Genomic DNA, 72089 nt, shown 5'->3' on the forward strand with positions numbered 1-72089 from the left:
CCCTTTAAATAAATTAATTAAATGTATAATTTAATTAATTAAGGTACCTAGGGTACTATTAATGTTCTCCTAAATCATTGGAACAAATATTAACCCTTTTGGACCGTCCTAGGTTAAGTACTAGGATGTTTCTTGAGTTGTACTAGGTTAGTGTAAGAATTTCAGTTTGACCCCCTCAATTTAATGGATTAACTGACCTAGGTAATTACTATAGCACCCTTAATTCTTTATAACCATAACTAATGCATTGAACCATCCTAGGTTAGCTACTAGATTGTCTTTTTCTTATTTTAACCGAAATATGGATATTGCTTTGTGATTTCAGTTTTGCCCTTTTAAATTAATTAATTAAGTTTCTAAATAAATTAATTAAGTAGTTTGGGGAAATTAGTAAATTACCCTTAAGTCTTTAGGATCTTAACTAACTCTTTGGACCATCCTACGTTAGGTACAAGGTTGTCCCTTTCTTGTCTTAACCGAAATCTTAAATTTTCATTTTTGTTTTCGGTTTTAGCCCTTTTAAATTAATTATTTAATATGCTAAATTATTTCATTACATAACCTAGGGGAATTACTAAAGTAACCTTAATTTTTTAGGACCATAACTATCCTTTTGGACCATCCTAGGTTAGGTACTAGTTTGTCTCTTTAACTAGTACTAGGTTAGTGTCAACCCGATTTTTGTCCTAGGTTATCGGGTTCACTAATGGGTCCAATTCAGTTAGTCCTAGGTTATTTAGTTATTTAGGGAAGTAGGTTAGAGACTAGAATTTTTAGGGATGTTAGGCCTCACATGGAGTTGTCCCTTGTGCACGTTTTCCCCCCTAATAACCCTAACCAAATTCGGTTTGGGTGATCCCCTCATTCGGTAGCTTTTTCACGTGTCTTGCACATGTGCTTTCACATTGGTTGGTTGCACTTTCCTAACTAACTATTGTTTATGGTTCATTTGGGCATTGTTTAATCTACATGATCATTTTAAATGATCATGTATCATGGTACCTAGGCTTGACACTTGGATGCCTAGTACCTAATTTGTCAGTTAAGGAATAAAATATTAATTTAGCTTAGGGTCTGCATTGCAAGTACATTTCTTTAAGAAGCTAATTAATACTTAGAAAAATTTGCTAACACCCTTTAAGCCAATATTTTCTAATATGCTTAATTTTTTTCTTATTTGGGTATTTTATAGAAATTCGCTAATACCCCTTAACCATTTTTCTATGCTATGCCCAATATTTCTCAATATTGGGCATTGGAATGCCTATGTATCCCCAGTATGCATTCTTAAAGACTTACTAGGCTCTTCAATAGACATGTCATTTTTCCGGATGTTACAATATCTAACTCTAATTTCTTCGGCTTTGACCGATACTCATTTCGTTCAAGTGCAGCAACCAATGAATCATACTCTTCAATATCATAACTGTCAAACCATCACTGTGAAAATTCAGGATTACCGCTGCTAGTTCCTCAACACCTAGTCGCACTTTAATTCGCATCTCGGATGCACTCTCAACTTTGTATGATATAGTAGATACCGTTTGGAGATCACTACAATGCTTCATGAACCAACAAATGTTTAAAGTTGCTTCCTCATTATTCAACATAAACTTTAAATGCCTTTTTCCACAAGAACTAGTGCACGTCCTGTTGCAAGGAATGGTATTCCTAGAATGATGGAGACCTCAAAGTTAACCTCACATTCAAGAATCACAAAATTGGCAGGAAAATGAATGACTCCACCTTCACTATCACATCATGGAGTATAGTTATGGGCCACCTCACAATTCGATCATCCATCACTAATTGCGTAATAGTAGGCTTTGGGTCTCCCAAACCTAACTTCTTATAAATGGAGAGTGGCATGAGATTTATTCTCGCTTCTACATCACACACTACATTAGAAAAGTGGAGTAACCTAATAGTACATGGAATCATGACAGCATATGGATACTCGTTATTTTCCATAAGAGAACTCGTAGGAATGGCACTACAATGCTTCATTTTGTCATTATCTTCAAAACGCAGCGACAACTTCTTTGTCACCATGTACAACATAAACTTAGCATAATCGGGCATTTGTTTTAAAGATTCTTCAATGGTACATTGATGGAAAGTTGTTTCAACATGGTGATAAATCACCACTATTTACCATCTTCAATTTTCTTCATTAAACTCTACGGGAATGGTGGTGGAGGTCTAAGAATCGGCACCACTTTCTGGGATAACTGTACTTCTTTCGATGGTGCATCTCCCAACTCTCAACTAGCTTCTGTCATCTCATTTTCCGTTTTAACATCTTCTTCAACTACAGATGGCACAGGTGGATCAATTCGGTTAGTGGCTACCATACAATGACCATCATTCTTAGGATTTTGGATAATGTTTCTTGGAGAGTGCCAGGTTGACGTTGGTTTATAGTAGTAAAAAACTGATTTCTATGTATATCAAGGTGATTTATCGAGATTGTATATGCATCCACCTTTTATCAAATGCTTGATCGTTCACCTCTCATCTATTTCACATTCGCATCAGTTGCATCACACCTCCTCATAATCTTCTGCAACATATCCTCAACTCACACCATACTACCTCCACCTTCCCTAGGTGCAATTTCTCTCTTTTGGGATGGAACATATGGGCCACCTCTTTCATTCCTATTGCCATAGTCGTACTAGTTGAAGTTATTTTCATAGGTGTAGTTCCCATCTTGGACATATTGACCCTCAAAGTCGTAATTACCATAGCTCAGACCTTGGTTTCCTTGACCTTGGCGCCAATTATCCTTATTGGAACATTCGGCATTTGGTGGTTCGAAAGTACCGGCCTACGATTAAGTATGAGTCTAACACACTATACGCAAAGCTGCCTTAGCTCAATAGATCAACGAATTATGAGATCAATTCTTAAACGTTCAATAATAGAAAAGAGTTTATTTAGGCAAAGACAACAAACCCACCAACCTTAGAAATCCAACGTATGATCATTAATTGCATGTGTATCCTCTTCATAGTAGTACTTATCTGCTGGTGGTAGTGGTTTAGCCAAATAGTTCACTACATTATCTTTCTCTGTGCCTGCACTCACACTCTTAAAAACAAACCCTAATTTAGTTCTCATCTGTGCCATTTTTTCCTGAATCTCATCAGTGGTTGAGTTTTTTGGAGCCTGTACCGCAAAGGTATTTTGGCTAGTGTCTGACTTTCTAGTGCTCTAAGCTTCGTTTTATTGAGATATCTTTTTCAAGTTCTCTACAATATTAACATATGTACATTCCCAATAAGAGCCACGGACAATAGTATCAAAAAGTGCTTTGTTGTTATCATCTTAAAAATACTCTTTTAGTGACTTATTGCCACACCCGGATTCTGGAATCCGAATGCAACCGGCGTCGTTAATCTCTCAGAGGGCGCAGACAAACCTCTTCTTATCTTTCATCACATTTATATAGTTAAGTTTGCAAAAAATGTTAAACTTTTAGAACAAAATGAAGTATAGATAGACTTCATAAAATTACTATATAGAGGGATATTCTAATAACCTCAAACTTAACAACCGTCTATTAATAGATTAAACAATTGAAACAAATGATCGCAATAATAATAATAATAATAATAATAGCTTGCCAATCACCCATATTACAAACGCTTGAAGAAATGTTTGAAATGAAACGCTAGGGACAGAAGACAGTAGCTATATTCAATGTACAAAACTAGAATAATAAAGAGTAGCTTCCTCGAAATCAAGAGGACCTACCAAACTCTTGAGATCGCTTATCCAAACTGTTTCGTCGAGTCTTAAGTCTTCTTTAGAACCTGCGGCGATAAAAATAGTAATAATATATGGGTTTAGTATGCACTTGTACTAAGTATTGGTGTATGAACATAACACACAAGGACTATCATTGATCAAGGAAAGCTCTTCCTAAAGCAACATGCCAATTCTGGAAAGTTAAGACTCTTTACTTTCTTAAATAATTAATTCTGATTCATGCTATGAATATGACATGTTTTCATGCAATTAAGGCATAAGACCTTAGAATCATGAAAAAAATTTAGAACAACTTAAACAAAACCTATTATTTTTTCTCCCTTAGGCCGAGAGCTCACCTCTCCAGCCTTGGTTTATTTTTGAGTCTTTTTCTTCTTGTTGTGTGCAGTTCAATGATCTCATTATATCCTATGTTTTACTTAAAAGTGCAATGATTCATTGTATTCCCGTACCTACAATGCATTTAGTAAGTAATTCATAAGACTAAGAAAATGATTTGGCTAGTCTACTCATGAGTTATACTTCTCATTCTTTGTTAAATTGCGCATGAATATATTTATAAGCCAATCTTTACTATCTAGGCCACTTAATTCATCATTTTCATATTATGAAGATTATGGGGCACTGATTATCCATTATGTTTTACTCCCCTTTATTGGCATAATATAAGAAGTCATTATAAGCCAATTTTTATTTGGATATGCCCATTATTTGATCATTTACAAACTGTGAAGATATTGGAGCATATATCTTGATTTAGCACAAGCCAATAACTGGTTAAAACTTCATTCTTATCAACCACAAATAATTTGACATACTTAAGCTCTTGATTTTTTAGCTCACTTTGAACTTACATTTCTTCTTCGTTCTTTCTTACTTTCTTAAAGAAATCTTTAGCATTAAAATCATGCGAGCTAACATAGAATCCGGTTTTTTCCCCCAACCGACAAGGGGTGGTTCACCAATCAATGTGAACCTACATCATCTGAGCTAAACATGAAATCCAATGTCTGCCCCTTACCGAAAAGTGGTGGTTCACCGGCTAAAGTGAAACAAAGTCCACTGTCTTCCCCGCACTTAAAAGAGGTGGTTCACAGATAAAGTGAACCAAAAACTTTCTTTGAGCATTAAACGACACATAGCATGTGAGCTAAACATGAAATCCAGTGTCTGCCCCATATTGAAAAGGGGTGGTTTCACCGACCAAAGTGAAACTGCATCATACCTAGCTCTCTTAGGTGGAATCTAATGGCTAGTTTCTATGTTGGCAACATAGTTCGAAGACTAGGAGATTTTTGGAGAATCTTATCCTCCTTGGTGGAGCCTCATCTCATGAGGCTTACATGTGTTCGCACAAGCTTATTGCTAGTCTATCGGTGTTTTGCTCAACTTCCTTTTCTTTATAACTTTTAAAGTTGACTCAAACATTATGGAAGATTGCTTCTAGTTATGAGGTTTATTCAACTCATTGGATAATCGTTCATCCCTTTCTATACTTGATGAAATGTGAATTTAACCTTACATTATAATCATGGTGTTAATGAGACTTTTCTCATAATTATTAACACCCTCTTATGTGATTATCATTAACATAATTGTCTAGGTGTGAATGAGACCTGACTCACTTCTTTTAACACCTCATTCTGGTCACTTTCATAATTCATAAAGTTTTAATTATGTCATTACTCACCTTATCTTGTTCAATGACATTTGGCAGCTTAATACAACTTTTTATGAACGTTATAAACTTTGGTCAATGTACTTAGTTATATTCTTGTTCATTTTGAAAGGGTATGTTGGGACTTCTCCAAATTATTGGCATACCCTTTGTTATGAATTCAAAGTTACATTGGTCATGCTTAATTTGGTATAACTTAGTCATTAGCCAATTTTGTATCATATTTTGGAAATACATTGTAATCCAATTTATGGATAGAGACTAAACTTTCACATATTATGGTAATCTAGGATATTGTTAGCCAATTTATTTGCATAAGCCCCTATATTTTTTTTGTATGGTCAGATCCTTAGTTATTATTGTGATACTACCTTGAGGTATCTTAATCATTTCATAGTCCAAAGCTCTCTTATTTGTGACTACCTCTTTGATAATTTGGCATACCCAGACATTCCAATAAACTGTCCATCAAGGGGAGGTTTATAGGCAAATTTTTAAACACTAATATAAAAAAAATTGAACTTTTCCTTTTCATTTCACTTTTGCAGTCATTGGGGGAATGGTGGGGGTATTTTACGCATTGAAATTGCCACTTTTGGATATTCATTATGTTGTTCTGTCCCTCCTAAGTTTTCTTGATTAAGGTTTTTGTGAATTGGACATTATGATTCCTTTGATGCTTCTTCACAAACTTTAATCTTAGCATAGTGTTCTAGTGTTTGTTCTTTAACACCTTTTCATATCGCTACCTTCCCGCTATGGGTAACAACTTCTAGCTCGTTGTCATTGTTTTCCATCCTTGTCTTGGTTGCTAACTGTGTTTCTAAGGATGTTAGTTTACCTTCTAGGATGTTCATTTCATTTGCATGTGAATTCACCTTCCTATTAAGTGAAGAAAAATCGTCTTTCATTCCTTTTAACAAATTGTCAAAGCCTACAATTTTTTCAATGATTCTTGTAAGCAAGTCGTTCACTCTAGGGTTGTCTACATCTACCCTTGATTTTAGACTATCCCTCTGTTGGGTATGATATTTTTCATGCTCATTATGCTCTACCCAATCTTTACTTGATTTTCTATGTTCTTTTCCTTTTAGGGAGTTAACACCTTGATTACCACCCTATTGTTGATAGCAAGGGTTAAAACCCTCCTCAATCCTTCGGTTGTTCCAATCTTGATTCTCCTTCGATCGCAAATAACCATAAGAAAAACCTCCTCAACCCGAAATACTTCACCTCTCCCCTGCATGTGTTCTTGCAATATCTCCATCTGATTCAACATTCTCTTTATGTTTTCACGTCTCTCTTTTTCTTTATCGAGTTGCTCTAGTGTAATTTTGAAACAAAATGGGGAGACATGGTCTTTTTTAGTGTACAAGGTCTGGTTCGCCTTGGTTATGTTATCTAATAAGAAAGAGGCCACTTCAAATTACTGTAACATTATTCGGCATTGAACTAATTGATCGTTGATCCCTTTGTTAACTTAGTCCAATGTTTGGTAAAAATATTGGAGCAGTAGTTCATTTGGTAGCCCATGCGTGGAGCATTTCCGCAAACATCTCTTAAAGCTAACCCACCACTCATGGAATGGTTCACCTTCCCTATATCTGAAATGTTGGATATCATCCCTTAACCTCATCATTTTAAAGGGAGAGAAGAATCTTTGTGGAAGGTTAAGATCAATTTATCCCAAGATTTGATGGAACTTTTGGGAAGTTTGGAAAACCATTAGGTCTCCTCTCTGGACAGTGATAATGGGAATAAACGAAGTCTGATTACTTCCTGTGACAAATATTTGAAGGAAAAGGGAATGCACAATTCTTCAAAACTTTAAATGTGTTAACATGAATCTTCATGATTTAACCATTCATATAAACCCCTAGAATGTATAAGATGGAGTGTTGTGCTAGTGACTGCAAAAGACACATTTCCTTCCCCTTGAGGCATGTAGATTACACCCATACCCATTAGAATCGAATCATACAGATTGTTTTCATCATCTATTACATCCGATCGTAGAACATAGGACACTATGTTTTTTGCGTGGCAAGGAGAAAAGTCATGAGCATTCATCGTTCTTGTTCTCAACATAAACACAAGAACTAAAACTTATAGTTAAATTAGTAGAGACTACACTGCATAGAACTAAAAATCATAAATAACTACATTTTCACGTGACACCACTCCCCGGCAGTGGCACCATTTTGATTCTTCAATATGTGTATCTTTTATATTTTGTGACCAATGACACTAACCTACACTTTGAGTGTCTACAAATTGAAACTATTAAATAAACCCAACTAAGCATTGGGTCATGTCCGAGGGAGTGGTAGTTAAAGTAGTAGATACTTGGAGTTTCATTTTAAAGAGTGATAGCTCAAAACATTTTTTGAATATTTAAAACAAAACATGTTTAAGTGGTGATACAAAAATTTCAAATATCAAGAAGGGTTTCGTCACAAGTATTAAAATAGACAAGATAAAGTAGAAAACAAGTATGGGAGAAAGTTCTTGGGGTGTGACCGCAATTTATATTGACACAAACTAATGGGTATATACTTTTGATAAGAAATTTTGAAAGACAATGGTTACTAGGCAGAGATTTAGGTAAAAGTAAGTTCCCTCTAGTGCAATTTACCTCATATCAAATGGGTTCTTCTCAAACACCCACTCATCTAAGCTTACCATCCTATGCCTTACCCATAACCTGACAATTCGATATATTGTTCTTGAATATGGGACTAGTTCTAACCTTATCGGGATAAACCTTATGTAGACCCACTCCTGAGGTCATCAATCTAGTGGTCTTGGTTTCCCAACCTCCCTCTCGGGCAAGACAAAAACACATGGGTGGTTTTGTATTTGCAACTATAAACCCATTTAATTAAACCACAATAACTAGGTGAAATCACTATTAAAATGCATCTAATCCTATTAGTAAGCAAGACCCAACAATAATATTTACACATATTTGCTAAATCATACCCAAAGAATGGAGGGCTTTAGCCACACATCATACAATATCAAATATACTTAAAATGAGAAAGGAATCGAACGGTATAAGAGAGTAAACCTTTAAAATATCAATATAATGTAAATGGAGAAAACACACTTCGAATATTGGAACAAGAACTTCTTTCTTCAAGCTTCCATAAAACCCTCTCCAAACTTAAGAGAAAATCTAACAACAACGTTTCTAAAATAAAATATTGAGTGTCTACTGCTTCACTCTCTAAAATTCTATGAAATTTCTGCCTAAATAATAAAAGAGTTTAATATTTGTTAGGTTCATATTTAGTGTTGGTGGATCCATTCGGTGGCTTTAGTCATAACTCGCTGAGTCATTTCGCGGTCCGCCCTTTCTCTAGTCCATCGTTGCTTGTGCATTGGCTGTATATTTTGCATGTTGTAACATTGGATGGAATAACTATGTTTTGTGAAACTTTTGAGTGAAGCATTGAGTGCTTCTTTTCATCGCCTTTTAATCAACTTCCTTCAAGGTTCACTTCATATTACAGTAGGCGGAATTCTAATATACGGTGTATCGCCAAATGTGCTTGGCCATGCGCACTTTGCATCTTCAACTCTATTCTTTCGTTTGCTTCTGTTTTGCGCCTAAGTGTCCATGCTTCTACAAAATCCTCAAATACCTGAAAGTTAGTAGTTTTTATTAGACATTGAGATAAAATACACAATTGAGGACATTATTTGCATTAAAATAAGGCCCAAGATGAGTCCAATTTTAGGACCCATCATATGTTGTACATATTGATGTGTTCACAGGTCATAAGATCCTCTAGTATGTCTTCACCCAAAAAGAGTTGAATCACCATCTAAGGAGATGTATTGAATTCCTCAAACACTATGACATTAATGTATTTAACCATGTAAAGAAAATATAATGGCCAACGCTCAGCATACACTATGGGCACTGTAGCACATATTGAGGAAGGGAAGAAACAAGTATCCAAAGATGTTCACTGGCTTTCTAACTTAGTAGTTTGCCTAACAGAGAAGTCATATGGTGGTGTGCTAGATCAGAATGGATCAGAATCCTCATTGGTAGCAGAGGTTAAGGAAATTCAGGATAGCCATTATATATTGCTTGATTTAAATTGTACCGTTCATTAACTAAAAGTGAGGTTTTTTTCCAATTGGGAAGATAATATAATTCGTTACCATGGTTATGTATTCCAAATATTGGTAAGTTGAGGCAAAATATCCTTACAGAAGCTCATAATACAAGCGATTCCATTAATCAAGATGCCACTAAGATTTAGCGTAATCGACGGGCAGTCTTTTGTTAGAATGACATAAATACGGACATAGAAGACTTTGTAACTAAGTGACCTAACTTATAAATTGGTTAATGTAGAGCATCACAAAACAAGAGGTGTCACTCAAGAGATTAATGTTCGTAAATGGACTAGGAGTTGTGAAACATGGAATTCATTATGGGTTTACCTCATCCTCGGAGACACATTGACTCTATTTGGGTATAGTGAACAAAGTCATTAAGTCCTCTCACTTCATGGATGTCAAGACTAAAGATTCAGTAGAGGACTACTTCAAACTCTACATCCATGAATAGTAAGGTTCCACGAGGTCCTTTTGTGTAACTTGTTAAATAGAGTTCCTCTGTTTGACTCTCATTTATAGAAATCATTTCATAAAGTTCTTGTACTTAGATAAATCTCAGGACAACATTTAATACACAAATAGATGGTCAAGTACAGTGTACCATTCAAAGATTAGAGGAAATGTAGAGAGCTTGTGTAATCAATATGAAAGAAAGTTGGCATAATCACATATGATTCATAGAGTTCACCTATAATAATAGATTTAATTTAAGTATTTAGATGGGACCTATGAGGCACCCTATGGTCATAGTTTCATGTCCTAGCATAGGTCATTTGAAATAGTTGAAGCAGCCTTCATTGGACTAGATTCATATCATGGGGCATAGGATAAAGTTCAGCTTATTATAGGTAGTCTAAGGATTGCTTAGAGTTGTCAAAACTCCTATGCAGATGTGAGGAGAAGGTACTTAGAGTTTGAAATTGATAACTGAGGTTTATTTAAAGTATAACCTATGAAAAGTGGTGAAAATATTCACTAAGAAAGTATAGATCAATCTTAGTTTTGTTGGTCCTTACGAAATCCTGATAAGGGTTGATAATATGGCCTATGAATTAGAGTTGTCAGCAAAACTAACAGCGGTTCATCTAGTCTTACACATTTACATGTTGAAGAAGTGTGTAGGTGATCTATGCAAATGATAGCCTCACTTATGAAGAGGTGCCAGTTAAAATTCTTGATTTTCAGGTTTGTATGTAAAGAAATAAGGAAGTTGCTTCAGTAAAGGTTTTCTGGAGGAGTATGTCAGTAGTGTGAAGCAGATACACCATGATGGCCAAGCATCATCAACTCTTTCCATCTGATTCTATTTCTGTAACAACCCTAAAAATGAATATGCTAAGTAATGTTTAGTGTGTTTACAATGCCTACGATTAAACCGGGTTCACACGGATTGATGCGCATAGAGCCAGACCTCTGAACCCTTGTGAAATCAAACACAACTAACTTGGTGAGTTAATTGATCTAGGAAGGGCTGAGTCCAGCATGTAGGGCTCCCGAATATGAAGATTTACCCGGATGAGTCTTTACCAGACTTAAAAAGGGGAAATCATAAGTTTGGAAGGTCTAGGGGTAAAATGATTTTTTTCCAGACTAATGGTAGTACCAAAATTACCCTAAATATGTAATTAATTATTTAATTAATAAAGTGGAGGGTCATTTTGGGTAGAAAGGGCCGAAATTGGCATTTGAGCAAAATCTTGCTCCACCTGGGTTCGAGCCTGTGTGGGAGAAATGATTTAACTTGATTATTTAAATTGGTGAATTATTTTTATTAATTAATATTTAAATGATTATTTAAGAAAAAGGAAAATCATAATATTAGTATTATTAATTAATTAATTAATGTGGTGGTTTGGGTTGGGTCTACCCAAAGGGACCTGTTTTCGCGATGGGGACGTAACGGGTGTGAACCTCGAGGGGAACTAAATTTAAGTGGATTACATTGAAGTTTATAATCTGATTTTTGTAATGTAATTATTTTAATTTAACCTATAATTCATAAAAATGATTTTAACATTTGAACAAACCTTATTTTGGACTAAGTCTCAACTAGAATTCTAATCCTAACGAACGTCTCTCTTTTTCACGTTTCATCTACTCTCAGGATCTGCCTCTCTCTTGCTTTCACGTTTACCTAACCAAAACACAAGAACAGAAAAGCTACAAAGTACTTCAAACTTGAAGAACTTAAATTAAAAATATAAGCAAACAAGCAAACCAAAAACTTAAAGCAAAGTTCGTTCGGGTTTGTATTGGAGTTTTGGGATTTGGACGTCGATTTGGAGAAGATTTTTGGGCAGCAATTCATGGGTTGAACAACATTGAAATTACGTATGGGTTTATCTTCTTTATCCAAGAGAATTTTCTTTCCCGTGAATTAACGAATATTGAAACTAGGGTTGTTCCCGTTATTGTTGAACTCCTTGTCCCTAGTATCCCTTTGATATCAACGTGAAATGGGTTAGAGATCATGTTGTTGGTATGTATTCTTGTAGTTTAAGTATGAAGTGTGCTTTTCGTGATAATGTGTTCATTATTATGTGTTTTGAATTGTAAGCATGTCAAGTTATGTCAACCGAAAGTATGTGAAAAAAAATATGTTTTTATGGTTGAATTTTATGTGCGAATGTTTGTGTAAATCATGAGGTGTAAAGGTGGTGTAATGTTCCTGGATGTAATGGCAATTATTGTCTGAATATAATCATAAAAACATCACACTTAAATATGCACCAGATGATCCATGAAATGCCTTAAGAATTAAAGTATGAATAATGATAAAAAGAAGCTGAAAATAGTGAATAAATTTCCTGCATTTGGTAGGTCCGGTTCGTTTGAATTTTAAATTAGTTAAATCACTTAGGATTGAACACAAGACATCATTACCTTTAAGCTACAAAAAAAATCAACAAAAGATTAAGACAAAAATGGACAGAAGAGACTAAATTTTCAACCTGCTGAAAATTGTAGTCTCGGCCAACTTTTGAAAAAATAGGTTTCATTTAAAAAAATTTTAAAATGTGGGTCATTGGGGAATGAATCCATTACCTCACAAAATCAAAATTTAATAAAAAATTTCTTGAGAAAAATGCAAGGAAAAATAGATGTGCTGAGTGGGGATTGAACCCACAACCTCTTGAATGGATGAGAGTGTTAGGAGAAAAATGAAGGAGAAAATAAATGTGGAGAGTGGGAGTTGAACCCACTACCTCTTGGATAGGTGAGAAAAGAAAGATATGAACCAAAATAAAAATAATGAGCTTGTGGGGGATTTAACCAACAACCTCATTAACTTTAACGAAAAACGACAGGAGAAAAAGAAAGGAAATATTATGGGGTTGATTGGGATCGAAACAGGGTCCCCCAAATCTTAAAAATGCAATTATCAAGTTTATAATAAGATTACGTGTTGTTTAAGGGATTAGAAGTTGGGTTCCCTTGCAAAATTCCTTATTGACACACAAGTGATACGTAAGTAAATATTTAATGAATGCTGCGTCTAGAGATCGAAATCAACATCTTGACATACATACAACATGCATAAGTCTTGTACCACATCATATTTGGTAAACATAAATCACTTAGACAAACTATGAACATAGCCTCATGGCTTGTACATGTGGACTCATAAGTCTAGCATACATTAAAAAGTATGTGATCCTAAGATGTATGTGATAAAATGATGTAACCTTAGAAGGTTTTAGTAAGAGTGTGAAACACAGTAAATGGCCAAGTGTATTGGCATATGATGAAGTAAGCATTCATGTGAAGGGGTGACAAATGTGTTAAAGTTAATGAATGAGGTGACAATATAATAGGAGGTAAATGTGAAATATGAGAGTAATATCAAATGAGCCTAAGTAAATGTTACTAAAACGTACTCACCTATGAAAGTGTGAAGCTACTGAAGTGACCAGTCTCTATGAACACTCTAATGAAAGTATTGAAGTTAACGCATACTTAATACTAATGATGAGATGATAAATCATCTAATGAGATATGAGGTCCTCGTTCTACAAGCTAGCTTACATGATGTATGAGTTGAATGTAATGTAATGTTATACTGATTACCGATAGACTAGCTATGATCGGTGATGCCTTCCTTTGGCAAAGGTGGAGGTTCACGTAACTCTCATGAGATGAAATTGTCTGGCATTCCTGGTATGGGCCTACTTATATCTCCTAGTATTTGAATCTATACTTCTAATGTAGGGATCTAACAGGGTTCAATTCCCTATATATGCTAGCATGTTTTGGTTCACTTTGGCCGGTGATTCAACCTCTATTCTGTGAGGGGATTACACACTGGATTTTATGATGTTAACATGATCTATGTCGTTAATGTAAAGTTCCCAAAGAAAGAATGAGGACAGCCTCAACGAACGCACATAATGAAATGAACGATACCAAAGGTGTTACGATAGGATAATAAAGAGGTGTTGTAAACTTAAGTAATGACACTAGGTTATTCTTGGTCATTGCACATCAAACCCGATGAGAGTCTTAAACTACATTGTAGGTATTACTAGTGAATTCACTAGTATATGAATGAATTAACATAAAGTATGTATGAATGAATTAAGAAGAATCTGTGTTTGCTAAAGAAGGCTCCCTAGTTGAGGTCCCATATGTTGAGCGCTCATTTTGGGAAGTCCTAATGTAAAGTCAATGATTCAAAGGTCACATGGCATAGGAAATAATGATGTGAACTATGTGATATGATATGTGAAATACGTTATGTGCTTCATGCAAAATGATAAGTATGATGATGCATGTTACTCTCATGGCATGACTTTCCTCATAAAAATTTTGCAAGTCCACTGACTTTTCTAATCCAAATTTGGCAAGTCCACTGACTTTTCTAATCAAAATTTGGCAAGTCCACTAACTTGACTTTCCATAAATCATGTTCTTATAAAAAGAGCTATTCTTACTCATGCATGTCCTTGGTGTGTGCTTGCATATACCCATACATAGTACAAGTGCATACTTATTTCATACAATATCTAATTTTATGTGCAGGCACAGATGGATGTTAGAGCTTACAGTACGACATTGCAGCTATCCGGACATGGATCATTTTTCCGGATTTGGTAGGCCCTCATGCTTTTGAGGACGCTTGCCTATTATATTCTAGCATAGATATAGGTCTGATTTAGTGGAGTATGTTCCACTATTATTTCAGTCATTGTATTGGTGCCATTTTTGCAAGTATGCACTTAATGCAGTGTGGAACTATTTCTTTCATTTGATTATGTTAATATTAGATGGTTGATTGTGAACGTTTATTGAGTGTAAGTAAAATGTCTAAATCAATTGTAAATAACAAAAAGTTCAAATTTTCTGCTAAAATTAACCGAGATGAAGTAACGATGACGTATGTAGGCTTGTCTGCGACCTCTCAGAGGTCAACGATGTCGGTCTCATCTGGGGTATACACTCTAGTCGTGACAATTACATCTTTATGTAATAGTTCCTCTCACAGTAAATTAGTTTTATCTTGTGTAAATTAGTCTCAATACCTTGTTTCCCCTCAATTTGCCTTGCAGCTCAACATATTTTATGTTCATGGAACTTACTTCACTTAGATATTAATTTATGGTACTTGGTGGTAGGGCTAGCAGCTCCACCCTACAATAATTAGTTTTCTTACACTTCATTTGAGGAAGAATGACTCCAAGGGGGAAATATTTTATTAGCTCAAAAATCAGAACGAAAATTGAAAAACATAGCAAGGAAAACAACGTAGAGGGTCCACATGTCGTGAAGTGGATCATGACCCGTCGTGGTTATGCATCCAGTAAAAATGTAAAAGAACAAGAACACTAAACTGTCTCTGGAGCTCCAAAAAAGATTTGAAGAGACCCGCGAGGGGGACACGGGACTAACATGGCTACTATAAAATATAATTTTACCCATAGACAATATGGTGAGCTTCACACAAGCCTTGAAATGGCTTGTGAAAGAGGCTTGATAGACTTTGAATTTTAGGTAACATACAAAAGATCATATCTTTTAGTTAAAAATAAATTATGTGGCCAACAACATATTAAATTTATTCTCTTGCCAGCGTCACTAAGTTTTCCTAATTCTGAGCCATAAGTAAAAACATATGCCCATTTTAGTGAAGCCTTATCGGGCAGAGCATCTTCATGACCAACATGACAAACTGTGGTGCTCATGAAGACCCGTTAATACAATCTTGACGTCAATTCATCATATTTTAGGTGGTATTTCACCGCGTTTATCAATAGTTAAGCACTAAAACCGTCTAAATTGTATGTGGAGCTCCACACAGACCGTAAAAATGTTTTTAAAGGAGACATGTCAAATATAGAATTTAGGTCAACTTAAACTACCATATCTTTTAACACAAAATTAATTAGGTGATTCATGACCTGTAAAATTAAGTATAATTGACTCTTCTTTTCAAAGCAACTTTAATTCCAAAAATCCAAGTTCGGAGTAGAGAGTTATGCCCATTTCAATGATTCCCTTTTGCGCAGGGCTTCTTCAAAAGTTGCTTGATGGGCCACGGTCATTACGATGTTCTATGAAGCACGTTTTAAAGACACTTCAGAAAAAGTTATGTCACAGACACATTATTCCTTCCCTGTATGCATAGGGAATTTAAACCATGTCATTTAATACTTAAACTACATCGCTTTATTCGGTCTAAGCTTTATCAACTACTTAGAAACTACCTAAAACCCTCATTCTCTGAAATTTACCAAACTTAGAGTGAAGAGAAGAGAAAGAGGTGACGAGCACTTTAAAGAACAAGCAGAATTTTTTTATGAAGTTCAGCCCGAGATCCAAAGGATTTCTCTATGGAGTTCGTCACTAGGTATGAGGAATTACACTAGTGGGTTCATTTCATCCACTAGGTCCCCAGAATTCACTTCGTTCCTTGGTTATTCATAAATTTTTTAGGCCTGTGGCTTACAAATCCTTGTATATTCATACTTATTTATTCTATTGAAGAATCCTTAGACCAAATAATATTTTTCTCGGAAACTTTGTGGAATTCCTTGTATAAAACTCAGATTCCTAGTTTGCGTAAATTCTGTTAGTGTAGGAATTATACTTGCTAGATTAGTTAAAAAGAAAATCATAATCCATATTTTGAATGTCGCATCCTAAGTAGTGAAATGTTTCATTTTAAATAAGCATGTAAGTATTTTGAGCTAGTCAGTATTCAGTGCATTTTAGAATCATATGTATTAAATTGTGAGTAGACTTAGAGTCGAGTTGGACTAGGGTTTAGCGTACAATCGTAGTCCCAAAACTATAGGCCTGGGTAGGATTGTATGTACCCTTGGAAAGGTATATTAGGTCATCTCAATGGGGTATATACATCGGTATCCACGTTTAGCTCACATGGTTTATGTCGTTTAATAGTGTATCTCCCGCAATCAAATTCAAATAAATTGACCTGGTCATTGCATTTAGTTTATATTCAGTTATACTTCATTGCATATGTATGAAATATATATATATATATATATATATATATATATTATATCATTGCTTATAACGCATCGTTCAGCTTATATATTTTTTCACCTTAGAATATCTATATCATGCATGCTTAGTACATTTCATGTACTGACGCACATTTTGCACTATATCATTTCAAGATGTAGGTTCAGGCACTAAGCATTCAAATCAAGCTTAGTTCGATTCACAGTTCGAATTCAGCAAGTTCAATAACGAGTCTTCATACTTGAACAACAATAGATAGGCTTTCTAATTTAGTATTTACTTAAATTTTAAGTTTTGTTAGATTTAACTGGGCACAGGTCCAAGAAACTCAACTCAATTAGAGGTCTTTTACGTATAGTAGTAGTTTCATCTTGAGTTGTTAAGTCGTTTTTTCAGTCATCACTAAATTATTTTTATATAATTGACATTTAGACTAGTTGGATTTCGTCTCCCCCTAGAAATCTAATGATTTAACTTTAGCATAGTTCACAATTACTTAGTTATTTTAAATATGCTTATGATATGTGAGATTCATGGTTAGCTTAAGGTCATTCGTGATCGTAGGTACGCTGTTACATCAAGAGGGTAGCATCAAGGCACGACAATGCTCAACCACCTTCACCTGATTCTATGTATAGGCAACCACAATCAAGTATATACCTAATGAAGAGTTGGTTTTGATCTCACGAGGAGTTATAAAAATAAGAATTCAATGACTATGTAAAATGGTGTTCTAGTAGTTTGTAGAAGTAGATTTTTTTAAACAATAATGTAAAACGCAAGGGGATGATAATTAATGAAAAATGAGGGGTTTAAGTGAACAATTTACAAATACGAACAATCCATACTAAACAAGTAGATATGTATTCTTGGGAGTGTGATAAATTTAATGTTAATTTCACTAAATGGTTGATTAGATTTTATAAAAAATCGTTGAATCTTAGTGGGTAGTCTATGCTTTAGGTTCAATAGCGATTTTGTCAATCAACTATCATGAATCAAGAGAGTTATCACGAGCCTCGACAAGCATAACACATATAAACATCCCAACTCTAATATTAAACTACTTTTTCAAGCTAGATTTGTTGGATTGAATTTAGACCTACTTTCTCAATATACGTATTTAATAACCCAATCACTACAATCATCGTTCAATATTTTAACTCTATGACCTCTTTTTGAAGCAAGCTTAAGTTAAAGGTGTAGATATATCGTGATTTTACAATATCTTTTATGTGTTTCACTTAGAGTTACGTGCATCTTGGTCTATTTTTTTAATTAGGAATTACATTTTTTGTATAATATTTGTAGAAAAATATGCTTGGAAGAGGTTGATAAAGATGTGAGCTGAAAAATTTTAAAAGTGATCACCAACGGAGCAACTACGAACTATGCATCCAATAACGGGCCATGGATGGGCATTCGTAGGTCATTCTCTAGAAGTTGAAGTTCCAAGACTGAGTCAACGGAGTGTAAGGATAGACTAATGTCTAGTCCATGAAGCGTAGGGGATGCATTATAGGTAAAAAAAATTAGTGAAGATTGACCAAGTGTGGAACCATAGAGCAGTTGATCAAACGTAGGTTCACCCACGGTTTGTCGTGTACACTGTCAATGGTTATCTGATATTTGGAGGATCCAGTACCTAATAAATTCTTCTGAGTGTTGATTCCCGGATGGGAGCTATAGACCAGTTGAAGCGTCGGTCGAAATCACATCCTAACAATTAGATTATTTCCATATTACTCATGTTTAACTTAGGATTTGTTTTCTATAGATAGTAATAAACCTCATTCTTGGGGGTTAGACATTATTGTGCACTTCTAGGTTTATTCTTTGGGAATTAATGAGTTTACTCTTAGAAATTAACTTTCCTATATTGTGAACTATCGAGCATGATTAGCTAAATCCACAACTAGGGTTGTGGGAACAATTAGTAATTAATAAATTATAAATCATAATTAATTATTATGGAATATTGTTTTTTTGTAATAACTATGAAATATTGACATTGAAACAACAAGAACCTCTTAAGAAATTAAGGAGCATCAAGTATCGCCACCCTCATCTAGGAATATTGCACAAAGTATCTAGAACTCAAGCAAAAAAAACAAAATATCAAAAAAGGCACACCAACAATCTAGTTACAAATTCTAGACACTAACTAAGTGCATCTATGAGCTCTTTTGGAGCAGTGTCACATATCTACCCTCTCCCTAATCTACCTTTGGATCTATGCAATAATAAAACTCGTATTTACATGTATGTTCCTGAAAATCTTCTGTTCCTTGCTCGCCAAGTGTGATAAATAACAGCACCATAAATTTTCACAACTACATAATTTTGGAACCTTTTCCTTTCCTTCTTTTCAACCATTGTATATTTTGTATTACTCCCCTCTGTTGGAAGTACAACCCTGACCATCTAGACAGAGCACGACCATTATTTTAGATATCCAGCCACATCTAGCAAAAAATGATTATCATTCTGTATTTCATTTTCCTCACAAAAGCAGCATGTAAGGTCATTAACTAAGGTGTTTAATCTGCTCATTCTTTCCTTGTTAAGTATTCTATTCTGGTAAGCCATCCATAGAATCATTTTATGCTTTGGCAGAATAATTGAATTCCATATAAGCTTTTCTTGTTTCACTCTAGGCAACTGACCAAGTAGAGCGATATAACTCTTTGAAATTGAATAATTACCTGAGAGGGACAACTAGTAAGTTCCCCTACTTTACCAAGTAATCATGTGCTCCTTTAATGAGTTCAGCTTCCTCCACTACCAACTACTATCCGCAGATGGACAATGAGCCCATATTTGTGAACAATCCTTTATGTAAATTCCATGAACCCATGTAACCCAAAGTTTGTCCTAATTTATAGACAATTACCATAAAAATTTCCCAACAGAGGCACTATTCCATCTCTTGCAGCTTCTAATGTTTAGATCACCTCATTCTTGGTAGTACATATTTTCTCCCATGCTACAACCATTATATTTCTCTTCTCATCAGTTTTCCTCACAGACAATACCTATGGTGCTTGTCTAATTTCTTCAATGCACTTTGAGGTACTATAAACACAGTCACCCAAAAGTTATAGATATAAAATAATACAACATTTATGGTTTGAAGTCAACCAGCATAAGATAGTTGTCTAGAATATGTTGTGATCCTTGAGGTGATCTTTCAACTAATTGAGGACACTTTATTTTGCTCAATTTCTTTGAGCACAAAGGTAGGCCTAGGTATAGCATACGGACTGTCCCTAAAGAGAAGCATTTTCTATCAAAAATCTCCTGCTTTATTTCGTCATTCACTATACCTAGAAAGTTATTCGATTTCTCTTCATTTTCTACTAAACCAAATGCATTTCTAAAAAGTGTGAGTGCATCCATGACATAACCAAATGCACTGCTAAAATATGTGAGAGCATCCATGACACTGGATATAGAACCCATATTACCCTTACAATAAATTATTAAATCATCAGCAAAAATTAAGTGAGTCAGCTTAGATGTTTTACACATACGATCAGATTAAAAGCTCAAGAGTTCACTCATCTTCTCCAAGATTCTAGAAAGATATTTATTTACCAACACAAAAAACAACGGTGACATGGGACCTCAGGTCCTAAGACCCCTCTTTCTTTCAAAGTATGCATGCCCTACTCCGTTCACTTTGACAGTAAAAGTAGTGAATGTTACACACGTCTTGATTAGTTGCAAAAAGTACACTTGAAAGACAAACCCCCTCAAAACATCCTCTATCAAATTTCACCTAACCATGGCATACGTCTTCCTTAGATCAATTTTCATAAGACATCTTCGGGAAGTTTTCCTGGTGTAATTCCTCAACTGATCACGGCAAATCAATATATTATGGGTCAAGGATCTTCCAGCCACAAAGACTTCGTGGTTCCTAGCCACAACTGTAGGAATAATTCCCTTTATTCTCATGCATATTACTTTAGAGATGCATTTGTATAAAAAGATTTCAACACGAGATGGGCCTAAACCACCTAACATATTTGGCAACATATACTTTAGGGATTAGAGAAATACTTGTGGAATTAAGTTGTCTTAACAATGTTCCAGTGTTGAAAAACTCCGATACGAAATTCGTTACTTCATGACTAATAACACTCCAAGATTCTATGAAGAAATCACTCCCATACCCATATGGACTAGGGCTCTTGGTTTTGTCAATGCTAAACCTAGATAACTTCACATCCCTTTCAGCAAAAGGTTAAACCATATATACTTTTTCTCCTAAGAATGGTCTACGATCATTCATTAGGATGTTTGGACATGCCCTTCTCCTGCAGCTATTGTTTTTCCCAACATATTTTGATAGTAAACCAAAAAAAGATTTGTAATCAATTTATAATCAGTTTGGAGAACATCCTATCTTTAAGTTGGATCATAGCCTCTTGCAACTTCATATTCTTATTTATTGAATAGAATTAATTAGTATTGTCATCTCCTAGCTTTATCAAACTATGTTTACTCCTTTTCTTCAAAAATATCTATGTTAAATATGAAGATCTTCTAAACTTCTTGTGCAACTGCGTTTCTTGCTGCTATAGTATTAGATCAGTAGGGCTACTCTGCTGAGTTTGTTGAAATTGACTATGGTATAGTATTTATGCATGTATTGTTAATTCTTTCATTTAGAACTCTTTTTAACAATAGCAAACATTAGAACTCGCCTCGTTTCTACTTGTCGGACCAAGGAGGCAGTGAATGAGAGAAGAATTAACAACAAAGATTAAGTCAATGTTATCTAATAGTCTAATGTTAATTTGAATGATGGTGAAAGCTAAGTTATATATTGATGTGATAAAAAATTTGTTGTAAAGTTAAGGGTTATTAAAGAATATACCCATAGCCAGACCAAGGTTCGTGGGGAAATTCCCTACTTAGAGGACCAATCACTTAAGGATACCAAACATAGCAAATTAGCATGTAAAACATTAGGAAAAGATTATTATTATTATTATTTTTTTATTTTTTTATTTTTATTATTTTTATTATTATTATTATTATTATTATTATAATTATTATAATTATTATTTCGAAGGTATTTCCTTTTCTTTTTCTTATTATTATCTTTTATGATTGTCTCCTACATGGCCGGCTAAGATAATTTTCATAGCTATGGTAGCTTCATAATTTTTGTACGATGTTTTGATTTAATATTTGGATCTAACTAAGTTATAATGAATTCTTATTATTGTTCTTAAATCTTTTAACACAAGTTTTGACTTGGTTTCGAGATGGTGGTAAGTTTTAATTATCAATGAAAGCGAGCATGTGATATTGTAAGTCCCCGTTAAGATGAAGAAAGGGGCAGCCTGAAACCCTTGTTAGAACTGCTATCTATTGATGTTTAAAGACGAACTCCATGATTGAGTAAAAGGTTACCATACAGCCAAAACTTAGGATAAAACTTTTAACATAACTATAATATGATTCAAAATTTAACTTGGTCATGTGCAAATCTAGATCTGGATGGCCGCGCGGACTACCGCCAGCCCTTGATAACTCAAAGTTGAATCTTGTTTGCTTCTTACTTAATCCACAATATATTACTTACATACTAAAAAAACCTTTTTCTTACTTGTCTTGAAAATAATTTCACTAAACGGATATAGTACTGAGTTAAGTTTAAGTTTTAAGCATATTTTTTGTGGGATTGACCGCAACCTTCAAGTTGGGTTCTTTAATTGACAACGATCGTTTGTACTTCTTTAGGGAGCTGTGTTTTGAGTGTATCACTGCCGAGTTTGACGAGTCATGACGAGTCATCAAACTCATTCAGCGATCTATGTCAAGGTCACTAACTGGTAGAGAATAAAATTGCACAAAAGTCAGCACAAGTCTGCGAAGTCCAGTTCACTCGGTAATTCACGACTTCATTTGTTGAACTAGAAGTATCTCACCGAATGTTATAGCATATTAAACTAAAATTGAGGTTGACAAAGGACGATCAAAAATATATTCGGAATGCTCAAGCATAATGTTGAATTTTACACAATTAGACCATCAAAATGAAAAACAAAAAGGTGACTGAAGGGTAACTTGGAGATCGCCGACTTATTCAGCGAGATCAACTAAGCTTGGCGACTTGTCTCTCAAGCAATTTTTTTGAACCCAACCTTCAATTTTTAACCTACCGCTCCCGATAATAACATCTAGGCACTATTCTACGAAATTAAGCCCAGACCCATATCAACAATGTCCCTGGGGTATTCTGACTTTCCCCGATTTGTCTGAAATTTACCAATCAACGCCTTTTGACCTTAAGAATGATGGCACCCACTCTCTCCATTGGAAAATATAGTAGATCGGTACAATATTGTTCATTCAGACTTCACACACCAGAGCCAACATACAAACAATAGAAACCTATGATTTCAATCAACTTACCCATGCAAATCAACAATTTTGGGCTAAAACCAAATCACAAACATGATATACAAATACTTTTTATTTGAAAGTCAATCAAATCCACCAAATTATGCAATAGATCAAACAATATTAAAACCATGCACCACAAACTACTAAAAATCAAGTCAAGTTCAGCACATTAAAGCTTAAGAGTAAATGGAAACAAACCCTAGGATAGAAACTAAAGAAGGAAATCAAAATTCTCCCAAGAAATTGATAAAAAAACAAACAAGCAAAATATGATCTACATATGGGATTAAAGAGTGCAAAAGTAAAAAAAAATGTAAACTGAATGGGAATTTTCAATAAAAAATGGTTAAGGCTCTTATTGACCCTTCAGTTCGCATCCCAGTTGGTGAAATTAATTTATGTTGCCAACAATTCATCTATGCGCTGAATAGATTTTTCCTACTGAAGGTTTCAAAACATTAGCAATTTAGTGAAACTATCGGGGAGCACCCCCTTGATATAACCGGCGTCTTCATCCTCGAAGACTACTTGGACTAGCCCTTAGCATTTGTCATTAAATATCATAGGTCGAGAAAAAATGGATGATTAAAAATCATAGACAGTGAATGATACTTAGACTTATCACTTATCATATATGTAGTTTACAAAGACTCTTCTCTTATTGAAGTTTACATAGACTTCTCGTTTATGCAATATAGTCAATCTGTAAGATAGTCTAATAATAGTCTCATATTAAACCATCTAATGTAGAATTACAATGTTGGGCATAGACCTTACACTAATACAATATACCACATATAGGTTTACCAAAATAGTCTCAAATGACAAAGGAATGAACAATTTCTTTATACATAAGCAACATCATGGCTAGAGTATAAGAATGGAAACTTCCTCGGACTTGAGGACTCACCAATAACATGGAAAAAGTTACAAGTTTTCCTTCAAAATGGCCTCCTAAACTTCAATGGCCCAAACCTACATATTTATAGAAATATAAAGAATATGGATTAGTACAAACCACATGTATTGAGTATAGAAGCATGCAAGTCACATATTTGAAATCATGCACCAAGAGACATTTTGTTCAAAACTATGATAAGTCACATATAAAAGCCTTTATGCATATACAAGAGCATATACAAGTCAATAATCATAATAACATTAAGATAATTCATATCCAATACAGACCAACATTATAATCAGCCATATTAAAATATCATATCATAGAGTTCATAACATAAAGCATATAAGACACTTACTAATAATTCCCTCCAAAGCCTACAAGTGTAATTCTCATGCGAAGCCCCATAACCCCACATATTTAAGTAAACTAGTCAAGAGACCATAAGCAATGTCTACATTTCACATAACATCATATCATGCATATTCATCATCATATATAGCAACTTAGACCTATATCATGTTCATCAAGTAAAGTCAACATCGTATAAGATCAACATCATGTAAACTCTAGAATTGAATTTCATTAATAACATACGCATATAAGAACAACCTACTGCGACTCCCCTCAAGGTAAACTTGTGTCATGTATGGGTAGAGTCTCACACACCTACCGATACTAAGTAGAACCTTGTTAGTCACCCTAGTTAGTGTTCACTTTATTTATTCCAATCATTCATTTCACTTTCAGAAACAATCGCCTTTACCGACAATATACCATGTGAGCTAAACATGGAATCCGGTGTCATGAAACCCTACAACGAAAGAAGGTGCTCTACTTGCCAAGGTAGAACCAAACATGAACATAGAATTCTAGGTGGATCCTGTAGTTAGTTTTCCTATGGGGCAACATAGTTAAGGAACTAGGATAAATGTATTGTAAACCCTCTATATGCACAATTTCATTATAGTCTACATCTCAGAAGAATCATTGTGAACCTACCTTCCCTCATTGGGAAGGGACACCTCTCATATCTACTTAACGTGGTGCTAATATAACATCTCTTTTTAAAATGTCTTAAGCTTTTTTTAATCATCATATATTAGTATAGGACATAGGTCATATGATAATAAGGCACATAAGTGAATCACATTCAACCTTGCATAATCATACCCCTATTAAGATCTCACAATTCGACATATCCATAACATGTCATCATATTCATCATATTATCATCGTCTTATTCTATTTGCATATTATACTTCAATTGAACATCATCATTAATAATAGTCCAATATAATTGAAGTAAAGAAATCCTAATCATAAAAGTTTTACCAATATCTTCTAAAACATTTTACAATATTTCTCATCTATTCCATAATATTCATCCATCAATTATATTCAAAATTCAATTGTGTCATCCCTAATCACCATCAACCTAGTTCATAACCAAGGGTTAGGTAAAATTGTTAATTCATGGAATATTCAAGAACTAGATCAAAAACCCAATCAAAACATGATACAGGGCAGTCCATGAAGAAACAAAACCATCAACACCAATATATCAACTCATAACCTCATCATCTTCAAGTAATTTATCAACAAATCCAAGATTTAGAGAATTTGGGTAGGAGCATGAATATAATGAATTATAAATCAAGTAACATCAATTGACCATTATTATACTCATAAAACATCCTAATTCGTCATATTTAATTACCAATTCAAGTTTAGAAAGAAACCCATGTGTAAAGAAAACTCTTTATTTTTAGGAGATCTAGAAATCAACTTTGAATGAAACTATTGGAGAAAGGAATCAAAAGAGTGAAGAATTCATACCTTGATATAGACTTTATCCACAAATTTGAGAAGAAATGTTGAGAACATGATCTTCTTCTCCAAACATCTAATGTTCTTCAATAGAGGTTGAGTAGCAAGAGAACTTAGAGAGAAGTGAGAGAGATTTGGAGAATTTTTTTGGGTGGGTAAAAATGACGTAAAAATGATACTAAATCAATATATAGTCGTCGCCTAAATCACCCAAAATAACCCTCACCTAATTGGATCTTCTTTTCATGTCAAATTGACTTAAAAACGTCTCGATCAAATCTTGGAAGTGGTTGCGCATCGCTGATCCGACTTGAGGCAGTGATCCTCGTGAAGGACCCGCGTTGCAAGGTACTTTTTTCCTTCCAAGTGATTTCTGATTGATGCATAGTAACCTTCACATCTTGGTTGTACGCAGGCTGCTTTGGCAGCCAGCTTGCCAAAGTTTGGGTCCTCCGCAAAGACCCTTTGGGTGGTCTTTGGGGAGTCATAACTACACTATTTGAACCAATAAAATTATTTTATATATTTAAAGTCTTTTTACAAGTTTTATACTTCATACAACACTCCCAAACCATTACCAGACATAAGGACCTCTACTAGTTCAGTTTCGCTAGTTTCCAGACGTCAAGGTTTTCCTTTGATGTTTAGACTCTAATACTTCTAATTCAAGTTTATTATATTAGTCTAGGTCTAGAATAATCATTTGAAACATTATTTAATATGTGAGTTTCTAGTATAGTTCATAGGACTTTAGGAGTGTTACATTATCCCTCCCCCTTCCCCAGGAGCATTAGTCCCCGCATGACACTTAAAATCTTTTTTATAAGGAGAGACAAAGACACAATACTAGCAGCCCAACCAACAACAAGAACAACATAATCATAAGGATTCACAACTAATAGGAGTACTTCATAACTCTGTTCAACACATAAACATGATATTACACATAGCAACTCAATTCACACTTTACCACTTATAAAAGATCAACATTTCACTTCACATAATGTGAAAATACCTTCTCAATATCAACATGAGCTAAAAATTAACATCAAGAGTTAGCATGCAATTCTTCTTTCAAGCAACATTAATATTCTTACTACAACTTCTCATTAACACAACTTATAATACACTACATGCAAGTGCAAATTAGTCATGAGAACAAATTTCATAAAAACTCAATTTAGCATGAACCTTTATAAAAATATTCACATCTTAGGAAAACAATCCAAGTTCAACATTATTCATTATTTTATTTTAACTGGAATTACTAACCTCAACCTTGGCTATAATTTTGAGGAAAAAGAGGAGGATAACGCGACTTCATGTAGGCCTTGGTCTCCGATGTTACACCCTTAACTAGGTTGTTTCTCCATAAGACTTTTACGGCGGCTACCTCGTTATTCTTCAACTTCTTGACTTGGCGATCTAGAATTTTGATCGGAACAACTTCATACGAAAGGTTCTCATCAACTCCTAATCCTTCAATCAGGAGAATTGATATTGGGTCTCCTATACACTTCTTAAGCATGGAGACATGAAATACGGGATGAAGCGGGGCTAGTTCACTTGGTAACTTCATCTCATAAGCAACCCGCCCGACCTGTTTCACAATATCATAAGGAACCACATACCGGAGACTAAGCTTCACATTTTTACAAAATCTCATCACCCCTTTCATGGGTGAAATCGTCAAGTAGACCATATCACCTACTTCAAATTCAAGGTCTCTTCTTCTATTTTCTCCATAAGACTTTAGCCGACTATATGTTGTTTTCAATCTATTCCTTATCATCAGAACCTTCTCCAAGGTTTCATAGATTATCTCGGGACAAAGGAATGAAGACTCACCTACCTCAAACCACAAATTTGAAACCTATCTATCCTACCATAGAGTGCTTCAAATGGTTCCATGGAAATACTTGAATGGTAGTTATTATTGTAGGAGAACTCTATCAATGGTACGTGATAGTGTCAATTACCCGTGAAGTCAATAACACAAGCTCTTAACCTATCTTCTAAGTTTCAGATGGTACATTCTTCTTGGCCATCCGTTTGAGGATTAAAAGCGGTTCTAAGTTTCACTTTAGAACCTAGACCCATTTGAAAAGACCTCCAAAAACGAGAAGTAAATTGGGCACCTCTATCTCAGATAATGGACAAATGGATCCATGCAAACTCAAAGTATCATTAAGGTACAAACTAGCATACTCCTCTACCGAATAAGTAGAATTGACTGGGATAAAGTTTGCATATTTTGATAATGTAACCACAATCACCCATATCAAATCATTTTGCATCCGGTTCTGAGGCAAACCCACTACAAAGTCCATATTGACATTTTCCCACTTCAAAGTAGGAACATCCATCATTTAAGTTACACCACCCGGCCTTTGATGTTCGTCCTTAACTTGTTGACAATTAGGACATTTGGTCACAATTCCGCTATATACCTTTTCAAACCATTCCACCAATAGATCTATTGAAGATCACAGAACATTTTAGTGACACCCGGATGAATGGAATATCGGGAACCATGAGCTTCTTCAAATATTTATCCGCTTAGACCATCAATATATAGTACACACAACTTACCTTAGTACCTAAGTACCCCATCCCTCCTTAGGAGAATGCCTCATAGAACTTTCTAAGAACCGATACCTTCAACTCCATCAATAGAGGATCAAGGTGTTACTTATAATCTACCTCCACTACTAAAGATGATTCAGAATTATTATAAAACTTAAAACCTCCCTTTGTAGAATCTTCCAACCGAAAACCCAACCGAGCCAATCTATGCACCTCATTCACTAAAAGTTTCTTATCATTGGGAACATGGGATACACTACCCATTGACATGGGGCTAAGAAAGCCCGCAACCACATTGGCCTTGTGGGGGTGGTAGAGAATACTTATGTCATAGTCCTTCAAGAGTTCCAACCATCATCTCGGAGATTGAACTCTTTTTGAGTTAATAACTATTGAAGACTCTTGTGGTTCGTAAACACATCCACACGGACAACATAGAGGTAATACCTCCTTATTTTAAAAGCAAACACTAACGCTGCTAATTCAAGATCATGAGTTGGATAGTTCTTCTAATGCACCTTGAGTTGTCTAGAGTCATATGCTATCACCTTACCATGTTTCATGAGGATACAACTCAATCCTCCTCGAGAAGCATCACAATACACTACAAAACCCTTGGCACCCTATGGTAAAGTCAACACCAAAGCGAAGTTAATCTTATCTTTCAACTCTTGGAAACTTCTTTCATAAGATTCCGACCACTCAAACATAATTTTATTTTGGGTTAAGGTTGTCAATGGAAAAGCAATGGATGCAAACCCATAAACAAATATCCTATAATACCCGGCTAAACCCAGGAAACTATGAATATTAGTTGGATTCAAAGGTCTAGGCCAATTCTTAACTGCTTCCTTTTACATCGAATTGACCTCTATACCCTCCCTTGAGAAAATATGACCAAGAAATGCAACTGATCTTAACCAAAATTCTGAGTTACTATATTTATCAAAGTGTTGATGTTCTTTGAGGACTTCCAATACTACCCTCAAATGGTCCATATGCTCATCCTCACTCTTAGAATATACCAAGATATCATTAATGAAGACAATTACAAAGGAGTCAAGATATTTCATGAACTCTCTATTCATAAAGTCAATAAAAGTTATCGAGACATTAGTTAGACAAAAATACATTACTAGAAACTCACAATGACTATACCTAGTCTGAAAATTCATTATAGGCATGTCATCACCTCTCACCTTAAGTTGATGATACCCCGACCTCAAATCAATTTTACAAAAGTAGCATTCTCCTTGGAGTTGATCAAAGAAATCATCTAACCTAGGGAGAGGATACTTTTTCTTATGGTGATCTTATTTAGTTGGAGATAATCAATGCACATCCTAAGAAACCCATCTTTCTTTTTCACAAACAACATCAAAGTTCCCCGTGGAGAAATACTTAGTTTTATGAAACCTTTGTCTAGTAAGTCTTTGAGTTGGAGCTTTAATTCCTTCAAATCTACCGGAGACATACGTTCAGGAGGGATTGAAATAGACTTCATATCCGGCAACAACTATATTCAAAAGTCTAAGTCCTATTCGGGAGGAATTCCGATGAAGTCATCAGGAAAGACTTCAGGAAAATCCTTCTCTACAGATACCGACTCTAATGAAGGAATCTCAGACTCAAAATCCTTGACCCTCACAATATGGTAGAGACACCCCTTCAAGATACAAACTTTTAGACATGAAATGATTCAAACTCTAGGGATTGAGTTACCCTCCTTCCGTTCTAAGACAGGTTCCAGAGGAAATTAGAATATAACTACCCTCGTTCTACAATCCATAGAAGCAAAACAAACATGCAACCAATACATCCCCATTATGACATCAAATTCCAACATATAATGTTCTACCAATTCAACCAATGTAACTCTATGGGGCAATGATATCGGACAACTCCTAAAGACACTTCTAGCCATAACAGAGTCACCCTCAAGGATAGTAACCACAAAAGGTGTAATACTCCAAAAATTCAAGACCTAATATAGAACATAACATGACCTTATAAAGGTTTATATACTGTTTTATAACTTAAAATAATGTTTAGAAGTAATACAAGATGTTTTAAAGCCAAGAAGTCAAAGGACGTCCATGACGTCCGGAAACTAGTCTAATTGAACTTGTTGATGTCACTATGTTTAGGGATGGTTTCTGAGGGTAAAATGAATTATAAAACTTGAAAAACTACTTTGTTTAGGTATATATTAGAATAGAGTTTCTAAACGTCCAATAACGACGCCCAAAGGACCACCCGAATGGTCATGGAGGAAGACCCCAACATGGGTGGGCAGGCTGCCAAAGCAGCCTGTGAAAGGCAAGAATCAGTGGGCTGCTGCATGACGCACATCCCACAGTAACCTCACTGTCCCAAAATTTATTTTTACAAAATAAAATGTGTGTTGGCCCCGCGACGCGGAGCCACTTCCAAAATTTGATAAAATTATATTTTTAACCTTTAGACTTCACAAAAAGACCATTTTAACTGAGGGGTTTTTAGGGTAATTTAGGGTGTGATTATATATATCCTAAGGGTAATTTTAAGTCATTATAACTCACCCAAACCCAAATTCCCAAAAAAACGAAAAGCTCTCACCTCTCTCTACTTTGTCTCTCCCCAAATCCTCCATTGAGGAAGGAAGAAAGCTTGAGGAAGAAGGTCAATTTCTCTAGGATTTCACTTCAATTTCGTGGATTAATCTTCATTATGTATAGTTTATTCAATCTTGGGATTCCTTTCCCCCTGATGTGCTCTCAAAGTTGATTTCAAAATTACCCAATTCCATAGGGTTTTCCAATTCTAATGGGTTATCTTCTAAACTTCAAATTGGTGATGAATTGTGATTTCCTATTACTAATTGAGTATATATTGTTGATTAATTGATGTTCATTAATGAAATTTATTATTGATTTATTCCCTTCCTCAAATTTCCCAAATCTTTGATCTTGGTCATGAATTGATCATTAGACTTGTTTTATCTATTGTGATTCATGTTTGGATTGACTAGGGTAAGGTATTGTTGAGATTGAATAAAATTCTTGATGAACCCAAGATGAACCGTGTTTCCCCTAACCCTAGGTTATGAATTGTTGTTAATTTGATATTAATGATGCAATTGACCTAGTTTTTGTGTTAATTACTATTGATTGATGTTACTACACCTATTGTTGAATGTAATTGGTTGGTTGATGATAAGACTATGAGATGGCTATTGAATGACATTGAGTAAGTATTTATGATCCTAACCTTTACTTCAATTAAGATTGCTTGTGATTGATCATATAGTTCAATTGAAGAATGACTTTTAATTAGCCTAGGTAGGTGTTGGTAGGATGATGACTTGAAATGTCTTGATAATGTGATTGTGAGATTATGTTTAAGATGAAATGATATAAGGTTGGTTATGAATTACATAGGTACCTTATTATGACATGATGATGATGTTATGCTAATCTTACATATGAGGGTTTCCATGAAAGGATATTACTATGCAATTCCAAATGAGCAAATGAAAATGATTATGCAATGGATTAGACCCTATGACCTACATTAATCTATGATGATTATTAATGACATTAAATACATTTCAAAAGGGACTCTAGCTTAGCACCGAGTGAACTAGAGTGAGGAGTGTCCCTTCCCACATAGGGAATGTGGGATCACTAATGTACTCTTGAGATTGGAGACTATAATTCGTGTAGCATAAAGAGGATCCCAACTATATCTCCTAGTTCTTGAACTATGTTGCCCCATAGGAATACTATCTAGTGGATCCACGTAGTTGCTATGTTCATGTTTTGGTACTACCTTGGCAAGTAGTCTGCCTTCTTTCGGTGTAGGGTTCCATGACACCAGATTTCACATAAGCTCATATGGTCTATGTCTAGGGCAAGAGGTTCCCAAAAGGTAAAATGAACTAAAGGAATGAACTTTACTAAAGATAACTTAAAGGGTCTAGCTTAGTCTAGGTATGGATATGGGACTTCCTAAACATTGAACTTGTTAGCCTTGAGGGAAGTCTTAGTAGGATGTTCTAATGTATGAAAATTCTTATAATCCTATATGACATGTATATGATTAACTTGCACATTGTTGATACTATATGTTGATTGGTGTCACTTATGAATATGTGTTGGTCATTATTGTTAAAGATTTATGCTATGTACTCTTAAAAGTTATGGTATGTAATGTAGGAAGTTAGTCATGATTCTTGTTGGTTACTCTATTGAGTAAGGTTTTAGGGCTTTGATTGGTTATTGCACTTGTTTATTTGATAGATGTTAATGGGTAATTATGTTGCTTTAGTTAAGTTTAAATGTACTCTTATACATGCTTGTTACTATTATGACTTGATGATAGAGTCATTTGGCTATGTGTTCAACTATATGCTATGCATGTTTACTTTACTAGACTTGAAGTTGTTGTTCTTGTGATGTACATGCATGTGACTTAATGAACATGTCTTATTGATTGGCATGGCCTTATTGAGTGTGCATAAAGGTTTTTAAGGAAAAGTGCATGCTTATTGAAATGTCTCCTTTCTTAGCATGTTTTCAAAGTATATGTGCATATGTTCTCATACTTATTACAAGTGGTGTACTAACCTAATTTCTCCCTTTTCCCCAACATTTTAGGTTGCGGTCGTTGAAGTGCTTCTGAAGACTACTTGAAGAGCACTTGGATCTCTTGATCATCCAAGTAAGGTAGGTCCTCACTTTCCGAGGGCGATGCCACTATCTAGCTAATGGAGTTGTTTTGAGTTTAAGACTTCTATGTTTCTTTCTTTTCCATTTAGTATGAAACATTATGTAGCCCATGTAAGGCATTCTTAATTTGATGTATGGATTATGCCCAAGTTCTTACACTTTTATTAGATGGTTATCAGATGAGACGACTATTATGACTATGTTATATTTTATATATACTAATGTGCAATAAAAGTATAAGAAAGTAATCTTCATATACAAAGGGTCAATGTATAGTTAATATACATATACTATACGTACGTAGAGGTCTATGTAAACCTCTGAGTAGAAGTGATCCAAAGTTTTAAATTTTTCGATAATTTTAACTTATGAATGTAATGATGGAAGCTAAGAGGATAGTCCTAGTCCTCAAAAAGACCGACAATGCTGGTTATGTCTAGGGGCTATTCGCGGATGTGAAAAAAGGTTCATTCGAATCATTGGGTAGAACATTAAACTTTTTAGATACTAATTGGTTACGAATGATAAAGTTGCACCAAGATCTACTAAACCATAGACATTAATGGAGAACAGTTTAAAAATATGCCCGTGACGACATCAGGAGCATCCTCATGATAACCTTTAGAGAGGAGAGCATAGTAGTGGTTCTTATTAGGAGCATCGGAACTAGGACCGCTTGCTTGTTCATGGTTACTCTCCTTTTCTCTAGCCTTATGCATGGGAAAATCTCTAACCTTATGACCACCCTTTTCATAACCAAAGAAATTATATGTTCCCACTAAATATTCACCCATATGCTTGTTACCACATTTTGTACAACTAGGTTTCTCACTTGGTGAATTTACACTCCTTCACCTTGGTAGCTAGGGTTAGACACCCTATCATTGATAGCCTTGGGAAATTTAGTAGGAACTTGGTCGTAGAATATCTTCTTGAACTTAGGCTTATCTTGATTTTCTAACTTACCATTAGAAGTAACTCCTTCAAATGACCATGACCTCTTAGCATCCCTATTCTTTCTCTTAACCCTACTCGCCTCAAATTTTTGACCATGCACCATCAAATGAGAAATTTCCATGTCGTCATTTCCACAGGATCATTAGACATTCCCATAACAAAACGACTCATTTCATCTCTAGTATTGGACACCAAAAAGTCAGCATATTTGGACAACTAAGTTAAAGATTTGAATAATGAAGGAGTAACAGATACCCTAGGAGCAAGAATAAAATTCTTACAACATTGGTTTATACAACTATGTGAAAACACAAAATCGAAATAAAAATGGAAAAAGTATTACTCAAAAACTTAAAATGCTGCAAAAATAAAACAGCCCCACAATTTGGCTGTATAGAAAAATATTATAAAAAATGACGACATAGACGATATAAAAAATATGGAACTAAATATAAATACAGGAGACCACGCCAAAGATATTATGTAAAAAATTATAAAACATAAGGACCATATAAGCCAAAAAAGAAACCATCAGAATGTACTTGTTACAACTGTGGAAAGTTAGGACACATTGCTAAAGATTGCAGACTACCAAAAAATCCAAAGAAAAAATAAATAGCAGAAATATTAATAGACAATGAAGAATACATGCAATTAGATTACTTAGACTATGAATTATGTGAAAATGACATCATATACGAACTATTAGACAACGACCTAAGCTTAGAAATAGATGAAGAAATAACCGAAGAAGAAATCTAATGTCTGAAGAAGATATACAAATAATATCAAAACAAAATTATCAAAACAAAGAATCATCGGAACAAAAAATCATATTTGATATTACAATATTTGAACAAATAAAAGGAAAAGAACTAGACTTAAGTCTTGAAAAAGTACTTGAGATACCAACCATAAGAAATTGGTTCAGAAAGCAAAAAGATGAATACTATATAGTTAGTCAAAAGGAACACATCATAGATTGTAAATATACAAAAGGAAAGGAACAAATACCAATAATAAATAAAAGAATAATAAACAAACATATAAAAGATATAATAACCAAGACACCAATAAAATATGTACATTTAGGAGGAACAGAAATACTAATAAAAACATGTTTTATAGAAGGAATAGATACTCCTATTGAAATATACCTAACAGACGATAGAATTATACAACCTATAGAAAAAAGCATAATTAGTGCAGTAAAATAAAACTTAATAGAACAAAAATTTAAATTCATAATAAGTGTTAACTATTAAGTAGCATTAACAGATCGAAATATAGATAAATCATTAGTTCTATACTACAAAATGTCCGGCATTGAATTAGCATCAGGAAGTAAGATATTCACAGCAAGATGTAAAAATTTATATTTATTGACAACAAAACACAAAATAGCGGCAAAAAAATAAGATTAATAAAATAAAAATAGAAAATCCATTTGAAAGGATAGTCACTGTAATAGATAATAACGACTACAGTTATAAAGAAATTGACATAGAAGAAGACCTAGAAATAGTAAAAGAAAGATTCGGTACTTCAAGCATACCAAATATACTAACAAGAGCTACATCATCAAGAATGAGTACATCTAAAAGAAACTATATACTCCCACAAAACATACTACTAAACACAAACGAAATAACGCTATACCATTACTACATAACCGGAATAATGGACCAAAGAAAATACCAAATTTTAATAAATATAGGACAAGAAGAAAATTATATAACAAGAGAATTAATACCAGAAACAGAAATCATAAAAACATGACAATTTTCCCTGAACTACCTAGAGAAATATGAACAAATGAGAAAATGACATAAAAGGAAATAATTACAGGAGAAATACCCTTAATAATTCAATTTAAAATTTACCAAGGAAATCAAAACATTACCTTAGAGATAAAATGGCTAGAGAAATTTAAACCATATAATATAGAAAATGAAAAATTAACTATAACTTATCAAAATAAGAAGATAATCATCAAAATAACAAAATCAATAATGAAAATCTATATACTTGCAAAGATTATTGTAGAAGAATATTACGACAGATATTATACACCAATGATAGATACAGGAGCAGAAGCAAATATATGTAAGTATAATTGTTTACTAGAAGGTAAATGGAAACAATTAAAAAAACCTATGGTGGTAATAGGATTTAATAACGAAGAAAGTATGATTACGTATAAAGCAAAAAATATAAAAATACAAATATAGGATAAAATACTAACGATAGGAGAAATCTATAATTTTGAGTTCACAACAAAAGATAATTTTATTAGGAATGTCATTCTTAGATAAATTATACCCACATATAATAACAAGAACACACTGGTGGTTCACCACCCCATGCAAACATAAAGTAGGAGCAAAAAGAGTAAATAACAAACGACGTAAATCCACAGAATGGATCAAAGGAAGTGAAAAAATTACGCAAAAATTGGAAAATATAAGCAAAAACAAACAACACAGTTAGAAATTATTATCTTTGCAATAGATAAAGTTAAAGCAATACAAGACAAGCTAGATGTATTGTACAATGAAACCCCACTACAAGGATGGGAAAAACATGAAACAAAAATAAAAATTGAGTTAATTGATGAAACTAGCATAATAAAACAAAGATCCTTAAAATACAATGTTAATGATTTAATATAATTTAAGATGCATATAAATGAACTACTAAATAATAACTACATACAAGAAACCAATAGTAAACACACGAGCCCAACATTTATTGTGAACAAACATAGTGAACAAAAACGGGGTAAAAGTAGGATGGTCATAGATTATCGTAATCTAAATGAAAAAAAATAAAAACATATAACTACCCAATACCTAATAAATTATTAAAAATTAGACAAATACAAGGATATAATTACTTTAGTAAGTTTGACTGCAAATCAGGATTTTACCATCTAAAACTAGAAGAAGAATCTAAAGAATTAACGGCATTTACTGTACCACAAGAATTTTATGAATGGAATGTTCTACCACTTGGATATAAAAATGCACCAGGTAGATACCAACATTTCATAGACAATTACTTTAATCAATTAGAAAATTGCATTGTCTATATAGATGATATATTGTTATATTCAAAAAACACAAGATGAACATGTCAGATTATTAGAAAAATTTATACACATAACAGAACATTCTGGCATAAACCTAAGAAAAAAAAGCAGAAATTATGAAACCTCAGATAGAATTTCTAGGAATACAAATAGATAAAAATTGGATAAAAATGCAAACCCACATAGTACAGAAAATAATTACCCTTGATGAAAATATAGATACAAAAAAGAAATTACAATCCTTTCTAGGAATCGTAAGCCAAGTGAGGGAATACATACCAAAATTAGCAGAGCATTTAAAACCATTACAAAAAAACTTAAGAAAGATGTCGAATATCATTTAGACAATAGAAATAAAGAACATATAAGACATATCAAAAACTTATGTAAAAAACTACCAAAACTATATTTTCCAGATGAAAATAAATTATTTACTTATATTGTTGAAACGGATTTGAGCAATCACAGTTATGGAGAAGTCCTAAATATAAATATGACAAAGAAAAAATAGAACATTATTGTAGATATTACTCAGGATCCTGTACAGTAACACAATTAAAATGGTAAATAAATAGAAAAAAATTATTTGCATTATATAAATGTTTATTAGCATCTGAACCATATATTGTTTACAATAAATTTATTGTGAGAACAGATAATACACAGGTAAAACCCATAACAAAATGTTAAATACAGCTACAGGTAGCACATCTATAGGAGGATCAACTACAAAAAAAGAAGACGGTAAGACAAAATATACAAATACCAATATGAATAAACTATTCTCCAGACCATACCTTCCTGAATACACCCAAAAGATGTATTTGTTCCCCCACAAGTAAATACCTACAAAACCAGTTTGGATTCACACAAACAAATATATAACCATATCACCAGGACGTTTAAAGAAAATATACACAAAATCCAAACCTTTTTGAATCTAAACCCAGAGCTAAAAATACCCAAAATCCAAATGAAGATTATATAATTCAACACTTACAGGGATATAATAAACTCATAGCAAAACCACGTACCAATTAAAATCTAGTAGCAACTTGCTATAACTATGGACTTTTAAGTACAGTATACACGATAACAGGTGAAGAAGTAGCTAAGATACCAGAACTATACAAAGTGTTTCTACATTACAAAAGAATAACTAAAGGAGCTTTATTTTATATAAAGTTTTATTCAGCAACTGCGAAAATATTATACGACGAAATCAAACCTATAATACAAGTTATGAAGATAGGTTTGACCAAAGAAATGATAATCCTAGAGAAAATAGAAATACAAGAAGAAATACAAAGGGTAAATATCCTAAAATTCTATGCAAATAAAAGAACTATTGGGATAGCTACCATTTTGAATGAATTATCGAATAATTATCTAAACAGAAACGTAATTTGAAACTACTACACTCGAGATCAGACGATGATATATTTCAATTGCAGAGAGCTAAAAATAGTAGATATGGAAGAACTACGCCAATGGATACTAAGCCTGCTGAAACCAGAGCAGCCACCTACCACAAGAGCTATCAGAAAATATTTGGTTTCACAAAATATGATGACTATATACTGTAATTAGTAGGCCAAAAATAGCTAGATCATCTATGCACAAAATGTGACGGAGAAGACAACTACATCCCAGAAGTATAGCTGGAATAATAAAAGCAAAAACAGCCAATAACTGGAAGACAAAGAGATGATATAAAGTTATAAAAAGTATGTCAGGCCATATGTAAAAGTAAAGGTCTTTATGGAAAGTTATAAAAAGTATGTCAAGCCATATTTAAAAGTAAAGGCCATTATGTAAAGTTATAAATAGTATATCAGGCATATGTAAAAGTAAAGGCCATTATGTAAAGTTATAAATAGTATGTCAGGCCATATGTAAAAGAAAAGGACACTATGTAAAGTTATAAATAGTACGTCAGAAAATCCTACCAATTTAAGAGAGGACTTGGTAGAGACACGGAGTCCTAATGTAGATATACAAGCAATGTATCTATGCACACCTTTGACGTCAGACCAGTGTATAGTTGTGGGCATTGCATAAACTGACATAATAGGTTAACTACATAAGAGATATCTGGATGAGTGAACGTCAAGTATTGTAAGGCTCCGATAACACTTCGATATGCAAAAACATTAATGTCCTGTGAACCAGACAATTCATAGAGAGTATGTTTTTGTTTGAAAGAGGTTTGAATAGCACGTGCGCCTTACATGTCTGTGCATTTAAGAAGATCAGAGGCATACTTGCTATGGTGAACCACAATACCAAAAAAGTAGTGAAGGCTTCCCATATCTTTCAGTGCAAAACATGACTGAAGGTCGTTGATGAGCTTAGACATACTGGGAGAGTTACTCTCGATGAGAATAATATTATTAACGTAAAGGAGTAGTAAAATAGTACCTTGTGATGAATGCAACACAAATAATGATGGATCAACTTTACTACATAAAAATCCATAATGGAGGAAGTAAGAGCTAAACTTGTGGAATTATTCTCTAGGTGCTTGTTTTAAGCCATAGAGTGCCTTTTTGAGGAAACACACATGGTGCGGGAGATTTTGATCTTTGAAGCACGGTGGTTGCTCCATGTAGACGGTTTCCTTATGGTCTCCATGTAAGAATGTGTTCTTGACATCAAGTTGTTTAATCTCCCAGTGTGAAGGTTTCATCAAAGTCGACTCCATCGATTTCATTGTATCCTTTCGTAATCAAAACCATTAGTCTTGAGTGTTGTCTTGAAATCCATTGAGACAAACAACATTCATATCGGGTTGTCGCGGAACCAATGTCCAAGTTTCATTTAATTTCAAAGCATTCAATTCATCTTGCATAGTAGCCAACCAGTGGGGCTTAGACAAAGCTGTTTTGAGTGATTTTGGTTCGACAATATCGAGTTGGATAAAAGCTGTAAAGAGGGTATGAAATGTGGGGTTGGGAATGGCATGAGTTTTTGTTCGGGTGAGCAGGTGGTAGGTCTTATCGTGATTTTTTGGGTGTTTATTTGACTTGAACATCAACTGATTGGTCAAGTGATGAAGAGTTTGATGTTAATTGTGTGAAAGAGGATGAAGTGTTGGGACTACGATACATTTGGTTATCAGGTGTATCTACTGCATGAGGTGTTGATTCCTTAAGTTGGACACAGAGAGAGGAAATTTTGGAGTCATATTTGAAGATCCTAGTTGCAGCAAGTCAGGGGAGATTTGCTGCATACAGGATGATTCATGAAAACAATCAAATGTTGGAGGGACAGAGCACTCTGTTGAGTTATCTAAAGGAGTAACGACTAAAGAGTGAACATATTGATGCTCCAGAAACTCATAGAACGTGGTACAGTATGAACTAGCTAAATTTGCAGACAAACCAGTTCTAGAAGACTCATAGAGTAAGATAACTTCATAAAAAATAACATGTCTTGAGATAAAAACTTTCCTTGTTTGCGGGTGATAGAACCTATATTCTTTATGAACTAAGCTATAACCGATGAACACACATGGAAAAGTTTTGGGTTAAAATTTATTTATATACTGCCCTCTAAGATATGGAAAGCATCTACATACAAATAAATTAAGGCATTATAGTCAGGTTTCTTTCCATGTAACTTCAAGAATAAAGATTTCATATTCAATGTAGATGTAGGAATTCTATTGATTAGGAACACTACAGTCATAAAAGCTTCAACCCAAGGAAACAAAGGTACATTTGCATTACAAAGTAGAGTCAAACCAGTCTCAACAATGTGCCTATGTTTTCGTTCAACTACTCCATTTTGTTCAGGAGTATGCAGACAAGAAATTTGTCTCGTCATACCATTTTGATCCAAGTAACAAATAAAATTCAAACTGTTGAATTCTCCTTCTCCATCACATTGAAATATTTTAAATTTCTTAGAAAATTAAGTTTTTATTAATATGAAAGGCCATGAAAATAGATAGAATATCATATTTATTCTTTAGGGGATAGATCCAAGTAAATCGTTTTTAATCATTGACAAAATAACATAGAATTTTACTCCTTGAGAAGAAGCAACATCGGTGGTCCCCATAAATCACAATGTTTTAGCTAATGGCGCAAGCTCTCTTTTATTAGAAACTTGAAAAGGTAGCTTACAACTTTTTCCCATTTGAAGACTACAAACTGAAAAGTTTTTACTCCAAGTCCTAACATCAATCATCTTATTGCTATGCAAAAAATTAAGAATCCTCGAGTGTGGATATCCTAATCTTTGATAGCAAACTGTGTCTCAGTTCTTCTCTATTTCGTAGTTATCAAAGCTTCATGTAGACTTTCTTCCAGAGCGTACAAGTCATGTCTTCTATTACCCTTTTCCAAAACTATGCGCGTTCTCTTGTCCTTAACAACAAAACCCTTGTCGGTAAACTTAACAGAGCAAGCATTATCTTCAACGAATTTACTAACAGAGATAAGATTTCTTTTGAGTTGAGGCACAACAAAAACAATCTTTAAACGAAGTTTTTCTCCAATATTTTTTATCTCCAATGTGTGTAATAGGTAATTCATCACCATTGCCTACCATAACTGAATCAGTTCCCTTACATAGAGATGAGTTCATAAGAATACCTGAGGAGTGTACCGTGTGATTAGTAGCACATGAATCCATGTATAGATGATTATGTGGGTTATTATCAAGTGACATAGCTGCGAGAGCCTGTGGTACTTCCTGTTGTGCCTGTTAAGAATAATCCCACCTGTAAAAACAAGAGAGCGCTGAATAGTTGTTCTTTCCACAAATCTGGCAAGGATTTTTCTTGGAATTCTCGTTCTGTTTATTAGACCCTTGTAATTGTGTATGAAACCGCCTTTGTTTAAATTCCCTTCTGTTTCCTCTGCCTCTTTGAATTCCTCTTCCTCTGAAAGAGTTTCCATGAGTCTTTTGTGCAATGAAGGTCACATTTGGATCAAGAGTAGGTTGTATTGTTTGTTCATCTCCTTCTTCCCTCAAGTCAAACCCTCTAAGGGCGGTCATAAATTGGCCAAAAGTCGGGTATGGTGCTATACCCAACATGATAGTGTGAAGGGTGTTTGTATTTGTTTCCAAGACCTCTAGCAGAAGTAATTACTTTGATATCTTCATCCAATAGATTTTTTTATAGATATGAGGCTATCATAAATTCCCTTAAACTCATTGATGTATCATCACGTATTTGGACCCTACCATCACAGTTTGAAGTTGTTGCTTCAACTGAAATTCATCCTTGCTTGCTTGAAGGTAAGTATCCTTAAGCAACCCTATATTTAATTTGCGGTTGAGCATCCTATAATAAGGAACATTGACCCTTCTGTCATTGTTCCAGACATCCAACTCCTAACAAGAATGTCAGGTTCTTGCCATTGGAAAATTTCGAGTTTGGAATATTTTCTTCCTTCGCGTTTTCTATAGTCTCGGATGGAGGGTTTGATTAGTTGAAGGAGTTGTGTCCTCCAAACAACATAGTGACATATTGCAATGAGTTGGTGCAGTGAAGTGGGAGAGAGGGCTAAGGTGGCGATGGAGGATGCTGCGATAACATATAGTTTGTAAGGAAGAAGAAAAAAATAAGTACAATATAGTTTGCCCTTAATTGAACCTAGGCTTCTTATACCATGAGGAAAATATAAAGAATACAATGTATGGTTGTTAAGATATTCTTTATCTTGATGTCACAGTACAATGCAATAAGAAAATATATATAGACGACAAGAGTCCTTGGTCCTATCTACATATACCTTACCAAATAGAGATGGGTTATGCAATCTCTTAGTGAGCGTAAGTAGGCTAGAACGTTAGGACTCCTTAACCGACTCTAGTCAGGTTATCTTACAGGTAGCTATCTCAATATTGTTTTGATATGTGATCATGTTGTTCAATGTACACAATCTTAAACCTCATCCATGCTTATAAGTAGTTTAGGTTAATGGTATCTAATGAAAGGATAATTCTCATATGCACTAAAGTCTACTACTATGCATGTAAAGTATATGTCCATGAAACATTGTCACACCCTTTTTCGTGCAGCGGCGCAAGAGTTTTTCCAATTTAAGTGACATGATAAAAAGGGATTACTTTATTTCTTTCAGAGTCGACACTTGGAATTGAGTTACGGTGTTCCGAGTCACCTTATTTACATCCCTAATCAAAAGGAAGTTGACTCGTTATTTTATGGTCTGCGAAATCAAAAATCGAGTAAGGAATTCGGTTAACCGAAGGGAAGGTATTAGGCACCCCTCGGTCCCGTGGTTCTAGCACGGTCGCTTTATTGACTTTTATATGACTTGACTTAATTTTAAATATATTATGTTTGTTATCTAACAATTTACTTATGTCCCGCTTTCTTTGATTTATTTTAAATTACTTTGTAAAATTGTCATATTTTATTAGTAGGTAGTTTATTGGTTTGTATTTAAAGGCTAAAAGTTGTTTAATGTTTTTTGGATCTTAATATCTTATTAGTATTATCATTATCATAAGCCTAAATTATACATTATCTTAGTTTTATTTTTCTAAAAGAAAATGAACAATATATTATTAAGAACATAAGATAAAAATAAATTATAATAATACACCTTTTCATATAATGTTTTACATTTTCTTATTTTAGTCATTAAAATTAAAAGAACCCAGTAATTAATATCAATTTATTTATTTATTTACTTTGTACATTTTGGGTCACTTTAATATTGTTTTTCATTTTCTTTATTTTGTTTCTCTTTCTTCTTATACTTTACCGTATTATTCTTTTATATTTTCTCCTTCTTATTTTTATATTTTTATGTTTTATAAATTTCTTTTACGTCTTTTCCTTTTATTTAAATTTTTATTTTTTATTCTTTCATCATGAATCAATTAATTGATTATTTTAAAAAAAAATCACATTAAAAGAAATGTAAAGATAGTGTAGGTTTGATTTATTTTATTTTTATTTTTATCATTCTCTTTTTTAAAAATAAAATTAATACAGTTCTATTAAATGTACAAAGTGAAAAAGTAACTTAATAAATAACAACTAAATTTGATCTAATTATTACTAACAGCATACTGTAGAATATTAAGTTTCGAATTTTAATAAAGAACGAGATTAAAGGAAACCTTAGAGCAAACAAGAATAAATACATGTTCTATAAATTTTACTCTAAATGTAATAACATAAAATCTCAATCTATTTCATATCATAATGTAAAAGTTAAGCATACATAAATTTAAAACACTTTATATCATTGAAATCATATCTTGCATAATTCTCAAACCAAATAATGTAATAAAGATCAAGAGTTACCTTTTGTGAAAATTAATTCACAAAGAAAATACCTCGATAAGGATCACGAATTTGAAGCCTCGAATTCCACTATTTTTGAGTTTTTTCTTTTTGTGCGTGTGTTCCTTAAAAAAAGGTGAAAAGTTTTCTTTTTTGTTTATCATTTCCTCTCTTTTGCTGATTTTATTTTAGTCCTCCCTTTTGCTGATTTTTCTCTCTCTTTGGATTTCTAAAATTTCTTCTTCTCTTTTCCTTTGTACTACCTTTTTTCTTCTTCTTCTCCTCTTTCCCTTATTAATGTATATATATTTATGTAAGTGTGTGTACATGTGTATGGAAGAGTTGAATTAGTGGAGTGGGATGTGGGGTGAGTGGAGAGAAATGTTGAAGTGGGGTGGGATAATGGGTAGGTTAATTTCTTTTAATTTTTTTTGTTATAAAATAATAATAATAATATTTAAGAGGAAATAAATAGCTAGATAAAAATATATAAAAATAAAATCACTAATTTATTAAAACTTTGAATGAATAAATAAAAATATACTTTAAAGTGTTATTCGAATTTTTTGTGGTTTTCATCTCTTTTAAAAATAAACTTAATAAGATAAGATAAAAGTCAAAATATTTATAAAAAATATTTAAGCTCTAAAAAATGTATAAAACTTAAACTCGGTCAAAATAACGTGTCTATAGTTTGCCCTTCTTTGACTCGAAACACGAAGAGTTTTCGGACAAAGAAGTAGACAAAGTGAAAAGTTTTGATCAAACTCTTATTTGAAAGACCAAAATTTAAGTGACCGAGTCCTTGTTTTGTACAGCCTACATATCCCAAGTTATAAGGGAATCTGGTCACGTGTAGGGTCCTTCTAGTTGCATTATCCAAGAGGGTCCTGCTAGTCCCATTATCCAGGAGGGTCCTGTTAATCCCATAATCTAGGAGGGTCCTGCTAATCCCATTATCCAGGAGAGTCCTGCTAATAGTCCAATTATCCAGGAGGGTCCTGCTAATAGTCCCATTATCCAGAAGGGTCCTGCTAATCATATTATACAGGGGGGTCCTACTAGTCCCATAATTCAGAAGGGTCCTGTTAGTCCCATTATCTAGGAGGGAGCTGCTAATAGTCACATTATCCAGGAGGGTCCTACTAGTCACATTATCCAGGAGGGTCCTGCTAGTCCCATTATCCAGGAAAATCCTGCTAGTCCCATTATCCAAGAGGGTCCTGCTAGTCCCATTATTCAGGAGGGTCCTGCTAATAGTCCCATTATCCAGGAGGGTCCTGCTAATAGTCTCATCATCAAGGAGGGTCCTGCTAATCCCATTATCCAGAAGGGTCCTGCTAATAGTCTCATTATCCAAGAGGGTCTTGCTAATCTCATTATCCAGGAGGGTGCTGCTAGTCCCATTATCCAGGAGGGTCTTGCAAATCCCATTATCCAGGAGGGTCCTGCTAATCCCATTATCCAGGAGGGTCCTGCTAATCCCATTATCAAGGAGGGTCCTGCTAATAGTCCCATCATCCAGAAGGGTCCTGCTAATCCCATTATCCAGGAGGATCCTGCTAATAGTCCTATTATCCAGGAGGGTCCTGCTAACCCATTATCCAGGAGGGTCCTACTAGTCCCATTACCCAGGAGGGTCCTGCTAATCCCATTATCCAGGAGAGTCCTGCTAGTCCCATTATCCAGGAGGGTCCTACTAATCCCATTATCCAAGAGGGTCCTGGTAATCCCATTATCCAAGAGGGTCCTGCTAGTGCCATTATCCAGGAGGGTCCTGCTAATTCCATTATCCACGAGGATACTGCTAGTCCCATTATCAAGGAGGGTCCTGCTAATCCCATTATCAAAGAGGGTCCTGCTAATCCCATTATCCAGGGGGGTCCTTTTAGTGTCATTATCCAGGAGGATCCTACTAATTCTAAATCTTATATTAAAGAATATCTTATTAAACAAAATCATCATTTAGAATCACCAAGACATTTTTTATTTCTAGTCTAGTTTGTACTAGAAAACATTTTTATAAATTACTAGTAGCATTAATGAGAAATACATATTCTCAAAAGAAATGCAAGACAATATGCAATTAGGGAGTTTGTTCCCTAGAAATTAATAATGATAGCGTGTTTGCTTTCTAGAAATGGTAGTGTATTTTTTTTTAACCAATAAAACTATGCTCAATTTTTAAATTGATGAATTTTGAAAGTCTTTTTAATTAATCATTTTTTATTTATTATTTTTTTGAAAAAGATGGTCCATTTTTTATCATTGATGGATATAAGATTTTATTTCTTGAGACCGAGCCCATTGTTAGACTTCCTACGTATGTTGTATAGCAAGAATCAAGTCAGACGTAGCTCATAAAGATCTAAAATTATTATTTTTTTATCTTGATTTTTTCTACAAAAGACATAGTTTGAGAATTAATCAATTCATGGTTAACAATGTTTTGACTTTAGTTAATACCAACAATTAGCATGATGCATATGAGTCATTTTCAACTACTTTCAGACAAATTTGAGGTCAACTTTGAGTAATCACTATAATTTCAAATGTTATCTCAAACATACTTAAGTGATTACCTGAATTGATATGGACTAAGTGAAGGGATAAAGTCATTCATATCTTCATGTTTCAAGTGCCCTCGCAATAAATGAAGTCCTTCTTCGCACAATAGAAGTGTTCCGATTTTAGTACTTTTTTTATCAAAGTCACTCACACTCGGAAAGATATTCAATGTATGAGATTGAGATACCATATGCTTGGCCCTTATGTAAGTATCCATTGATGTGAGAACACACAAAATGGGATCAAATAGGACTTATTATTGGCTTGTAATGTAGGCTTGAAAAAACGTAGGACATTCATTTGGGTAAAATGATTATTTCCTCCTTAAAATTTGCACAACATTCAATATTTTTTTTAATATTTTTTTTTGAAATCTTTTTCCCATTCATTTTTTTTCTCTCCTTTCATTTTCTATTATAGTTTTTTTGTCATTTTGCTTGAACTTGCACATACTTGTTCTTTTCACTTTGATATCCAACTTAGGTCTCGGCGCTGTTTATCTAATTGATAATACAAACATGGAGGTGAGATCCAGAAAATAGTGCATTTATGCTCTAAAAATGATACATGTGAAGTGTTGGTTATTCAAATAAAAATGTTTCAGGCACAAAATGGGAGTCTTATGGATAAATGTCATTTGGTATGCTTGAAATGCACAATCGGTTCAAAGAAAGCCTATAATCATTCCCTAAGTTAAATGATACTCACAATTTCACTTTAACAAACATTTAGGCCAAGTTCTAGATCAAAAGTCATTCCATTGAATTTTATCTAAATCTCACCACACAATGCACAGGAAACAATGAGGTTGAATTTGTTTTAACCTTGACTTTAAGAAAAATAGTTTCTTAAGTATAACATAAATATATCAAGAGATACCAAATGAATTCTATAGGTCACAACAAAGTTAGTTTGTATTGTCAAATAGTTTAACAGTTTATTATTTTTCTTATGCACAATTGTAAGAATTTTGGTACCAGCCAAGTCAAATATTGTTAAAAAAATAAAATTAAGAAGAATCAATTTTTTCCCCAATTTTTGTAGCGAGGACTCTTTAGATTTTTTTTTTGGTTGGACCGAACCTCAAAATAAGGTTGCCTACGTATCTTGTATAAAGCAAGAATCACGTCAAACGTAGTTTCACAAGATTGTAAACGTAACATTATTTTTTATAGTAAATACTTCTATTTTTTAATTATTTTTTTAAAATATCACCGAACTCGAGGAGGATTGCCTACGTATCACATCGAGTTGAGAAATAGGTGTGCATAGTTTGTTAAATTTACCTTTTTTATTTATTTCTTAAAAAAATATGTATTCTACCTTTCGAAAACTATTTTTATTTTTCTCATGTTGTTGTAAAAATACAAATATTAAACTTCTGAGATTTTATAAATAATTGCTATATTTATTACTTTTGAGGAAAAATTTTTTTTTTAGTTTACTTATTATTCAAACGTTGATCGGCATTCAAATAGTATTTTTGTAACATATAACACATACACTTGAACCCAATGTTGAGCCACATTAAATTTATAAAAAAAAAACATATGCAACAAATAAAGTGAATCCTATTAAGGACAATAAATGTTTGACACCTGGTTTACTAAGTTTAGCAAACTAATGGAATGAGTGTCTAGACTGTCTATAAAACGAGTGGACAACTCAAATTGAAAAGGAACAGTTTACCGGTAGCAGGGCTTTTCGACCTCACTGTTTATCCTTCCCATCCTAAGATGTTTTACTATAGAATCCTTCCAGGAGCATTGTCGTATCTCTGGTATCTCATGGTTCGGGAGCGTAATCGCATCTCCGAATAAAGTATCTCAGAAAACTCAGATTGGTGTTTATAAAAGACAATTTATATTGAAATTCAAACAATATATAGCGGTAAACAAGCAAATACATAAAACATCAATATAACAAACACAATAAAATTAATAACAGTCATATACAAGCCAATAGTTACAAGCTTGAATTCTAGTTATTCTCCAGCGGAGTCGTCATCTGTCACACCCCTTTTTCGCGCAGTGGCGCAGGGGTTTTTCCAATTTAAGTGACATTATAAAAAGGGATTATTTTATTTCTTTCAGAGCCGCCACTTGAAATTGAGTTACGGTGTTCCAAGTCACCTTATTTACATCCCTAATCAAAAGGAAGTTGACTCGTTATTTTATGGTCTGCGAAATCAAAAATCGAGTAAGGAATTCTGTTGACCGAAGGGAAGGTATTAGGCACCCCTCGATCCCGTGGTTCTAGCACGGTCACTTTATTGACTTTTATATGACTTGACTTAATTTTCAATATATTATGTTTATTATCTAACAATTTACTTATGTCCCGCTTTCTTTGATTTATTTTAAATTACTTTGTAAAATTGTCATATTTATTAGTAGGTAGTTTATTTGTTTGTATTTAAAGTCAAAAATTAGTTTAATGTTTTTTGGATCTTAATATTTTATTAGTATTATCATTATCATAAGTCTAAATGATACATTATCTTAGTTTTATTTTTCTAAAAGAAAATGAACAATATATTATTAAGAACATAAGATAAAAATATATTAAAATAATACACATTTTCATATAATTTTCTACATTTTCTTATTTTAGTCATTAAAATGAAAAGAACCCAGTAATTAAAATCAATTTATTTATTTATTTACTTTGTACATTTTGGGTCACTTTTATATTGTTTTTCATTTTTTTGTTTCTCTTTCTTCTTATACTTTACTTTATTTTTCTATTATATTTTCTCCTTCTTATTTTTATACTTTTATGTTTTATAAATTTCTTTTATGTCTTTTCCTTTTATTTAAATTTTTATTTTTTATTCTTTCATCATGAATCAATTAATTGATTATTTTTTTAAAAAAAAATTGCATTAAAAGAAATGTAAAGATAGTGTAGGTTTGATTTATTTTATTTTTATTTTTATCATTCTCTTTTTTAAAAATAAATAAATACAGTTCTATTAAATAGACAAAGTGAAAAAGTAACTTAATAAATAAGATCTAAATTTGATCTAATTATTACTAACAACATATTGTAGAATATTAAGTTTCGAATTTTAATAAAGAACGAGATTAAAGGAAATCTTAGAGCAGACAAGAATAAATACATAGTCTATAAATTTTACTCTAAATATAATAACATAAAATCTCAATCTATTTCATATCATAATGTACAAATTAACCATACATAAATTTAAAACACTTTATATCATTGAAATCATATCTTGCATAATTCTGAAACAAAATAATGTAATAAAGATCAAGAGTTACCTTTTGTGAAAATTAATTCACAAAGAAAATACCTCGATAAGGACGACGAATTTGAAGCATAGAATTCCACTATTTTTGAGATTTTTCTTTTTGTGCGTGTGTTCCTTAAAAAAAAGGTGAAAAATTTTCTTTTTTGTTTTTCTTTTCCTCTCTTTTGCTGATTTTTTTTATTCCTCCCTTTTGCTGATTTTTTTTCTCTCTTTGGATTTCTAAAATTTTTTCTTTCTTTTTTCCTTTGTACTACATTTTTTCTTCTTCTTCTCCTCTTTCCCTTATTAATGTATATATATTTATGTAAATGTATGTACTTGTGTATGGAAGAGTTGAATTAGTGGAGTGAAATGTGGGGTGAGTGGAGAGAAATGGTGAAGTGGGGTGGGATAATGGGTAGGTTAATTTCTTTTAAATTTTTTTTGTTATAAAATAATAATAATTATAATTAATAAGAATTAAATAGCTAGATAAAAATATATAAAAAATTAAAATCACTAATTTATTAAAACTTTGAATGAATAAATAAAAATATATCTTAAGGTGTTATTCTAATTTTTTGTGCTTTTCATATCTTTTAAAAATAAACTTAATAAAATAAGATAAAAGTCAACATATTTATAAAAAATATTTAAGCTCTAAAAAATGTATAAAACTTAAATTCGGTCAAAAATTACGTGTCTACAAACATGATATGCATTTTAACTAGGATGACTTGATAGGTGTACTAGTGTCGGCAAAGGTATGGGACTTTGCCAATACATTACACATATTTACCTTGATAGAAAAACTCCTAAGGTGATTACTCTACATGAATATGAATTTATGATTAAGCCAAAATATGAAGGTATATGATATGATAAAGTATGCATATGTGTAGTCTTTAAATGCGGTATGTAACGACCTGTTTAGTCGTTTTGAGCAACAAACTTCAATTCTGGAAAAACAGGCTGAGGCAACGGACCAAACGACGATCCGTCATGGGCACGACGGACTGTCGCAGGGTCTCGTTTCAAAACACTTAGAAAATCTGAAATTGGGTACTAAAAATCGACTCTCTGAACTTTGTGACGGAATGGCAGGACGGACCGTCACAGGTGTGACGGACCGTCACAGACCCTTGGTGGAAATTTGGGTCTCTGAACTCTGCGACGACCTGCAGGACGGACCGTCGCAGGCACGACGGCCCGTCACAGGTTGCGCAAATCCCAGGCAGAATCGGATTTCCTTACACGTTTTAAGGGACGTTTTTGGACTAGTCCTTCCTTAATTATAGATTTTGTGGGTTTATATTAATAACTCAAATTCTTGGGGGTTAAAAGAGGTAACCCTAAGTTAATTAGTGAGGTATTATTGCCATCTTTTATTCTTAATTATATACTAATTAGGGTAAAAGAAAGAGGGTTTGAATAAGAAAATAGAAAGAACAAGAAGAGAGAGAGAGAAACGATCGAGAAGAAGAGGAAAACAACAAAGCTTTGGGAAAATTCTTGCTTGATTCAATTCTTCGGTGGAGGTAGGTTATGGTTTTCATGCTTTCATAGTAAACTCTTAGTAGAGAATGATATGTATTGGTAGTATTGTAAAACCCTGCTATGTGCTTAATTGTATGCATGCATGAACGTGATTATATAATTGTGATTATATTAAGCATGATGAAGCTATTGAATCCCAAATCTTGATAAAAACCTAATCTCTTGTTAATGATGATGCCTTGATATAGAAAGAAGGCTTGATGAACTAAAGTAATGAGATTGATGATGCCTTGGTGAGAAAGAAGGCTTGATGAACTAAAGTAATGAGATTGATGATGCATTGGTGAGAAAGAAGACTTGATGAATTGATAGAAAGAGATTAGGGGATCGGGTGTCACGAACCGACATGTAGATTTAGGGGATCGGGTGTCACGAACTAACACGTAGATTTAGGGGATCGGGTGTCACGAACCGACACGTAGATTTAGGGGATCGGGTGTCACGAACCGACACGTAGATTTAGGGGATCGGGTGTCACGAACCGACACGTAGATTTAGGGGATCGGGTGTCACGAACCGACAAGTAGATTTAGGGGATCGAAGTGTCACGTACCGACACAAGAGGATTAATGAATATGAGGGAGCGGAGTGTCACGTGCCGACACAAGAGAAATAAAGATAATGAATCTTGAAAGATGTTAATATACTCAATCTAATGAACATGATTCCCAAAAGAGTATGGTATTGAGGCTTGAGTCCTCATGTGTGAACTTGATGGTAATTGTTAATGATATAGTACTTGTTGTTGCTACATGTTGAGTATCACAGTTGAGTTTATGATATTACTTGGTATATACTGTTTTCTATTTTGAGTTGGCCGATGATATCTACTCAGTACCCGTGTTTTGTACTGACCCCTACTTTTATGTTTTCTTCTTGTTATTTGTGGAGTGCAGCAAACGTGTCGTCATCTTCAACTCAACAGTAACTCAAGCCAGTCTTCGTCACACCGGATCTTCAGGGTGAGCTAACGCTTCTAGCTTGGACTGGATCTTCTCCTTCATGTCTTGATGCCTTGAACTTCCGGCATGGACTAGCTTCTTATGTATTTTTAGCTTCTTAGAAACTCTGAGAATTAGTTGTTTAAAGTAGATGTTCTTGTGATGATGACTTCCAGATTTTGGGAATAATAATAGTTATTGATTTTATTAATGAGTTTAAGTCTTCCGCATTACTTTATGTTGATATTACCTTGAAATATTAAGGTTTAGATTGGTTGGTTCGCTCACATAGGAGGGTAAGTGTGGGTGCCAGTCGCGGCCCGGATTTGGATCGTGACACGGTATGTGAAAGGCTTCCTCATATAGGAACATGTACACACACATTAATGTATATAATTAAGCATGTATGATGATCTAGCAAAATAGGGTCTCTTCAAAGGTATTCTCATTTCTACTTTAAATTAGATATAGCTTGAATATGTTATGTCCATGTGAAAGGTTTTTCTCACATGATTTATTTTGATGAATGTACACTCTCATATATAACCTATAAGCTAAGAATACGAGGAGTTAATCTCCTAGAGCCTATTTTTATGAAGTAAAGTTAATGAAGACTTTTCAATAAAATAAATTTAGCTTAGCACTGAGTGAACTTGACAATGAGAGGTGTTGGATTCCTTTGGAGGAAGATTCACCATTTGTTCACATAGGGTGTTGACTTCCCTTGGAGGAACATTCACCGATGGTTCCACATGAGGGGTTGACTCCCCTTTGATGGAAATTCACCCATGGTGTCTCCCGAGATGAGGACTCCAATGCTAATGGGCATGGAGAGAGTCTAACGCATATATCTTAGTTCCATAACTATGTTGCTCCATAGGACCTATCTAGTGGATCCACCTAATATGCTAGAATGATGTTAATGTTCTACCTTAGCAAGTAGAGCACCTTCTTTCGGTGTGAGGTTCTACAACACCGGATTACATGTTTAGTTCACATGGTATTATTGTCGATTAAGGATAGGTTTTCCCTAAAGTAAATGGATAATGGAGCACCAACTTATTATACAGATAATTGTGAACGATTAGATAGAACAAATGCAATATGGAATAGTATATTAAATAAAAAAAATGGACGCCTAGACCAAAAACTGAATAATATAACTTTTTAGATCTAGATTGTGTTATAGATATAAATAAAGCAATCTTACTATGGGTAGGAAATATATCTAAACAACTAATTGATAACAAAATAACAACAAAAGAAATGCCAGGATATATAGAAAGAACATTTGTTGGAACAACAAAATTATGGATAGGAAATTTACCCGCAGAAAGTCTAGAAACACTTAGGGGTGATAAGAAAATAGATTAGCAATAACAAATATAGATATACTAGATAAATATGAATTAGCAATACGAAATGAATTTGGTGGCATGACCACAGAAATAAAAGAACAAAATAGAGAAAAAATAATAAATAGACAACTTATGACAAAATTAGCTATATGTAAAATGTGTTATATAGAAGAATACAAATGTGCATTTAAAGAATATTATTACAAAGCAAGATATGATATAAATGAAGCAAAAGAAATAAGACAACAATATTTTACAAAACTACCAGAACCATTTAGTACAAAAATAATTAAAGATTGGAACAATGAAGGATTAACAGATACTTTAGGAGCTAGAATAAAATTTCTACATCAATGGTTTGTACAATTATGTGAAAATCAAAAAGAAAAAATAAAAATGGAGAAAGTACTAATCAAAAATCTAGCATGTTGTAAAGATAAAACAGCACCACAGTTTGGTTGCACAGATAAATATTATAAAAAACAAAAATCTAAATGACACAAAAATTATAGAAAAACCAAAACAAAATATAAATACAAAAAACCAAGACAAAGATATTATGTAAAATATTATAAAATAAAAAGACCGTATAGACCAAAGAGAAAACTATCAGAATGTACTTGGTACAACTCCGGAAAGATTGGACATTTAGCTAGAGATTGTAAGTTACCTAAAAATCCAAAAGGAAAACAAATTGCAGAAGTAATTATAGACAATGATAAATACATACAAATAGATTACATAGACTATGAATTAAGTGAAAATGATAGTATATATGAAGTATCGGATATAGAAACTGAATTAGGAAATGAAGAAACAAATATTGATCTAGATAATGAAGAAGAAATCTAATGTCTGAGGATGACATAAAAATAATATCAAAAGAAAACTATCAAAATGAAGAATTATCAGAACAAAAAATTATATTTGATAATGCAGTCTTTGAACAAATAAAAGGAAAAGAATTAGATTTAAGTGTTGAAAAAGTACTCGAAATACCAACCTTAGAAATTGGTTCAAAAGACAAAAAGACGAATACTATGTAGTTAGTCAAAAAGAACACATCATAGATTGTAAATATACAAAAGGAGAGGCACAAATACCTATACTAAATAAGAGGATAATAAATAAAGAAATACAAGATATAAAAGCTAAAACACCTATAAAATACGTACATTTAGGTGGAACAGAAATATTGATAAAAGCTTGTTCTAGAGAAGGAATAGATACACCTATTGAAATATATTTAGCAGATGATAGAATTATATACCCTATAGAAAAAAGCGTTATTAGTGCAGTAAAAGAAACTTAATGTACCAAAAATTTAAATTTATAATAAGTGTCAACTACTCAGTAGCATTAACAGATAGAAATATAGATAAATCATTAATTCTATATTGGAAAATGTCTTTAATAGAACTAGTACCACGCAGTAAAATATTTACAGCAAGATGTAAAAACTTATATATACTAACAACAAAACATAAAGTAACGGCAAGAAATAAAATTGATAAAATAAAAATAGAAAATCCTTTTGAATTGAAAGAATAATTACTATCATAGACAACAATGACTATAGCTATAAAGAAATTGACATAGAAGAAGATTTAGAAATTGTAAAAGAAAGATTAAGTACTTCAAATGTACCAAATACATTAACTGGAACTAACTCATCAAGAATGAGTACATCCAAAAGAAACTATGAAATTTCGCAAAATTCATTAAATACAGAAGAAATAACATCATACCACTATTTTATAACAGGAATAATAGATCAAAGAAGATATAAAATTTTAATAAATACAGGACAAGAAGAAAATTATATAACAAGATAATTAGTATTAGAAACACAAATTATAAAAACAGGACACTTATGCCCCCGATTACCTAGTCAGATTGTAACCACAAACGAAGAAATAACAGAAAAAGAAATAATTATAGGAGGAATACTATTAGTAATACCATTTAAAATCTACCAAGGAAACCAGAATATTACCCTAGGAATAAAATGGTTAGAAAAAGTTAAACCCTATAATATAGAGAATGAACAATTAACAATAACTTATCAAAATAAGAAAATAATTATCAAAATAACAAAATGAATAATGAAAATATATATACTTGCAAAAATTATTATAGAAGAATACCACAACAGATATTATACCCCCATGATAGATACAAGAGTAAAAGCAAATATATATTTAAATAAAATTGTTTGCCGGAAGATAAATGGGAAAAATTAAAAAACACCTATGGTAGTAACAGGATTTAATAATGAAGGTAGTATGATTACATATGAAGCAAAAAATATAAAAATACAAATATGAGATAAAATACTAACAATAGAAGAAATGTACAATTTTGAATTTACAACAAAAGATATATTATTAGGAATGCCGTTTTTAGAAAGATTTTACCCACATATTATAACAAAAACACATTGGTGGTTTACTACACCATGCGGAAATAAAATAAGAGCAAAAAGAGTAAATAACAAGCAACGTGAACCCACAGAATGGATAAAAGAAAGCGAAAAACTAAACCATGTAATGAAAAATATAAGTAAAAATCAAATAACACAATTAAAAATTATCATACTTACAATAGATAAAGTTAAAATAATTAACGAACAACTAGAATTATTATATAGTAAAAATCCATTACAAGGATGGGAAAAGCATAAGATGAAAGTAAAAATTGAATTAATAGATGAAAATAGTATAATACCACAAAAACCACTAAAATATAATTTTGATGATTTAGAAGAATTCAAAATGCATATAGATGAACTATTGAAGAATAATTATATACAAGAAAGCAATAGTAAACATACAAGTCCAGCATTTATAGTTAATAAACATAGTGAACAAAAACGAGGTAAAAGTAGAATGGTCATAGATTATCGCAACTTAAATGCTAAAACTAAAACATATAATTACCCAATACCAAATAAGATACTAAAAATAAGACAAATACAAGGATATAACTATTTCAGTAAATTCGATTGTAAATCAGGATTTTATCACTTGAAACTAGAAGAAGAATCTAAACAGCTAACAGCATTTACTGTACCACAAGGATTTTATGAATGGAATGTTCTTCTGTTTGGATATAAAAATGCATCAGGAAGATACCAACATTTTATGGACAAATACTTTAATCAATTAGAAAATTGTATTGTCTATATAGATGATATATTATTATACTCAAAAACACAAGATGAACATATCAAGTTATTAGAAAAATTTATTCACATAATTAAACATTCTGGTATAAGCCTAAGTAAAAAGAAAGCAGAAATTATGAAACCTCATATAGAATTTCTAGGAATACAAATATATAAAAATGGGATAAAGATGCAAACCCACATAGTAGAGAAAATAATTACCCTTGATCAAAATATAGATACAAAGAAGAAATTACAATCTTTCTTAGGATTAGTAAGCCAAGTAAGAGAATACATACCAAAATTAGCAGAACATTTAAAATCATTACACAAAAAACTTAAGAAAGATGTCGAATATTATTTTGACAATAAAGATAAGGAACATATAAGACATTAAAAACTTATGTAAAAAAACTACCAAAACTATATTTTCCCAATGAAAACAAATTATTTACTTATATTGTTGAAACAGATTCGAGCAATCACAGTTATGGAGGAGTCTTAAAATATAAATATGACAAAGAAAAAATAGAGCACCATTGCAGATATCACTCAGGATCATACACAGAAGCACAATTAAAATGAAAAATAAATAGAAAAGAACTATTTGGATTATATAAATGTCTATTAGCTTTTGAGCCATATATTGTTTATAACAAATTTATTGTAAGAACAGATAATACGCAAGTAAAATGGTGGATAACGCGAAAAATACCAGACTCAGTGACAACAAAGGTAATAAGAAGGCTTGTATTAAATATACAAAATTTCACATTTACAATTGAGGTAATAAAAACTGATGAAAATATTATTACAGACTGCCTATCAAGAAGGAACCCAAACTGAGCCAGAAAAAGATACAATGGAAGAAAATACTCAAAGTCATTGCTACACTTTCTACAAAAGTGGACAGTATGGATAAAGAGTTACAAAAGATGAAAAATATAAGTCAGCAGCATGACTATAAAAATGCAGAGCTATGTCGATCAGAAAACGAAAAAATTTCAGAGGTACAAGGAGACGTTGGGAAATTCCATAAAACCAATGACAATGTTTGTTTAAATGCAGCTACAACCAGCACATCTACAACAAAAGGAGTCAGTCGAATAAGATATACAAATTCAAATATGAACAAAATCTTCAATAAACCATTTATTCTGAAAAACCAAAAAGACCCATTATTTATACCACCACAAACAACTACATACTCGGAAAGTTTAAACCAAGATAAAAAGCCTACAACCACATAACCCGCTCATATATTCAAAACCTTTATAAAATCCAAAATTATTTAAACTCAACACCAAGATCTCCAACTGCCAAAGATTCTCATACTGATTTTATAACCCAAAAGCTACAAGGATATAATAAGTTAATGGCGCAACCAGGCACCAATGCAAATCTAGTAAAAACGTATTATAGTTATGGATTACTCAACACAGTTTATACCCAAACAGGAGATGAAATATCGACCATACCGGAGTTATACAAAGACTTTATGAACTATAAAAGAATTACTAAAGGAACATTATTTTATATAAAGTTTTATTCAGCACCAGCAGAGATATTATTTAATGAGATAAAGCCAAGTATACAAGTTATAAAGATTGGTTTTACCAGAGATATGATGATTCCCGAAGATATCGGGACACAACAAGAAATACAAAGAATTGAGATACTAGAATTCTAAGCCAACAAGAGAGTTATCGAAATCGCAACTATTCTAAATGAACTAACCAACAATTATTTAAATGGAAATTCAGTATGGAGTTATTATGTACGGGAGAAAGTTATGATATATTCAAATTCTAGGGAAGTTAGAGAACAAGATATGGAGGAGATACGCCAATGGATACTCAGTTAACTCAAGCCAGAGCAAAAACCAACAACAAGAGCATTAAGGAAAGAGTTTATTTCGGAAGAATTATTAACTAGATATTGTAAAATTATTGGACAAAAATACCCCGACCATATATGTTCAAAATGTCAGGGAAAAAATAATGTCATACCAGATGTCCAAATCGAATAAAGATACAGAGACGTGGACAGCTACAATAAAGAAGATAAGGAGAAGAAAAGAAAGGAAGGAAAAGTCATAAAGTAAATAGTAAGAGTCATTCATAAACAGAAAAGATCGTTCATGAAAGGTCATATGTGAATAGTAGGAGTCATGTGTAAATAGTAAGAGTCATTATGTAAAAGTTCTTTGTATTCTAGTGTCGGCCGAAGTACAAAAGGTCATGCGTAAAGTAGTGTCGGTCATTTGGCCAAAGTAAGTTTTTTTTGTATAAAAGGGGGCTTTCCCTCATAATAAAATAAGTCTTTTCCAATCAACTCTCTTCTTCTGAATTCCGCTTCCACCCCCAAATTGGTATCATGATAACTTTGGGCTTGTATAAGACCCCCGAGAGGTCAAGTACGCCATGTTATTTCTGGGGGTGCTCCTCAGTCATGAAAATTAGGATATATTCTAATATAGTTGCATCGTTTATGATTTAAGCAACATAGGCAGATTTTAGCAACCACAAATAACAAATAAACTAAGTTAAAATGAAAAATAAAACAATTAGCACATAAACCCCCCCCCCTCTTAGACGATCTCCAAGTTATTCATATAAGTAGAGATCTAGTTAGAGTTTATAAATTATTACAAAAGAATAATAGAGATTAAATAACATAAACTAAATGAAAGCACATTGTCTATTTCCTCCCATGGCAACTCTTCATGTCTTGAACTCTATGTTCAACCCTACTGAACAGAGCATACCAAAAACAAGATCACATAAGAATAATAGCAACACCAATAGAAACACAAAAGTTATTCACAGTAAACATATGGATTTAAACAAGTCATAGAACATATAAGATCACAAATTGAGAAAAAAAGGAATAAGAAAACTAACCTCAGTGCTTCCTTTTTATTTGTTCATAAACAATATTCAAAATAATATGCAAGCCGAAAATAAACTAGTGAAGTAGAACTAACCAACTATGCAGAATTTTTTATCAGCAATGACGACCCAACTTGATTCGATACTAGACACGAACACAGGAAAACCAAGTGAACAAGCACTTTAAAATGTTCACCCAAACTTTGATCTTTTTGGTGTAGGGAGTATTTTATGTTCTCGTTAGAATATGTAAACATAAATGAATCAGTCTAAAAATTGAACAAGGGTCTATTTATATAGTGAATAGGGGCACTGTTTAGAAGGAAAGGATATATGTTAAGGAATCAAATAAATATTACATTTTTTTTATTTCAAAGGAGAGCCAAACAAGAATTATTATTTTTCTTTTACAAATAAAGGCAAAATTAGCAGCATTATTTATTTTATTTCATGTTATTCTTTTTACCTAAATCCGTCAAATAAATTGCCAAATATAGACCATGTAAGAATCCACCTACAATCTAATTAAGGAAGAAAGAATGCAGTTCCAAATCAAATACACATTTTCATAAATAACTTTCTACTAATGTTAGCGCATAAGTGACTATCTAGGAGGTCCTAGTTATTATTAAATCTAGAAAAGCAAGAACAAATCAATTAATGGCAATCAACAATTAGATACGAAATAAGGGGTTTATAATTGAGCAAAAACATTATTAACGGAAAACTCCCGGCATTAGACATTAATCAATAAGACTTTAGCAAATCACTCCATTTACCAGATATATTGCTAAATCAGTTTAAAAATCAACTACAGCATATTTTGACAAACCTAAAATGCTCATTCTCACAGAGTTCAGAAAATGACTAAGAACATTCCAAAAGAGCAGAAAATTGCTACGAAATGTATCAATTTCACAAGCATAAAATCATAACATCAATAACTTAAAGTAATGAACTGAACAAGAAAACGAAGCCAAACGGATCTGAAAAGATCCATCTTTCAAAGGCTGCAATACTTTAATTTGACCGGAGTTCTCCTTGCCTTCGCCAACCGGAAATGTTGTTCTGCCTCGCCGACTTGATTTTTCCTGGTTGGCCGCCTGAGTCGGAGTTGTTGCTGATGCCTGTTCGTTGGGGTGGGAGCTGGTTTCTTCGTCAATCTCGCTGCTGGCTACTGCTTTCATCGGGCTGCTGGCGACGTTGGTGTTCGCCACTGCTCCTTGCCAAAGAAAGGAGAAGAGGAACGGAGACAGAGGAGCTTCATCTTCTGGATGTTCTCGCCAGAGTCGTCTGGCAGGAGAAAAATAGATAAAGAGAGTGGGAGGAGAAGAGGAGAGAGAAGGGCGCTGGGGTTTCTTCGTCCGCTTATGTTGTTTCTTCTTGGAGGAGATGGGAGAGAGAATAAAAATTGAAGAGAGTCTGGCGAGATCCTTGCCGAAACCAGGCGGCTGCTCACCGGCTAAACTGGCCAGAGGAGAAAATCGGAGAAGTAAGAGAGGGAACAGAGGCTGCTAGAGAGAGAGGAGAAGACAACAAGAATGAAAAAATAAGGTTTTAGGTCTTTTAGATGTAAAAATAGGAAAGATTAGGGAATCGAATCTTGACCGTCATTTCAAAATAGATAGATGAACGAGATTTTATAAAAGAGATCAATGGTAAGGACTAAGATATGGGTATGAGATTTGGATTGGAATTGTTAAAGGGGAAAATTGAAATTGGAATTAGAAAGGGCCACAATCGAAATTAATAATGGCTACAATTGAAACAAATTAAATTAGAGAGGCTAGAATTAAAATGAGTTAGAATAACTTAGGCTAAGTGTTAAATGATTTTGAGGAAATTAAATGAAATGCAATTCAATTAAAATACTAAAAATATCATATCATAATTTTATATAATTAAAATCACTAAAAATTTTAAAACATTTGACTAAAATAATAACTTCGAGCTTTACTAATTATTTTTTAAAATATTTTAATAATGTTTACAATAATTTTATAAAATATACCTACTAAAATATAATTTTTATATAAGATCCACTAAAATTGTAAACTAAAAATATATTTTCAAATACGTATTTAATCGAATAGCATCCCCAAAAATGATTAAAGGTCTGTAAATATTGGGTGTCAACAGCTAAAAATTAGCATTTTAACATTAGCTTAGAGCATAAAATTGGCATTAAGGACACTAAAACTCTGAATATCAAGTCCATAATGAGCCCAAATCCCTGACTCAACAGAAGTTTGATTTAAGCATTATTTATCACCCTTATAAAATTGGTAGAAAGGATTTTTATAGTCAAATGATGAGTATCTTAAATATAGTTCAAAGTTTCGTCCAGTTAAGTTGATATGAACGTAGAAGAATGTTATTGTTATGCTAAGAAACAGAAGTCAAATTATTGATTGTTAGATTCATTGGACTTATAAGCCAATGAGAAAAGATTAACATAAGTATTTTAGGAAAAGGTCTTAGAATGAGTCTTGGTACCTTTTAATGGAGATTTCAGTAGTCATGAGGTTAGACTTTCCCAAGTATTAGAGTAAAGGTAATGTAGATCATTTTAGAGATGATAGAATAGATCCATAGCTTTCAAGTGTAAGTTTTAGCCTTAAGAAGAAGATGATAACATGATAAACCAAATAAAGTGTTGAGAATCAAATAGTGATATCTTCATAAAGTGTTATAGTGATATATCGATCCATTCATTCTCTAGCGTAATCCTTAAAGTTCAGCCACTACAACATTCGGTCGGTGCCTCTAATATCAAAATTTTTTCTATGAACTATATGCTCATACCTTTTGAGATATTCAAAACTACGTGCAGTTCCATGAGTAAGGGGAAAAGACGTTAGCCCATTGATCTCAATCTTACTCGATAAGGTGATGGATATTATTCCTATTGTCTGAACCTATTCATATAAGCACTTAAGTACTCCTGTTTCATAGGATGATCAGTATCATAAATTCATGACTCGCTCTCAATGGCTAGAAACATAACGTTTCCTCATTCATAATTTTATATAGATATCTCAAAAGAATTACGCTTGTGATCTTTCACCCTAAAGCTTGTTCAATGATCCTTTTTAGTTAGAGAGGGATGGGGATGATAGAAGAAGAAGGTTGATTTTTATTATGTTGGCAGTATTAGTGTGCTTATTCCATATAAGGTTATCAATTTGGAGTAAGAAGAAGATGAGGTCTTACTATGAGTGGTAGTTACATGAAAGAAATAAGTTTGTCCCTAGTAGCAATGCATGAAATTCAGTTTGTATACATGATGAGAGAATGAGAAATTTTTATAAGAATCGGTTAGTAGGAGTCCCTGGAGTGGCTATAGTACTAGGCTTGAATGTAGTTCTTGATTAAGACCCGAAGTTGGTTCAATGCGGTGGAAAGGAGTAATATTCTTAGGATAAAATTTCTTATATAGGTATAATACCCAAATCCTGTGATTTATATTAGAATAACCATCTTATTATAAGTACTTTGTGATTTCAAGTTAGGTTTGAATATTGTAAGAGCATACCGTTAGACTCAGACCTTGGTAGGAGTAGCCATATACCTTTGTGGGAGCCATGAGCTATAACTAATGAACGGAGGTAATAAAGAAGAGCATAGTTTAGAAGTGCTTCTAATCTTCAAAGATACTAGTCATATCGCTCAAGGCATAGTATAGAGCGTGCTTATTGTTAAACTCATATCATTTGAAAATGAGGTGCCATAGACAACTCCAAACTCTACGTAGAAATAAGTTCTGCCTATATTAGTAGGCAAGTTTAAAAGATAGAAAGATAGTAAGAGGAAACCCTTTTAATTCCCAGTCCAACCATCATTCGAGGACAAATGATCCCAAGGTTGAGATATTGTAATATCCCAAAAATTTCTAAGTTAAGAATCAAACCATTCTTCATTGTGAATAATATTGTAACGAGTGAAACTAAATTTTCATTGATGTTAAGGTCACTAGAATCCCCTAGCATTAAATTGAGTTGAAAATTTTCTTTCCAATTGAGTTTCCTTGTGAGATTTTCATTGGGTTAACTTCAAAGGATAATTTAATTTATCAAAAAAAGAATTAGGTGGATCATAAGCTATCGAATTGAAGGTCTTTGATTTCTCTTTCCAATGCCGTCAAGTTTGCTAAATTTCGAGGTCGAAGAAAAAATTTATATCCATTTGAGTAAGGCCTCTCTATTTAAGGTACATCCTTCATTTTAGAAAAAAAGTATTGTGGTCGTTTCTTTCTTCATACTAGGCTTATCACGTTTCCTGACCCAATTAAGGATCTAAAGAGATTCTAAATCACCTATTCATGTTCTCAAATAATTAGGGATTTAGACCAAGGTTTAAAGAGAAGAAAAAATGGCAAAGTTCAACCATTCTACAAGATCTGTGGAATTCTCATAGAACATTGATATTTCCAAGTATGTAGGTTTCTCAAAATATTGTACTTGTTCATCCTCAAGCCATATATCTGAGTTTATCCTCGAAATTTGTACTCAAAGATTTCTTGTGTAATTTTAGATTTTTAGCTTCATTCTTTAACAATGGAGGTTTTGAGTTTCTTAAGTTGAGTATGCTAAGTATGAGTTATGATTTTGATAGTGATTGTATTATATTTTAATAAATTAGTGTTTGGATTATTAATCAAATTTTTTTTAGAAGGAATCACTTGATTCTAGAGGAGTTAGGACTTGAAATGCGGAGGAAAAATTCTTCAGGTTTCTGGGTACGAGGTTGGGCGGCGTGCCAACATAGCGTCAGAACTACTGGTCAACGCTTTGGGGCCTGGAAAACTACGCAATCTGTGAATCCCAAACTTCGGCCAGTAATTTAGGGCCCAGCTCCACTCAATAAGCTAGGGTCGCCTAGTCCTTTTCTTTTCTTCCCTTCATTCTGTATGTGTTTTTTCGAATCATGTGTGGGTTCTCTTCTTGATATTACCTCTTAAAGTCTTCATTAAATCTTGAGAGATCCTATATTTTCTAATCACTTGTCTTAATTTACATTTCACATTAAAGTGAGCTTAAGAGGAAAGTTCAAGAGGTCTTTTTGAGTGATTTTGAGAGTTCTTTTGCAATTAACTGTCGTTATGAAGCTAGTCTTGAGAAGGTGAGTCTTAGAATGAGAAGAGTTGTATTGCAAGATTCAAAAATGAGCATAAGGGAACTAAGTATTCCCAAATAGAATACTTATACATTTTGAAAGAGGGAAACATTTCTTGGAATGAGTTTATTAGATCAGAGAAGTCTTATCGTAATACCTCTTTTAAGATCTTTTGAGTAATTACCGAAAATTGAGAAAAAATTATGTTTTATAAATTTTGCATGATTTTATATATTATTAGGAGTAGTTTTTACTATGCATATGGGGATGAGTTCAGACAACTCAATTTCCTCACTAGCCATGCATAAAACATTTGAAAACATGCTTAAAAGGAATATCTTCATGATATGCAATGAACAAGCTAAAACATGATATATAAAGAGGTTTGGAAGACATATGTCATAAAACATGGTAAAATCAAATAAACATCATCTTAAAAACATTTGAAATACCTCTTGAAGTAACATTGACTCATCGATGAGGGAGAATTACATTTAACTGACATGTAAGACTATGTGAGGTATTACCATGAATCTATTGTCTCCCACACCGTAAAAGGTCTTTCAAACATAGAATCCTTTATTTGCGAAAATCCTTTGACATTCATGCATAAGGTAATTATGTAACAAATTTATTAACAATAATCAACATATAAGAAACATAGGTGATTCATTTCTAAAATCTATTTACATCATATTTGACAATTCCATAAGAACATGCATTATTACATAATTCACCTTTTATAGTTCAAAACCCACTTTCAATCACCAATATCTAGAAATAATGGGTTCATGGGAATTCATCTTAAAATCATGAAATTGTATCAATCATGCATAATAATCCATAAACCAATCAAATAAATCAATATTTACAAGAGTCCATGACATGGAAGAAAACCCTATCTCTATGGTAGAATTATAACTTTGTAAATTGAAGAATTTGGGAACTCCGTGAAGGAAAGGACTCCATTCAGGAAAATATTTATACCTAAATGCCAAAATCTAGCCTTCAATGGTGGAGTTGGAGGCTTGACTTGAAACCCTAGGTTGATTCCTTCTTGTTTAAGCTTTAAATTGGAGAAATTTGGGGTTTAAAAACATATATATGACTTCAATTAAGGTTAAACGACATAGTGTTAGTGTAAAATAATAACGAAAAGACCTAAAAGCCGCTGCCTAAAAGTGAAGCGACCACTACTACATCAGTCGTCAAGGACCTCACAAGTCGTTATGGAAGTCATGGTCCTTGACTTGTGGCTTGGGAAGAGTCCTCCTTCTTCCTTGACCCTTCCCGACCACCTTAATGGGTCGTTTACTTCTTCATGACCTGTCCGGTGTTCGTAGGAGGATTCCCACTTCAAGGTAGGTTCAACCTCCCATACACGGGTATCATAACGACCCGTCTACCTCCCCCACAGGCTGTTATGTCCCTCGTGGGAAGGGTACTTGAATAGCATGCCCTGGGAAACTTGCCACAGGCCATCATACGGAGTGTTGTCCCCTTAAAGGTATGTCTAGGGCTCCGTGGGGTGTCCATGGTCCAAGTGTTGGGTTGTGAGTTTCTCCCCATTACCCACTTATAGGACTTTATCAAATTCGAGGTGTCACACCCATACATCACACACAATTCTAAAAATGGAAATGACATAAAGGTATTTAGTGTCTTAGTCCTCGGAACATGAGTACTCACTAATCATTTGAAGCACCTAAGAGATATCTAGACACGAGTGTGTGAATTAGGAAACTTGGACCCTACATTTATGAGATAATGTATGCACAAGTATCCATTAGTACTTGAAATGTAATAAGTATGGGGCAATATGCATAGAATATGCATAATAGAATGAATGATTTTAAGCAAGTAGACGTGATCATTTTTGAACAATTAAAGGCTTAAATAACAAAAACGTGAAATTCAAAATATATAGTCAATGCTTTGGAAGAAGGGGACATAAGAAAAGTATTTGAAGAAAATATGGCCATTTTTGTGATATTTTAGCTTTAACCGATTATTAGAACATGAGAGCTTTAAAATGGAATCTAATATATCCCTCATATCGAAAGAAGGGGAATCTAATTTGAAAGGTAGAATCCATAAATATCTTTTTGTTGCTAAAATTTATCTACTAGCTACGTCATTTAAGACAATCCGATGGAAACACGTACTTTGTACTAGATATTGCTACTAGAGACTAATAATAAATCTATTAAATTTGAGTGAAATCCATAAATATTCAATTGAAAATCCTAATTTAAATCTATTAAAATTTAAGGGAGAAATTTGAAAGCTTGGGGACCCTAGGAGGAAAGGACTCCATGTGTGAATACACACATACCTTGATACGTAAATCTAAAAAAGAATGGAGGATTGGAGACTTAAATGATCCCTAAATCTTCTTCTTTTTCATTAGTCTGGAGAAAATTTTGGGAGTGAATATACGGGATTTAGGAGAACGAATAAAAAATATTAATTTGGGGCTTAAAATATTTATATAGGGCTTAGGGTATAAGGTAAAACAACATAGTTTTGGATTAAAAAAATTAAGAAAAAAACCCAAAAGCCCTTTCAAATAACTATCAAACTCGACCTACGGATCGTTGAATTTTTTATGGCCCGTGCTGGTAAATTATAGACCAAGTACTAGACCATGACATCACCTATCTTTTGATGAAAATATTTTAAGAATCGTAGCTCTTCCTACAATGCGTAGATACCAATCGTAGAAACCAACTTCACCTCAAAAAATTTCACCAACTCTAGGACCTACCTACGATATCTACAACTTGTACATAGAATAATGGGCCATCCTGGCTAACCATAAAAGAAGTACTAAGACTTGTTTTGAAACATTAACTTTCCCTCTTACTACGGTTTCCATCTACGGCCCGTAGAAGCTTCTACATTCCGTAGTTGGGACCCCTGGACACAACCCGTAGCCTAAAAATCCCTTATTATTTCTTTTTCAAATTCTAGGTACACATTGGCATCTCTGGAGTAGTTTGTTTCTATTACCCAATCCATACCAAACTTCTTTTTTGCAGCACCTCTAGATTTGGCCTTGGTCTCAAGGCAGCTAATTAAACAAACTTTATTATCAGGCAGAAAGGTCTTAAGCTCCTTCAGTTTGTAGTGTTGATTAAGCCCTCGTATATTCCATGAGTGAAACTTCATATGGATTACTTTTGAAAGCATCCCCTTTAGTAAGCCTCTTAGTAGTAACCTCGGGATGAATTTGGAGTCTAGTAAACTGATTTTTTTTGCATTAACATTAAACTTCTCAACATCATTAAGATGAATCCTCTCAATATCATTATTTTGGTCACAAAACATGTACTATTCACCATTTCAACTCAAAATTTCTTAGGAAGATCAACAATTTGCTTATTTCACTTAAAGTGTGGTTTGATCTTTTTCTCTCTAATACAAGCATCACAAACTTTGTCATCTGTAAATTTTATTTTGGGCAGACCACAAAACATGTCCCTTGACACAAGTTTGTTCTGTAGAGGAACCCTCACATAGCCAAGTATCCTGAGTCATTTATCAGTATTCTCACCTTGACCACTAAGGTATGTGAGATTTTAACTAGGAGAAGTTTCCAAATCAGCCATATACATGTTTTTGCATCTTTTTTTCCTTCAAGATCGTCACTTGAGAGACAAAATTTGTGACACCACAGTTATTTGATAAGAATTTTACTTCATTTTGTTCATCACAAATCTCTCAAACATTTGAAATATTGTACTTCAACCCATTGACATGGTGCACAACATGAAAAGAGTGTTCCATAGATTGCCTACACCAAGAATGTATTGTTTCTTTCTTTTGCCAAAAGAGATACCTCCACCTTGAAGTGCCTTGAGAGAGGAAGTTTTGTAGTTTTTGTTACACCCTCAAAATGAATTAGGTTGAACTAGATCTTAGAATAAGTTTCATTAGTTATTATTGATTTAAAATTATGTATTTCATCATTAGAAGTCAGTTTGCAAAGTGTGGAAGTCAAACGGAAAGGAACGACCATGGCTTTCGAGAAACAGCCTTGTTTGCGTGCTAGTGTGTCCTTGTTTATTGTGCATGTTTTTAGCTGTTGTTTGGTTTGTAAAACCATTGGGTATGACATAATACCTTGATATACATACCAAGAGTCAAAACATTTGAGTACGACTCCTCGTGGACCACCATAACAGTCCCCAAGGAGGAAAAGTTGGACAAGGGAGCTGCCTAAGGAAGCGCGCAGGGCTAAGAATTAGAAGCCACCTCGCTTCGTGCACTAGGCACTGAAGATGAATGTGTGTCATGCGAGTGGCACAAGGCTCACTACCTGAAAATGTTGAAAGTCAAGAATTAGTATCTCCCTCCACGACGCGCAGCCAAGTCCCAAATTTGGTCGCGTCATTTTAAAGTCAAGTTAGACTTTGGAAAAGGGTGCGATTGATGTGGGGGTGTTTTGGATATTTTGGGAGGTTTTATATAATGATTTTAGGTCATTATTCACTAATTTACCCATCATAAGCATCAAGCTCTCAATTAGAAATCAAGAATTTCCAAACCTCTAAACGTTCTTCTCTTCCAAAACCCTCTCAAGCCTTCATTGAAGGTCAAGGTCTTGGAGATTGGGCTGAGGATGTAAACGGAATTATTCTTCAATTTTTGTGGTTTTATTCATGTTAATGTATGGTAGTTCATCCTTGTCTTCTTTCATTCAAGGAGCCCATTCCAAGACTTTTCAAAAAGGGTTTTCAAACTCCAAATTCTTCTATTTTGAACTCTAAGCATGGGTCTTGCGTGAAAAAGTTTTGGTGAATGTAATGTGATATTTTTTATTGTTATTTGATGATTTATAGGTTAAAAACTCAATGAACCCACGCTAAATCCAATTTCTCAACGTTTGGTTATGAAATGGGTTTTATGTGCATGGTTTGATAATGTTAGAACTATGGTTTTCTCTATATTATATTGTGATAACATAATGCCTTATTATGCTTTATTATGATGTTTGTTTGGTGAAATATTGAGGAAATGTGGTAAAGTCTTGGATAAAGGGTAAGTTAATCTATCTTGGTTAAGTTATATTGAGGTAACTCTTTAATGGTATGGTCCACCTTTGGTGGCACTGTTTATTTGAAGTATATGAATATGTTTAAATATGTGTACTTTGAATATGGCCTTGAAGGCATGGTATGTGAAGTTAAGTGATGATTATGATGAATATGCATAATATGTTTTAGGAATTTGAAATTGTATATCTTGAAGAGGTTATGTCTAAATGAAGTATATGTATATTGAAGCATGATAGTTTGTGATATCATGAATGCAAGGTGAACATGATTAGAGATCAATGTCATGCATGATAGGGGTTATGTGAAAGGTGTTCTCACATGTACTCACACACACCTTGATTGAGTAAATGAAAGAATTAAGTTAATGGCTATGTATGTATGAGAGTCTATTGAAAGGTTCTCTCAATAAGACTCCAATGAATGAAATGGGGGATTTGTAGGGTAGACACTCTTCGTGAGTGGACATGAAGTGTATAGACCATCCCTACTATTTTTATAGCATGAAAAGGGGGATTTTAGGGTGAATACTCTTCGTGAGTTGAACTGAGTGTTTAGTAGCAACCTCTGTATTCCCAAGAGCTTTCCAAAGTAGGTTGGAGGTTGGATACCCTTCGTGAATAGAGATATGGTGGCCACAAGTAACCTATAGGGATAAATACCATTCGTGAGTTGAGATGTGGTACTAAATAATTTCCCCTTAACCTATAGTAAATGAATGTTTAAGACTTCGTCGGAGAGTTATGCTTAGCACCGAGTGTATTTGAAGAAGGGGTGGGTTCACTTTTGTGAGTAGAGATGTTGTATCCAATATACCTCTTGAGATGGGTGCTCCTCGTTAGTAGAGAATGAGCTACTTAGTAGAAATCTCCATATCCCTTAACTATGCGACCGCGTAGGTGTAGCTATTGGAGAATCCATGTAAAGCCTAAATGATATGACCCTACCTTAGGCAAGTAGGTATCCCTCATCCGCTAGGGGTTAATATAGGGATTCCATGTCTAGCTCTCATGGTCTATGTCGGTTGAAGCTAGCCCACACAAAAGTGTGTAATTAACTAAGTATTATTAAGGGTGTACTACTTAGGTGAGGTGGTGGAATGGGACGCTACCTATCCATTGCCAAGTAGACATTTGGAAGGATTCTTGGTGTATCCTTATATGAAACGTATGAATGGGTCATTATATGATGCAAATGAAAGTAATGTTACTTAGAGTTAAATGTTAAGGAAGCATGTTGATGTTGTGACTTCTATGATGAAAGCTTAGTATATGATAAATGTGATGTGCCTATTCTAAGGTGATTACTAAGGAGCACTAAGTGGAAGTGGTGGGATGCTACT

At 33.4% G+C, this 72089-nt stretch overlaps 1 protein-coding gene across 1 annotated transcript; it reads left to right on the forward strand.

Annotated features, from left to right (window-relative positions):
- Positions 1-9373: 9373 nt before the first annotated feature.
- Positions 9374-46842, forward strand: LOC138337365 (protein app1-like). The gene is made up of 4 exons (XM_069287275.1): positions 9374-9520; positions 45779-45928; positions 45977-46453; positions 46561-46842. Exons 1-4 carry the CDS (start codon positions 9374-9376, stop codon positions 46840-46842), a joined length of 1056 nt encoding a protein of 351 aa, XP_069143376.1.
- Positions 46843-72089: the final 25247 nt, after the last annotated feature.

Source organism: Solanum lycopersicum, chromosome 7 (genome assembly GCF_036512215.1).
Source record: "Solanum lycopersicum chromosome 7, SLM_r2.1".
Taxonomy (NCBI): Eukaryota; Viridiplantae; Streptophyta; class Magnoliopsida; order Solanales; family Solanaceae; genus Solanum; species Solanum lycopersicum.

Bases quoted from the DNA above. Each gene is read 5' to 3' on its own strand.
- LOC138337365 (XM_069287275.1), top strand. From the start codon at position 9,374: ATGGGCACTGTAGCACATATTGAGGAAGGGAAGAAACAAGTATCCAAA. The intron at 9,521-45,778 runs GTTAAGGAAATT...CCCATAATCTAG, and splicing joins AATCCTCATTGGTAGCAGAG to GAGGGTCCTGCTAATCCCAT. The intron at 45,929-45,976 runs GTTAGTCCCATT...CACATTATCCAG, and splicing joins CCATAATTCAGAAGGGTCCT to GAGGGTCCTACTAGTCACAT.